Source organism: Cryptomeria japonica, chromosome 6, assembly GCF_030272615.1.
Source record: "Cryptomeria japonica chromosome 6, Sugi_1.0, whole genome shotgun sequence".
NCBI classification, from domain to species: Eukaryota; Viridiplantae; Streptophyta; class Pinopsida; order Cupressales; family Cupressaceae; genus Cryptomeria; species Cryptomeria japonica.
Genome location: NC_081410.1, coordinates 351,731,678 through 351,803,766, shown reverse-complemented (window position 1 = coordinate 351,803,766; position 72,089 = coordinate 351,731,678). Strand labels below are relative to the sequence as shown.

Genomic DNA, 72,089 nt, shown 5'->3' with positions numbered 1-72,089 from the left:
AAGGGTTAAACCCTGTTAGAGGTTACCTTGTTAGAGGATTTCAAGAACTCAATGAGTTTGAGTCACCCTGTTAAAGGATTTACAATAAGTTGGTTAAGGCTACCCGATTAAGGGATTTTCCAACTATTGAAGTGGTTAAAGATCAACATGTATTACAATGATCTGATAATAGCACTCAATGCCTAATGTAGATCCGCTTAAGTTCCTTCCTTCTACACACACATTATGTAGGAATCAATCCTCTTATCTCATTTGGTCTGGCAAGAATCACATATCTCTTCACTTAGATACACACACACCATTTGCGAACAGCCTAAACATGAAACACAACATCGACCTTATAGAAAACATATAGGTCAGTAGCATAAACCCTAAACCCTAAACATTTAGGTTTACCAATACAGTTGGTTCAATCCTGACCATTAATCACATTTCATTGAATACAACGGTCTTGAATAGATCTCAAGACATTCTCCATCGTTTGTTCTTCACCGCTTCATGAATGCAATAACCCATCACACGTTCTCCACTGTTTACAGAGACTTCGCACATTCCCGAGGTAGATAGGATCGATCTCCTTCATGCAAGATCCTTGACGTGCTCAAGCTAACGTGGAAACATGATCTGATCTTCATTACAATGCTAACTCATCACACAAGCTTGGAACACTTCAACCGGAAACCCTATAGTTGAAACTACCAACTGGTAGTCAAGCAAAACCTTCATCTATTGGTTCTCATATCAACGTACCGGTTTACCTCAAACAAACATACCGCTTCACCTTTTCACATATACCGGTTCACAATGTTATACCGATTCTCACATATACCGGTTCTCGGTATCATACCGGTTCTCTTTGCCTGTTGCAAACTTCAATATACCGGTTCACTCTTTTCAATATACCGGTTCACTCTTCAGCATATTGTCATCAATGACAACATACAATATCATTATGTCAACATATTCTGCACAAATACCAACATGCATACCAATCTAGCTTTGTTTCTGACTACTACTCCATCTTCATTCAGTTTATTTCTGAATACCCATTTAGTACCAATTACATTTTTGTTCACTGGTCTAGGTACTAGGGTCCATGTATTGTTCTTTTCAATCTAGTCAAGCTCCTCTTCCATAGTCTTGATCCAGTGATCATCTCCAAAGGCTTCCTTCGTTGTTCTAGGCTCAATAGTGGAGATCATGCAAGAATTCTCTCTAATTCTTCCTCTGGTTAACACACCAGCATCTTTATCTTCAATAATCTAGTTAGGATTATGATTGAGTCTTACATACCTTGGAATAACATGATCATTATCTTTAGGTTCTTCTTCCTCACTATCTTCATCTTCTACAAAATCTTCTTGTTCCGGTTGAATTGGTACTACAGCAGCATTCATCTCACCAACTTCTGGTTTCACCGATTCCGGTTCCAAAATAAGAATGTAAGGTTCATCTTCCTTCTTTTCCTCATTGGTTTCTCCTGAAACTTTAGGACACTCATCCACTTGGACATCAACACTTCCAATGATTTTCTTTGCCTGGTTGTTGTAACATTTGTAGGCTTTGCTCTTGGTGGAGTAACCAAGAAATATGCCTTCATTACTCTTAGCATCAAACTTACCAATATAGTCACCTCTCTTGATAAAACATTTACTGCCAAAAACCTTAAAGTAACTAACATTAGGTGATTTATCATACCAGAATTCATAAGGAGTTTTTATCCTTACTTCTTTTAACCAATATCCAGTTCATAGTGTAGACAGTTGTGCTAACAACTTCTCTCCAGAAAGTTTTAGCTACACCTCCTTGTATTAGCATCGTTCTAGCTGCTTTAACAACTGACAGTTTGTTCCTCTCTGCAATACCATTTTGTTGTGGTGTCATAGGTGTAGAAAGTTGCCTCTTAATTCCATTGTCTTCACAATATCTAGTGAATTCCTCTGAACTAAATTCACCACCTTGATTTGTTCTCAGACACTTTACCTTATTTCCACTTTCCTTTTCAGCTAAGGCCCTGAATGCCTTAAACTTACTAAAGGCTTCTGTTTTGTCCTTCAAGAATGTGACCCACATCATTCTTGAGCACTCATTAGTGAAGATCATAAAATATCTATCACCTTGAATACTTCTAGTCCTTATTGGTCCATAGAGGTCTGTATGATCCAAATCTAACAAATGTCATGCTAAAAAAAGATTTGTTGTTAAAATTTGAGGATGTCATCTTCCCTAACTGACATTCCTTACACAAAGCATTCACCGGTTTGTCCAATTGAGGCAAACCTCTTACAGACTTAGACTTACTGACTTTGACAATGTTATCAAAGTTTACATGACAAAATCTTTGATACCAAAGCTAACTATCTTCTACTTTAGCAATTAAACAATTGTTGACTTTATTAAGGTGAAACAAGTTACCTTTTGTTTGCTTGCCGATTGCAATCAGTTCACCTTTGCTTCCATAGATTTTGCACATTCCATTCTTGAATTCCAGTGAATAACCTCTGTCATTGAGTTGAGCTACACTCAAAAGATTGTGTTTCAATCCTTCAACCCAGTAGACATCACCTGCATTGCTCTTTCCATTAAGATAAATGGTTCCCTTTCCTTTTACCATGCAGGGTGAGTCATTTTCAAATCTCACAACACCTCCATCAAATTTCTTCAAAGTAAGAAACTTACTCTGGTCACCGGTCATGTGGTGTGAACAACCACTGTCTATAATCCAATCATCAGAACTATCCATGTGAGAAACTAATGCCTTCTGATTAGATGTCTCCTCTTTAATGGCAACAAAGACAATGTCTTCATTTGCATCTCCCTCAGATTCCTCATCCGTGATTCCTCCATCAACTGTGATGAGGCAATATCTTTTACTTTTTCCTTTGTATTTCTTGTACTTCTCATGTTTATGCTCGTTGTCTCCATTTGGACAGTTAGCTGCAACATGTCCAATCTGGTTACATGCAAAACACTTCAAAGGTAATTTACCTTTGTACTTACCGGTACCTCTGGGTAACCGCTTGGCCAATAATGCTTCAAGCTCGATCAGACTATCTTCATCATCAACTTCTCTGCTGGATCTGGACTCATGACTATGACTAACATCTCTGCTTTTCCTTACAGGTGGATTAGAAACTGAAGCTCTAAATGCAGACTCTGATTTATGAACACTTCCATCAAAACTATTTAATTCAAATGCAGAAAGTTTACCAGTGATAGAGTCAAGAGTTACCTTTCTTTTGTCAATAGACTTTAATTCTTGAATGGTTGTAACGCGGATAGCATAGACCGGTAGAAGGGTTCTCAACACCTTACTAACCACTGTGGTATCCTCCACTTTACTACCAACACTTTTGATCTCACCGACTATCTCCTTGATCCTCTGACCATACTGTTGAATATTCTCACCTTCAGCCATCCGCATGTCATCAAATTTACCTCTCAGACTCTCTTCTTTGGCAATCTTCACATGCTCATCACCACTATAGATATCCTCAATTTTCTTCCACACATCATAAGCAGACTCCAGACCATGAACATAAACATACTCTGAATTAGACAAGGAATTGATAAAGGCCTCCAATGCTTGATTATTCTCTTGTTGCTCTTTCTTTTGATCATCAGACTAAATCCCACTAGGTAAGGTATATTTGGTCACATCATGTTCCCAATATTGACTTCCTAAGCTTTTGATGTAGATCTTCATCCTATCACTCCATATTCTATAGTTTTCCCTATTGAACTTCGAACCTTCTTTCTTCATCATGTTCTCCTAGATCTTTACCTCAAGCTATTAGGCTTAGACACTAGAGGAACTGAAATGCTCTGATACCAATTGATGATATGATGAATCAACAAGGATCTAGACAACTACTGAGAGGGGGGGTGAATCAGTAGATAGAATAACTAACTAAACTTTCACCAAACTAAAAAACAATCTCTGAACTAACTGGTTCAAACATTGAACTACAAACTGCAATAGCACTGTCAAGTTTACCGGTTGATTGGCATAACAAAATAACAGTATAACAGATTTGAAATTCTCAAACCATTTAACCAATACATCAAACCTCTTCACTATCATTAGTAAAAGCACATTTCAGATTATTATTGTTCATCTTAACACATCTTAGTGGCTTTACCATTTAAACAAATTAACCATATCAAAACATAACCACATAAACCATTCACCACTTGACACAATGATTTTTTACGTGGAAACCCAAAGGGGAAAAACCACGGTGGGGATGAATACCCACAAGTATTCTAAACTCTTATGAAGTTCGCCCTGTTAGGAGCCAAGCCTGTTAAAGCTTTATAAAAATGTCATGTTAGGAACAGATCCTGTTAGGGACCACCCAGTTAAGGGATTGACTACAATGCCCCGTTAAAAGAAATACCCTATTAGGAGTAACCTCGATAAAGTATTTGAAATCTAAGCTAATGGATCACTTGGTTAGAGGATTTAGAAAGCACTAAGCATGTTAAAGCTTACTCGTTTAAGGGATTTAACTGTTGTAATTGTTAGAGAACAACAAGGTTTTGTTGATTTGGTAAATAACACTACTCTGCTTGATCAGATCCTTTTCATGCTCCTATCTGCCTTCAAACATCTTGCAGATACTCCTTTTGGCTTGGAAATCAATCACACTGACACTTAACCAAAATTGCCAACAATACAACAAAACAACTCATCGACCTTATAAGCAAAACAATAGCTCGGTAACACATCACAAACCTAAGATCTCATAGATATTACAAACAAATCGGTTCAAAAATGACCGTTAGATTGCATAGCAATTATTGCACATTGTACAAGACAACCTCGACCGCTCCTTGATCACCACTTCATCGAATCTTGTAACTCATCACGCGGTTTCCACTTCATGCTAGATGCACTCGCTCATTCCCAAGATAAAATAGTTATCTCTACATGCCAAAACAACTTTGAAACTCATCATGTGCATCATTCATATGTGGCATAATCATCTCCGATCACCATTTGATCATAGATCAACATAACCGATTCACCAACCTCCATCGGTTAGGGTTTGGCATATCAACAGGTAGGGTTACCTATTGATCTCACTGCTTCTATAGTAATACTGATTTCCTTCACTTACTCAACTACCGGTTGCATAACAACTCTATTACCGGTTACAATTGACATCAATGACAACACTCAGACTTCATTAATGCAATCTTCATGCAAATGCCAACAAGCTAATTATTCTTCTGACTTACCCATCATCATCCATCTCATTAATTAATCAATTTCTAGATCCTTTAATCAATTCATCATTTAACCTCTTTCTCAAATATTAATTATTTAATTAATTATAATTAATTCCCTTAATTAAATAATCTTTATTATTTAGTTAATCCCATTTTTAATGAGTAAATATTTATATTTAAATTATTTAATTAATTAACTTATTCCTTCAATTTCCCCAAATCCGAATTTTAACTAATTCCAATTAATTTCATTTCTCCCAAATTCACATTTCACCAAATCCGAATATCAATGAATTTCAGTAAATCTCATGTGCATTTTAGCATTCAAAAATAAAAAATCAAATTCAAATCAAAATGAAAATGAATTTCAATTCAATCTCCTACATCACATGTTGAAAATCTTAACTGATTGATCAAATCAGTTAACTCTCCAATCTCCCCTTTTCACTCCAAATCACCTTTTCTGACTAATCAATCAATTTAGTCATCTCCCTAATCAATTCAGTCTACAGATCAATAAAAATGAGTTAACAAGTCAATCTATCATGTTAACGAATCAATCAAATCACTTAATTGATCAATCAAAATCAATTGTCTATCAATCAACACTTCAGTTCAATTTCTCCCCCCATCTCATTTGAAAATCTATAAATACCAGATCAATTTCTCAATTTAATCTAGAATCACAGAATTATAATCTTCAAAGCAATTGTCTATCTCATGCAAGAATCCAGTGCAACACCCGAGAGCCACCTACATACACAATTCAAAGAAGAGCAATTGAAGTCTTGTTACATCAATTGAGGGAGTTTAAATTAGGTTTCTTTCATTATTCAATTGATTTAGCATTATTTCATTGTCATTTAGGAGTATTTCTAATTAGATTAGAGTTGTGATTTGCTCTTATAATTTGATTATGTTCTTTATGACTGAATTTACCCCTAAGACTTGATCTTTATCCTATCAATCAAATCAATTGAATCACTTGAATCAATCTAATCAATCAATCTACAAATCACTCCAACCATTTCTTCTATCCAATCAAACTCATTCACGTCATCAAGTTAATCATTCTTCATCTTTCATCTAACATTCTTTTTCTTTCGAGAGATCATTCATGCCTTCAATGCACAAACAATCTCTCGAAGGGGCATCCTACCTCCATTGTCGGGGCATACTGGGGCAATTTTTTTTTTCTTTTCTTTGAAACAATGTTGTCTCGACATTGTGTCAAATAGGGGCAAATGTAGACACTTAAAAATGTCTCGTTAATCGCATACTAATTATTCATCTTATTAATTAAGTAATTCTTTAATTATTTAATTAAGCTAATTATTCTTCTGAATTGATTCAATCATCACCTTTCACATTCTAATAATTCAATTCATTAATCATTTAAACCCCTTTCTCAAATATTAATTATTTAATTAATTGCAATTTATTCCTTAATTAAATAATATTTATTATTTAATTAATCTAATTTCCAATGATTAAATAATTTCATTTAAATTATTTAATTAATTAACTTATTCTTCCAAATCCCCAAATTTGGATTTCAATTAATTTCACCTAATTCCATCTAATTTCATTTCTCCTCAAATTCACATTTTCCCCAAATTCAAATTTCAACTAATTTCATCTAATTCCAATTTCCCAAATTTGAATTTAACCAAATTTGAATTTCATCCCATTTCAATAAATCTCATGTGCATTTCAACATTCGAAAATCCAAATTCAAATCTAAATAAAGATGAAATTGAATTTCAAATTCAAAATCCTACAACACATGTTGAAATCATGACTGATTGATCAAAGTACTTATCTAATTAGTTAATTCAGTTAACTCTCCAATCTCCCCGTTTTACTCCAAATCATCTTTTCTGACTAATCAATCAATCTATTCAGTCTTCTTTCCAATAAATTCAGTCATCTGATCAATCTATTCAGTCTTCTTTCCAATCAATTCAATCATCTAGCCAATCAATCTAGTTGACTATTCAATCAATTGATTTATCTCTCCAATCAATCCACTTAACAGATCAATCAAAGTGAGTTGACTAATCCATCAAATTAGTTGAACTATTAATCAACACTTCAGTTCAATTTCTCACCCAATCTTTCTCAAAAATCTATAAATACAAAGATCATTTCTCAGTTCCAAAAAAAATCACGATCTTTGAAATTATTGTGTCAAATCTATGTAGGTTAACAATTTCAATATCTGAGAGCCATCAACCATATAATTTGGAGAAGGACAATGGAAGTCATAATGCATTTGAGGGAGTTTTCATTTGTTTTTGTTTAATTCTTTCAATTTATGAATTCATTTTTATTGATTTATGTTTAAGAGTGCTTTAATAGTTAAGGATTTTGTGATTGTCCTTATTTCCTATTTCAACATGATGATTTTAAGAATTAAACATAATCCCGTCATCCTCTTGGGGGAAAGCTTCATCTATGCCATCATACCATCCACATCTACCATATTCCTTATCTTTTATCTGCATCCTTTCTACATCCATCCTCCTTTCATATCTTTTATCTTGACTATCCTATCCATATTCTCCATCTCATATCCCCATCCTATCCAACTACATCATCCATTCCTACCTATGATTCTTGATAGCTAGAGGCAAAAATAATGTCCATGCATGCTTTGGAAACTACAAGCCTTAATTCTTCCTCCATTCATACCCATTACACCTTATCCTTTCCTCTTATACGTCTTTATCCACCATCCGTCTATCCTTAATTGCACTACCCTTAGTGGGGAATTTTACTCCTTTGCACAATAGTTCTTGGATCCCCATTCCACCTATCTTTCATGCTTTACTCTTCCATATCCTATCACTATCCATCCACTACATCCATTTATCTCTTATCCAAACAATATCTCTCTCCATTCATCCATCCTTTTACCAAGCCTTGGTTCTCTCTTGTAATTGATTGCAATCCATTTATCCTATATCCACAATCCAATCCTATTGTATTCCCCATCTCATCCAATCCATTTAAGATCCCCATCACACTGAGTTTTATCCAATCCAACTGAGCTTTATCCCATTTACACTAAGCTTTTCCCATCTATCTGAGCTTATATTGACTTGTGTGTCAACTAAACACCCATCCATACCATATTAATCAAATCTCAACATAAATCCTCTCATTTGCAGACCTTGCACAACCAACTTATCTGTTGCCTCCCATCAATATATCCAATCATCCCGCCCACTGGAAACCCATGTCCGATAGTTTATCCAAATCCATTACCTACCCATCAAGATGTATCCTTCCCATGTCTGGTAGTCTATCCATATCTATATCCCACTCTTGGCAAGAGATATCAGTTGGCCATGTGCATGTTGTTTGCATGATTGAGCTTTTCACTTTGATTTTTATCTTGTGTCCCAGGACTATACCTATTAAAGGCTGCCTTGATCATCCTATATCATGATATGTCTCAGATTGGTGTATAATGGGGCATGTTTGATGGTCTCTCTTGTACGAACCTGCAACCCCGCATTCACATCATCATGGTGTTTGCGAGCCTGTGTGCATTGAGATACCTATTGTCTGAGAGTCTAGTCCACACCTTGGACAATCATAACATTCTGATTCCTATAATCAATGGTGTAGATCATACTTGACAATATCAAACTAGGTTTTCTCTCCACATCTACACAACAACAAATTAATCACCCCCACCACTTCATTCATTTCTTCCCATCATTTCCTCATCTTGGAGACACCAATTTATTCCTTTATCCCCCCTCATCATCCTCGTCCTTTTCGTATCCTTAATCATCTAAACCTCCTATCAATTTTGAGAGCACACCCATGTTCTTAGAACCCACATGTCCTCTTGAGGAGGCATACCGCTACATCCTTCCTCTAAAATCATGACCGGGGCATCATGCTACTAATCTTAATCTCTTTTAACCACTATATTTTATTCTTCTTTGATATAACATCACTTCATGATGCTATATCAAAGAGGGGCAAAATGTAGATGCCTAAAATTAATTAAATTAATATTTAATTAATTTACGACTTTCCACATAATTAATTTAATTAATTGTGTTGGTCTTTATTCTTCTTAAAATTTAATTAAATCTTATTTAATTAATTTTATCATTGCAACATTATAATCAATTTATCAAAAAATGATTATTCCCCTTTTCTTCTAAAATCATTTTATTTCTTCCAAATCCCACTTAGTTAATTAATTTTGATTAATTAACCTAATCACGTGATTCCTACAAATCACTTCTTCTAATCCTCACTTAGTCTAATTAATTATTCCATAATCATGCTTATCATTATCCTCCAATTTTAAATTCCTCCACTAATTCTCTCTCCTCAAGTCACATCCTTCTAACCTCCCCCTTGCACTCTAATCTCTCATTAATCCACCTAATCCACTTCCTTAATCATTTGCACATTCCTAATCACCTTGATTAGGGATGGGTCAACTCTTTTCCATAAACGACTTTCTCATCTCATCTTCCAACCTTAAATGCCACCCACTTTTGTCTATCCAAGGAATTTTGAATTCCTTGAATCTCCCCATGCCTTCTCTTCCCAAGGAATATTTAATTCCTTTTCTCTTTTATTCTCCCCATAAATCTATTATTTAATTTTTTTTAATTCTCTTGTCCTCTCCCAAGGAATTTTAAATTCCTTTTTATTCTCCCAATGTACTTGGGGATCTCTTCCCCATGTACCTTGAGGTGCGTGGAGACAAGAAATGCCTTTATGACAAATCTCTTGAATCCCACACCTTATCCTCTCAATCCTAGCCCTCCATTCCAAATCGAAATTGGCCTTCCATTTTGGTCTCTCCAATCTATAAATTGGGGTCTCATTTCCTCACAAATCATCCACTTTTCATGCAATCTCATGATGTCCAATTAGGCTTAGAATCATCTTCATCGAATCCATATCATGCCCATTTCATTCAACACTTAGTTATCCACTCAATCCATTCATCTCACATCCAATCCTTTGTTGTCAAAGTAGTGGAGAGAAATCCACAATCAAACCAAGAATCAATCCAATCAAGTGAGGAAAGGGTGCATTCTTCACTTCACCTAAGGTCCAATCCGAGGGAGTAAGGGAAAGGTATAAAGGTTTCACTAGTATGTTTTGTGCTTTATTTGTATTTCTTGATTAGTGTATGCATTTGAATCCTCTAACCCCCCCTTTTCCTTGCATCCAATCATATAGATTATATTTATGTTAGAGGTGGTTATTTGCTTTATTTATATTCAATCGAAATCCATGTGTATTTATAATGTTTTCCTCTCCACAATAGCATACCAAATTGTCCCATGCCTCTTTGACATTTAATTTCTAAAACATTTTCCCAAGAATGTATAAAAAAATCTACTACATCTGCTTCCTCATTGACTAATTTCAATAATGTTTAGACACTGGAAGTGAAGCAATGGTAACCTCTTGGTTTGGGTTACAATTGGAGGATATAGTTTCTTGTAGGGATTTCTTTAGGATTTTTGAAATATATTAAATTATAGAAAGGGATTGCAAAAATAATTGTTATTCAATCTTTTATACTTTAATGTCCACCCTAACAATGTTATCTTTTTGCAACAACAACTTATAATTTTTTAGAAACCCTAGCTACTTGTGCTAAAAAATTCAATATCTCAAACCCTACATAGTTTAATGATTCACAAAGATAAAAAATATCCACTTACACTTCTAAGATTTTGCAAAGTGCTTCAATTCAGTCAACAAATAATTTAAATTCACACTTACAAAAAAATTATATGCTAAAAAATTTCAAACAAATAACTTGAATTCACACTTACAAAAACATTATATGCTAAAAAATTTCAAGGATTGTTATCTCGTGTAAGTTGAAAGATAAGAAGACTGCTTTTATGAGAGAACAGTCTTTGAATGTAAATCCAATGATACGATATTAATAATAGGAAGGTGGAACATGTGCTACTCAAGAAACATGAGTTTAAAGGTAGAGGCCCAATGTTTGATCTAAAACAAACGTTATACCATATGAACCAAGGGCCCAAAGGTGAACTCGCACCAAAAAAGTAATTCTAATAATCCGAACCAAGTTAATAAATAAAGCCAAAAGCCACAATTGTCATTGCATCCGTACGTTGAAAAATGCCTTCTTTGTCCTCATGTGTGTATCAATCGAATTGAAGCTACTACAAACGAGATACCTAATTAGAAAAAGGTAAATTGTTAGCAAGCCATATCCATATTGTCATTTATTTTGAGCCATCATTAGGTGCATAAATATTGATAACATTAATAAATCAAACATCAATATTAAACACAATCCAGACAACATGGTGAATGATCTTCTCCAAAAGAAATGATAGGATAACTCATATATAATGAGAATAAAACAAATGTGGCACAATGGATCTCCTCATGTGAGTTGGTAGACTAGTTGCATGAGGTTAAATTATCTATTGTTATTGTTTGAAGCAAAGATAATAACTTTAAATATTTGTAAATAAATAACATAAAATGATAGAGTTTTTGGCACATGAATGAAGCAAAAAACTAACAAGAAGCTTCTATATAAGTCAACACAAATTTCTTGAAGTGATATTCATATGGAGGGATCTTTCACATAGAGCTTTTGATGTCTATCTTCATTTGTTAACATTGCAAAATTATTACCTAAGAGCATATGTTGGTTTGAAAAATATAATCATAAAAAAGATAACAGTGATTGCACCCAAGATCTCCTCTTAATGAATCATCATATTTGATTCATGGGTTACAATAACACCTAGAAGATTGAGTGCATAGAACAAAGGTATAGCAAATGGATGTTGACTAGGAGCCCTAAGAATTTGAACATTAGGATTTGGGTTTGAACCAAGAGAGTAAAGGGCCTGATCACTCTTACATACATAGCATTGGGTTTTGATCACAAGGGTTGGTTTATTAGTTCTAATGAGTTTAAAGGTAGAGGCTTTTATTACCATCCAACTTATCTCTATAATTGGAGGGGCTAGTATGTCAATTATAGGCTTGAGAACTACATGAGGCATAAATGAACAATCCCTAGTTTTATGGTTAGGGAAATAACACTTAAAATAAGTGATGAGAGATTCACATAGGTGACTTTATTCATAAATGTTATATAATTGCTTGAATCTCCAAGGACTCTTTAAGGTTAGACATGATTTGCACCTCAACACAAATAAGTTTGTGAGACTAAATTGATTTTTTTAGGCTAATGGTAGATAAAATGCTCCAATGGTTGTATAATCTATTCTAGGAAAGCCCATATAGGATCTAAGAGGTTTGAAAGTTTATCTAGCTATGAACTTTGGGTAAGACTTACCCAAACACTTTAAATTTTTGGGTCTTACAAGACAATATCAAAAGAGTGTTCCTCATAAACCGACAATCAAGTTCATTGAAGAGTATGTAGATATGTTGGCATTGTTAAATGAAAAGAAAAGAAATATTTGACAAGGTTACGAAACCCCATGAACTTAACGCCACAGGGCTCCTAGGAGTGTTGAACCCAAGATATTAGAGACTACTCTAATGAAATATGATCTATTAAGCTAATTAATTGTATTTTTTAATAATTTACATATAGAATCCATGATATCTATTCACAAACAAAAATCAATTGAAAAATTAAAGTAATATTTTATGTGGGTTAAACCAGATAAATTAGACCCACCTCCTCCTCCCTTTGCTTTTACTCTCATCATGTAATGACTTGTTTTAATTGTGTTTCCATGTTTTGTTTTGGATTGTTGCCCTATTTGGACATTTGGGACATTGTCTATTTCTACCCAACTTTTTGTTGTGAATATGTGTAACACTATTTTATATTGATAATAAAGAAACTATTCATAAAAAATAAAAATTTTATTGTAAATTTTTGGTACTATTTTCCTTGTTATTTATATCACTAAGTGCAAAAGGCAAGACTATAACCATATTAATATCTCTAATATATTTGAAAGACAAAATTGAAGACAAAATTCATGCAAAGAAATTCGAACTTATCTCCAACAAGAAGTATAAAAAACAAAACAGACAAACTCTAAACTATGAAGGGGACTTTCATGCTAATAATCTTATCTTTAGTAATCAACATCACAAGAAATCAATGATCCCATAATTTTTTTTAATAACTAATGCTATATAGAAAGAAAGAAAGAAAGTTATTTTTAATTTCCACGAGACTTAACAAAGTCTATGGGACAACACATCAGATCTAACTGATTTCTGCAAATCTACCCGCTTTCTGTGTAAAATGCTGACAAGTGGCCCCAACCTCTTGACAAAATCCTCGCTAAAAAAATCATACCAAGATCCCTCAGTCAATAATTTATTATACTTGTCCCTAACATATTTGAAGGCGTCACACTCTAAAATGAAGTGTTTTTCGGTTTCAACTTTCCCAGATGTGCAAAAAATACACACTCTTTCCTCCCAAGTTTCTTTTGGTCTTTTCCAACAACCAGTTTCACTACGAAGTTGATGAGAGTTAGTTCTTAATTGAGCAATAATACACTTAACTTTCCACTAAATATTAGCCCTTATATAAGCTTTTTGATGATGATCAAAAGTAGGATTGAACTCTGTGATATAATATTTTTCTTTCTCGCTAACTCATTACCCCAAGCCCACTTGGGAAACTTATCCATAACAAAAGCATTTATCTCTTTACTATTTGTGGGGCATGATTTTAGGTAGATATTCCATTTACTCAACCATTTTATATTTTGTTGCATCCAAGTCTTCTTTCTTTTGCACAAGGTGTCGTTGAAAATCGCTTTAGGCCATCTGCCTTCCTCCATTTGCCCAATTCTTTTGAGATAACTAATGAGACGAACCATAGCAATAGCTTCAATAGGAGCAGCCCCAGTCTCGCTCAACATGATATCATAAGGAACTGTATTTTTAATCTTGAACTTGCTTGTTATCAAGCGCTTTTGGATTTGCTCGATCTGCTTCCATTGTGAACCTGAAGTGTTGCTGGCCCATAATTCACAACCATAGAGAATAATGGGAAGAACTAAAAGCCCCAAAAGAGTTTGGGAGGCCTTCCAATCCCAAAGCTCCGCTTCTCTACATTTGTTCTGAAGAGCATACCAAGCTTTCCAACCACCTAGGATTCTCTTCTTCCTGCAACCATCCCAATTTAGATTTTTGTTGAAGTAAATCCCAAGATATTTATAGTCTGAGACTTCTTCAAGAATACTGTCTTCAAAGTAAAACTTATGCTAGTTTCATTTCCTCTTATTAGAAAAAACCATGATTTTTGTCTAGCTGATATTGACTTGCATCCCGATCGTTCTGCAAAAGTGCTCCAAAGCATACAAATGCTCTTGCAAACCAAGAGTTGTTTTAGCAATAAGAATGAGGTCATCCACATTAAGCAAATTTTTTATCACAAATTCACCCAGACGAACACCATCACCATCTTGAGAGTTTAGCCACTCTTCCAACTTGTCAATGTATAGACCAAACAACGTAGGAGATAACGAACACCCTTGCTTGACCCCGATATTGCTTCTAAAGCTTTCAGAGAGACCATTAGAGGTTCTTATTTTGACTTTAACCTCCTCATAAAGCCTATGGACAACTGCTCTAAGATGAATAGGAATCCCAAGATCTTCCATTCTTTTCCAAAGTTAACCCTAGGAACCGTGTCAAAAGCCTTTTTGAAATCAACAAAACAACAGAAGATCTCTTCTTTCTCTTCCCATCTTTTTTCAATTAAATGTCTCAAAGTGATACCATGATCAACTGTGGAATGCTTAGGTCTGAAACCAACTTGCCCTTTTGCCCGCTTACCATTCTCTTCCGCCCACTTGCTAATTCTATTCTCTATCATGCTGCCAAATAACTTTGCAAACAAAGGGTTAATCATAATGGTCCTGTAATTAGAGGGATTATTGACATCTCCGCTCTTAAAAAGAGGAATGGCAAGACTAGTAGTCCAATCTTTAGGAAAACCCTGTTGTATGATGTTGTTAAAATTTTTCATAATGTGTGGCGCCAAAGATTTCAAACCCCAGTTCAAATATTCCGCTTGAAGATCAACCAAGTCTTTTGCTTTTCCAACATCCAACTTTTTTATACCCCTTTCAATTTCCTGCTTTGCAAAAAGATTTGAATTAATGTTAAAAATCGAAAGCGATTCCACCCCAACGCCCTGCTCCATGAACCCACAAAAGAAAATTTCAAACCTACCCTAAAGCAACTACTATTCTTTCATTTCATTTTATAACACTTTTTCCACATTTAATAGAAAAAAAGGGTTTTTTTTTTTTTTTTTTTTTCAATATGAAATAATGGAATCCTAAAAACACTTCAAATTAGAGTTGATTGTAATGTCTTCAAAGACATGAGAAACAAGCATGCCAATATGATGAGTGCTAGTTTTCAACACAATTTTTTCCAAGACAAGATGCCGACGTCTATTAGCAAAATAAGAGGAGACTGTCCCATAGAGTACTTTTAATCTAGTGAACATTAAAAGATAGATCTATCTATCCATAAAAAATAGATCATGAAGTTCCAAACCAGTTCATTTTGCAATTTTCATATGTTAGTAGAGATGTGAATTTAGGTTTGTCGTGTACACAAAATATCATTGTGATTCTCGGGTTTTCTCCGCCGACCGGCAAGCCACGCGATTAGGTTATCGTTTAAATAAATTCATTCGAATGCTCCTCGCGATTACAATTTCAGATTTACGCTTCTTCCTTTTTCTTTCCGAGGTAAAGTCTAGGTAAGCATGCCAATGCCAGTGCAACGCTTATCTTTTTATTGTTTTTAGTGCGAAATGGAATTTTCTTGTGCCTTATATTCGGATGCGGTGTGGGGTTCAATTTTCGTTGCTGCCATTAGTTATACATGACATCCGGCCTTTGAATCCCGTGATCTACAGCGTGGGTTTAGTTTGAGGGCCGGTCTATCACTCTCGTGTTTGCGTTTTGAATCGCGAATCTTATGAAATTCAAGCAATATATGTTTTATGCCGGCTGCGAACATCTAGTTTTGCGTTTTCCTCTTCTATTTTGGGGTTAAAATTTGGATTCAACTGCGCGCGTTATAAATTTTTGAATTTGGTTCTGGTAGTTAGGTTATCTTTTAGAGGATGTTATAGGTTCTTCTTCAGTGTCAGAAGCCTTAAAGTTTTGTTAGATTTATTTTGTATAATAAACTTTTGATCTGCAGGAAGCGTGCAATTTAGGGTATCTTTCTTACTTTATTGTGATGCTTCAATTTGTAGGCTCAGTAAAGTAATTGAAACGCGGGGCGAAGGCTATTTGTGAATATGGATAACGGGTGGGCTAGCAGTAAAAATGGCATGAGCGCTCAGGAGAAACGTAAACGAGAGCGTGAGGAGGTAGACATTTAAACTACAACATTCGGCTGTATTGAAATATGTCTTTACAATTTAATTTTCACCTATTTTAGATTTGGGGGGTTCATGGGAATCAATTCTCACTTGCCCGTGAAGCGTTTAGAGCGACTTGGAACGATTAATACTTACGATGATTTCTTATTTTTAATTTCACAGCATGTCTTTATCGTGTTAATAAATACGAATACAGTTTAGTAGAAAGCCTTCTTATTGGTGTTTGACAAAAGTGTGCAAACATGAGCTCAAATAATAATCTATGATCCACTTTAAGAAATTTTAAAATGATTACTTTAATAGCCAGGATTATTTATATCTCACTCTGCAAAAGAGTGCTTAGTGTGGCTAAGTTATATTCTACCCGATACAGAATCATAAATCAGACTTTGAGTGTTAATATATGTTTTCTCCTGCGGTGGTACTCACACATTTTACCTGTCTGTAACATGTTCAATGAAGATTGTGATTCACAGTTTGGGCGAGTCTCTTAACTTAGTCTGAGATCTGGCTTGTGTCAACTTGATGATTGATAATAGGTTTTGTGTCATCTAGGGCAATGTTTACATGTGATACGGTTCATTTAGAATAAGCTTGATGATTTCAGTCACGCTCATGAGCTTGATGAGCAGTTAATTTACAGTTTTGGACAAGCAAGTATTTGAAGGTTGGGGATGGGTTGGTCTTTTTAGCATTGGTGTTTATAAATAGTTAATGCTAAAAATAAAAATTCAATATTGAAATATCTTATATAACTAAATGGATATGACATCCCCCAACATCGATGATTACTGATTAAGGATAATGACCAAGAAATACTTTAATAAAGATCAAATATCAGAAATGGCAATCTAATATTCAAATATGTAATGTAATTGATACCTTGACCCAAGATGCACCCCCTCGAAGAAAAGCCTTGTAACTACATGATTATGGCATGCAAATAACGTAAGTTAAAAAAAATATTGAAATAACCTAATAGTTAGTGTTAGTTGTTGAACTCAATTTATTAACTCTTTTTTAGCTAGGGCTAGGGTTAAGAGACCTTAGACCAAGGATAATTGTAGGTGAGATGTTGCTTCTGAGTTAGTATCAAACATATTAAATTAGGAAAATAAGATTGTGACACAAATTTGAATAATAAAATATTTCCACATATTTGCCCATAGGACAATTTCCATTCTTCAACTCTTAGCTTGTTCCTATTGCTAGAAAGTTAAGAAAAAACTAGGAGTTTTCAGCATTTATTAATCACACACTTTCTTCTTTTATCAATTTTTGCTGTTTGATTCAATCATGAAAAGCCACTATCGAGGGAACTTAGCATTATTTTAATGCTTTTCTTTCCTTATTTTGATTGTTAGTTTTACAATTTCTAATGAAGAGCAAGCTCTTTTGCCTTGGCGTAGTCTTTCTGAGAGTAGTTTCATTGCCAAGAAGGGAAAATGATGAGTATAAACCATCTTGCCCAACTTTTTTTTTAGACCCATACTTCCTAATTTTCAATAGTTATTTGTTTTGTGTGTATTTATCCCATATGCATTGCATGGATTTGTCATAGTCTAATGAGTTCATATTAAATGTGTGGATTTATCTCATGTGGGCTGTACCTAAGGTTGTTTCTATGCTTATATTTTAGGGTTGCAATGAAGAGAGGATCATCTTATCATTTTTTGTATGGAAGCTTTGCTCTTAGGGAGGTTGCCTCCCCAAGAGGCTTGTGACATGTTGTATTTGATTTGTGAATTTAAGAATATTTGCAGCTATTCTCTGAGTTGATTGAGCATCTTGTTGTTTTTTGTTTTGATCATCTTTTGTAGGCAATATCATACCAAGTAGTGTTAAAGCTTTTTGTGGGGCGATGTTTTGCAACAACAACATTTTAGTGGCCTACTAAAACTACTCATCACATTCTCTCACCTTGCCTTTATGAGATCTTGGTGATTAGAAACTAGTGAAAGTTGTGGGTTCTAAGAGCTTTCTGGTAGCATTTTTTTACCAATAGTAGTGGTGTAGGTTAGAAACTTTGTCTAACCAAAGAGCTGTTGTTATTGACTAACCATGTTTCAATGTGCGAAGTGAGGTGGTAGATGATTCACCAAACAACATTTATAGATGGACTTGAGCTTCCATGTACCTTTGGGTAATATTAGAAAGACATTTAGGATTGAGTTAGGCATGCAACATTATTGATTGTTTGAATCTAATGTACCTTTGGGTAAATATTAGAAAGACATTTAGGATTGAGTTAGGCATGGGACATTATTGATTGTTTGAATCTATGGTGCATTGGTAATTGACTAGTTGTAGGAGGCTACTCTCCTCGTACTTGAGAGATGAGATAGTGTGACTAAGGGTATAATAGAACTCTTGTAGCTAGAGCTCTAAAATAGTGGCCTAATTCACTATTTGCGATCACCTTTAGATTAGACAAACTTGAGCCTAGAAAGTCCTTTTGGTGAATGGATTTAGCCTTTAGGCATATTTGGTTGGTGATTAACTAATTTGAGTAGCATTGCCTAGTATTGAGAGGAAGATATGTAACTACTTAGGCAATGATGGGAAAATGGCATAGTGAAAGAGTGGATTGTGAATCTCATAGCATCCAAAACTGAATTATCATAATGTTTGATTCTTGGGAGTTCAAAATTTATGTAGTCTAAAAGTTCAAAAACTTGGAGGACAGAAATCACATAAACAATGAGGAGTTTGGTGATTATTACAGTGCAATTTTCTTTCTACCTATTAGCCACGTATTGCAATTTGATCTTCTCATTGTGCTTATCATTTTTGGTATAACTCCTTGGTAACCCCCTTTGCTGACCTGAATGATTATTTTGTTTGTTAGTCATAGAAAGCAAAACCTAGATGACTTTTAAGACCTTTCCTTGGAAAAGATGGATGAGGAAATCAAAACAATAGTCAATGTATTCTGCTCAACTCCAACAATTGACCAAATTGGACAACTCAGATAAAATTGATGGCTTTGATAGCTGGTTGATTGGACTCAATGCCAAATACTATAATACAGGCCACCAATTCTAATTGAGTGGAATTCATCTATAGGACAAAGTTCTAACATGAGATAACAGTCTTTGAGCGGACCACATCATGGAGGAACATTTAACACACCTAAATTCGATTTTCTTAAATCTGGCAACAATGTTCTTGCAAGTGGGTTGCATTGAGCATAACAATATTATTTTGTGAATGGAACTCACAACTCAACAAATTTTCTATAGCTTCTTTCATTGTGGAACATGAAACTATTTAATGGGATTAGTGGTTAGAAAACATATGGTGTACTCACATGGGATCAATTTTGTGAATGCTTACTCACTTGATTTGTCCCAACTGAATACTAGTACTTCACATGAACATTAACCAAATTAAGACAAACTCACTTTTTCTTGTGACTACTAGAGGTTATTTGGAATATTGGCAAACTGAGCAAGTGGGCTAAATGTTAACTTTTTTCAAAATCTTTATTAGTGTTAGTTTGAAGGAAGACATTTGTGCTGAAATCAAAACATTAAAACCCACCACCTTGATGGAAGGTAATGGGTTTGTTTAAATTGTTCTGCCCAAGGATATCCATCTAAACCAACTTGAGCAGCAAATTTCCATTGCACAATCATTGAGTTGGACCCTTTTTGAAGGGGAAGGGTATGATAGGACCCTTGTGCCCTAGCTTTCTTTTTAATTATTATTTGTTTTATGCGTTTTTACTCCACATGCATCACATGGAGTTGTAATAGTGTAGTGACTTCTTAAGTGTGAATTTATTCCACATGGGTTGTACCTCATAGGTCACTTTTCATGATGTTTATATCTTGGGGTTGTAATAGAGGATCAATTGGAATCATTTTTTGTATTTCATGAATACAAGCATATTTACAACTATTCTTTGAGTTCATTGGGTATCTTGGTCTTTTCACTTGTTTATTTTTTGATCCCACATGCATCGCGAGTAGTTGTAATTGTGTATTGAGTTTATATTATGTGCATGGATTTATTCCACATGAGTTGTACCTCATAGGTCATTTTTTGTGATGCTTATGGGGTCATAATACATAGAGGATCAATTGGAACCATATTTTGTATTTAATTCATGAATATAAGCATATTTAAAGCTATTCTCTAAGTTCATTGAGTATCTTGATCTTTTCGCTTGTTTTTGTTTAGATCATCTTTTCAGTGAAGATATACCACTTTTCCACCTTGCAATGGACTACTATGTTTGCGATGTATTCACGTTCTCTTGATATTTTGGCTTGAGATCTTGAGATTCTTTGTTTGCATCTTAATATCTTGAATGGTATTGTTTATCCACCAGTCATTGAACTGTGCCATTTTGTTTGCTTCATCAATTAGTTGAGTCCCTTTCCACCAGAAGTCTTTTGGCATCTGTTTTCCTTAGTCTATTTATTCCTTCTAAGAGAGTTATTGTCTCTGCCTTGTTATTTGTATGGAATCCTATGTGGACTGAAATATTAACAGAGGTGGTCCATCATTAGCTTGAAAAATGCTTTCTCTTGCTAATCCACGATTTCCTTTTGCATCTCCATCAGTATTGAGCATAACCAACCTCTAGTGGGTTTATTCTTGTTACCTATAAATTTTCAAACTTTTGATAAGTCGTTTCCCCCCTCTATTTTTCTATTCACTCTTGTCGCGACCTTACTGAATTTCCTAATTTCTGTCGTGAGGTTCCAAACTTATAGAACCGCCTGATCACCCGACATGCTTAGGGAAGTCTGCATAAAGTCAACGCCATTAGAAAGTCAGACTTGTGGTTGCTTTCAAAAGAGTTTGATAGTTGTGAACTTATTCGATCTTCCGACTTTTCGACATCCTTTGTCTTGTGATCAAGGTTGGGCTTCCTTGAGACTTTAAGGGACATCTCTTATTCCAAGTAAGGACATTTTGGTGATGTAATTTCAAGGTATTTTCGTAACTTGGTTGGGTGGCCACATGAGTGGGAAAGGGATAGAATCATACTCGAACGCCGCTCAAAATTAAATGAGCCTATCAAGTCGGGAGAATAACTGCTTCTTGTCGTTACTCTTTCTGCCTCATCAATTTCCATGTCATGCACTACGTCCAGGGAACAAATCAAGGGAAGATTTACAAAGTACTATCATTAATGGCAATCAAGCAACTGAGGACATGAAAATGGTGGCAGCATGCGTTATTACATTTGATGCTGCCATTTTGTAGAAAACATTAAAGATAGCTAAGAAGAGGAAATTGTCATGATTTTGCTTGTATTAGAATGGTTTTGCCTCATGAGGGTGAGCTGCCATTTCACAACCCAAATTTGAATTGGCCAGAGAAGGAACAGGAGGGTATAGTCCGACAATTATGGTCTTTTGCATGGAAAGCATGAATTGATTTCAGTGAATATAGGAAGGCCATCACCATATTAGATAAGATTGCAGAGCAATCTGAAAATCACGAACAACGCTTGTTGGACGAACTCGCAGCAGGAAGAAACTTGGATAATTGAGTTCAACAAGATGGTGCTTAAAGCTAAGAAAGGCCCTGTGGTGCAGTTGGACCTTAAGGAATTGCAGGGGGATATCCTTTTGAATCTGTCCGACTTTTTCCGAGCTACTGTATTCGACGAGGAAGAGTTTACAGATATCCTTCTGACATTGATTGAAGAAGAGGAAATAATGGACGAGATTGATAAACAAATTGCAGAACGACACCCGATACTTGATGCTGGAGCCCGAGTACGTGACTTTTAGCCATGTGGTCTTGTGATGTGTTTTAGATTTTGTTGCTTAGTAGGACTTTTTCTGTTTTGAGAAGGGTTATGTTCAAGACCGTTTTCTTTAAAGAAACTGTTTCTTGAAAACGGAAAAGACTTAGGGTAATAGTTATAAATAAGTAGATTAGTAGATCTTGAAGGATCTTTTGGGCAATTTTGATTTACTCTTAAGAACAAAAAACTTCTTTAAGCATATTTTCTGTTTGTTGTTTTGAATATAGAAAATTTGCTGGTGGCTTTAGATATTCGTAATCTTTGAATTATGATGTGTGGATGCTTTCTGTTCTTTTGAATGGTTGTTAGTGAATGAATTTATATTTGAGATGGTTAATGGTTTCAGTTTTTTGTCGCTGCAAAAATATTATCTATGAATGGTATTTTGTGGCAATCTAGTTGTTTCAAAATCTTGAAAAATCTTAAAAAGTGTTTGTATTTTATGCATGCCTTTTTAAAGCTTTTTGGTTAAAAGCTCTTTCCTTATTTGCTTTTTGGTTAAAAGCATTTCAGTTAATTTTTATTCATTGAATATCATGAGAAGGTAGCTACCACCTTGTAAACTAAGCAGAGAATGAGTCAGTAGATAGTTTGTTCAGGATGGTTCAATTGTGGTTACATTTGTCACCTTTTGGGCGTGAGAATATAGAGTTAGGTGATAAATCTGTTAACCAATAGATTTTTGGCGACTCTACTGGGGAAAATTGAAAGAAATTAGAAGATTTATGAAAACTAGTGTGCCCTTGGAAACATTTTAAACGTATTCTGGCAAGAAGATTGGCGACTTTGTTTGTAAAGACCTAGAGGAGGGTTTTGTGGCAAGACCTAAATTAATACATGGTTAACGCTTGAAAGAGAAAGTTAGTCCATGACTGTCTTTTCTTGTGAATATTTGTAAAGAAAAATAAATTAATTGAAATAAGAGATATGGATGTATCACTGTTAAGGAATGAGTGTAGGAAGGATTTCCGAAGCTGGATTGTTTGAAGTGTCCATGTCATGGGGCCGACAAGGGCAGCAAAGGAGAGAAGTACATTTGATGGAAAGTGTAAAGTCGAGCCTGAAGAACTATCGCTAGGTACCTTTGAAGAAGAGAAGACATCAGAAGAATTCAAAAGGGCTTAGTTTCAAGCTGGCTCTGGAAAAGTTCATAAACATTTTTGGTGGAGTTGAAAGGAAGGAAAAAACGCCAAAGTCACTCTCCAAGATGGGCTCCTGTATGCAAGGGAAGATGAAATACTCCCTAGGTTCGATCCTATGCTTTTGGAATATGACAATCAAATGTCATAGTCCTTTTCTGACTTTGGTTAAGCCAAGAAAAGATTCTCTTTCTGAAGACCCTCTTATCAACTTCGTTGGCTTTGTGTAGGACGTAGCACTCAAAGAAGATTTCCTCTCCTTTTCCAAAGAGCAGTCCCCTACACAGGGGATAGGGATTAAATGGAAGCCTTTAAATCCCCTGTATTACCTTGTAGAATCCTATGAGGATGCCAAGATTAGAGATAACCTTCTTTTCAAAGTGATAAGCCCTCAGTCGGTAAAACAACTGCCATCCCTCCATAATTCTGATGAGCTTGAGAAATGTGTCCTTGAGGATAGCTCTGATGGCAATGAATTCCTTTCTTTATGCTATTATGCAAGAGATGTGAAGTGGAGATGTTCAGTTCCCGAGTCCAAACCTCAGGACCCTTGTAGATGATTATTTGTCTGTTAATGAAACAACTGATAAATCCTCAACTGTTGAAAGTCTTAAGCCGTCGCCATGTGAAGTCTACATAGAGGGCCATGATAGCTGCAATGATGTCTTAAAACAGAGTTGGGAGGTGTATGATCAGAGACAAAATGCATTGGTTAAATCTTTTCAGAAGAATTATTGTCAGTTACCCCAAGCAAGTCATGAAGAGGTAAAGTGTTCGGTTCCAAAAGTCTATCATGAAGAGTGGTTGTTTGGGCATGAATGCATCTACCAACTTTTGTGTAGCTGTAATCGGAAGCTTGGTCTCAAAATCACCATCGGGCGTTGTTCATCTTGTGTCCAAAGCCCTCTTTTTCACACAGGTATACATTTCTCTCAGCCCACAAATGGTTTCGCTTGAATAATATTTACCATAAGGCCCTTATGGCCGTGTACATATTTAGGTTCTGTTTTTGGCTTGTCGTAGGTGTAATTTGTTTCACTTTCAAGTTTTGGCTTGTTAATGTTGAGTTTCTGCCCAGTAGCCTCTCCACCCTACTGCTAAGCAGCACCCTTTCCTTCTATCGCACCTGACTCTATTGCCCATTTTCCATGCACTAGTCTGAGTTCTGCAGTTCTCTGCGTCCTGTTAGTCCTAGTCCCCATTCAGAGCCTATATGTTACCTATAAATTTTTAAACTTTTGATAAGTCATTACCCTCCGCTACTTTTCCATTCACTCTTGTCTCGGCCTTTCTGAATTTCCTATCTTCTTTCTCGAGGTTCCAAACTTATAGAACCACTCGATCACCCGACATGCTTAGGGAAGTCTGCATAAAGTCAGCGCCATTAGAAAGTCAGACTTGTGGTTGCTTTCGAAAGAGTTTGATAGCTGTGAACTTATTCGATCTTTTGATTTTTCGACATCCTTTGTGTTGTGATCAAGGCTGGGCTTCCTCGAGACTTAAAGGGACATCTCCGATTCCAAGTAAGGACATTTTGGTGATGTAATTTCAAGTTATTTCTGTAACTTGTTCAGGTGGCCACATGAGTGGAAAAGGGATAGAATCATACTCGAACGCTGCCGAAATTAAATGAGCCTGTCAGGTTGGTAGAATAACTGCTTCTTGTCGTTCTTCTTTCTGCCTCATCAACTGACACGTCATGCACTACTTCCAGGGAACAAATCAAGGAAAGATTTATGAAGTACCGTCATTAATGGCAATTAAGCAACTAAGGACACGAAAAAGGTGGTGGCATGTGTTATTACATTTGATGCTGCTATTTCGCAGAAAACATTAAAGATAGCTAAGAAGAGGAAATTGTCATGATTTCGCCCGTATCAGAATGGTTTTGTTTCATGACGGTGAGCTGCTGTTTCACAACCCAGATTTGAATTGGCCAGAGAAGGAGGAGGATATAGTCCGACAGTTACGGTCTTTTGCATGGAAAGCGCAAACTGATTTCATTGAATATAGGAAGGCCATCACCATATTAGATAAGATTGCAGAGCAAGCTGAAAATCAAGAACAACACTTGCTGGACAAGCTCGTAGCAGGAAGAAAACCGAATAATTGAGTTCAACAAGATGGTGCTTAAAGCTAAGAAAGGCCCTGTGGTGCAGCCGGACCTTAAGGAATTGCAGGGGGATATCCTTTTGAATCTGTCTGACTTTTTCTGAGCTACTGTATTCGATGAGGAAGAGTTTACAGATATCCTTCTGACATTGATTGAAGAAGAGGAAATAGCAGACGAGATTGATAAACAAATTGCAGAACGACACCCGACACCCGATGCTGGAACTTGAGTCCATGACTTTATAGCCTTGTGGTCTTGCGATGTGTTTTGGATTTCGTTGCTTAGTAGGACTTTTTTTGTTTTGAGAAGGGTCATGTTCAAGACCGTTATCTTTAAAGAAACCATTTCTTGAAAATGGAAAAGACTTAGGGTAATAGTTATAAATAAGTAGATTAGTAGATCTTGAAGGATCTTTTGTGCAAACTTTGATTTACTCTTAAGAACAATTTACTCTTAAGAACAAAAAACTTCTTTAAGCATATTTTCTGTTTACTGTTTTGATTATAGAAAATTTGCTGGTGGTTTCAGATATTCGTAATCTTTGAATTATGATGTGTGGATGCTTTCTGTTCTTTTGAATGGTTATTAGTGAATGAATTTATATTTGAGATGGTGAATGGTTTCAGTTTTCTGTTGCTGCAAAAATATTATCTGTGAATGGTCTTTTGTGGCAATCTAGTTGTTTCAAAATCTTGAAAAATCTTAAAAAGTGTTTGTATTTTATGCCATGCCTTTTCAAAGCTTTCTGGTTAAAAGCATTTCAGTTAATTTTTATTCATTGAATATCATGAGAAGGTAGCTGCCACCTTGTAAAATAAGCAGATTCAGTCAGTAGATAGTTTGTTCACGCTGGTTCAACTATGGTTACATTTGTCACCTTTGTGGACGTGAGAATATAGAGTTAGGTGATAAATCTGTTAACCAACAATTCTCCACACCTTAGGTTCTTTCATCCTAGATCTGCCAAGCACATTATTGGGTACAGCTTATTAAAATATTGATCTAATAATTATTTGTAAATAACAAATGATTGTCACCATTGCAGAAAGCAATTAAATTTTTTTGTTGATATGCAGTAAAACTAGTTTCAAACAGCTTGTTTTGGCTCCTCTATTCTTTCTAATTCATCTTGATTCTCATAACATGCTCCCTTGTTGCTTCTAGTGTGCTGAATTATGCAAATATTCAACATATAAGGTTTCCTTTTGAAATCCCCTGCTTTCATGATTATTAAATATTAATTCACTACTGTGGAACTTGTAAGGTCCTAAAACAGCATGTCCAAAATCTAGAGCTTTTCTTCACCTTCAAGGCCAGGGGTTTGTCATCAAGAAGGTAAAGAGAGACTCATCTACAGATTCAAGAAGGCAAGAAGGTTAAAGAGTAACTATGAGTGTGGGTAAACTCTCACGTTCTTTGGGCTTTAGCTTAACCCAGGATGGTTTTCTTAAAGTTCACTAAAACAAATTAACATAACAGTTCTGGATGACTGATCAGTGTATTACACTGCAACTTTAACCACCAGTTGTGCCCTTAACCCCTAAAATTTGTCACTAAGACAACACCAGTGACAAAAGATCTATTATAGCAGGTTTTATGCCTTGCATCATATGTTGTAAGGTGATAGCAATTTACAGTTAATAAAATCTGATTTCTCTTCAATACGTCATTCATATACCAAGGTATACAATATTGTGTATGATTCCCTAAACATATGATAGCGCAAAGTTCACTCGACGTTTACCTTGGTTATCTCCTTGAATCATTAACAACATTGAGAACTGTCCTACTTCTAATTTCATAAAACTAGTAAAAGATTTTCTCTTTTTAATGAGTCTGGAGGGTCAGGATCTTTAGAGACCTGTGCCTTATTGGGTGATATAGTAGTGCTTGACCATTTCAAACAGGAATCAATGAGGAACATTAGAGATATTATGCCAATTAATAGTTTTGCTTAACAATCCCTCTTTGAATCCATCAGTATTCATCTATAACAGGTAAAAGACAATCATATAGTTTACAAGGTGAAGGTGTGTTGAATCTCAAAACCTTAAAAACCCACTAGAACGCTGATGCCTAGGCAAGGAGATATCAGTTACAAGCATATGCTACAGTAGCTATTTCTCTGTAACTTGGAGAGCAACTATATGATGGACACACTATTAGAAATTGAAAACCCTAGACAGTTCTGCACAATTACAATGAAAATCCCAAAGTGACCAACCCATACAGATAAGAAAACCTGCATACCTATATATCTTTGGCCTTGGAAACTAGAATGAATTGAGGAAAGAAGGTAGAAGAGTATTACAACGGTCGCTTTAACCATCACTGTGGCTGCTTTTAATGCCTACACGTGAGAACAACACTGTTGGGATTTGCAGTGGAGCTCAAACGGCAAGAAAATATTTATCATTTCGATTTCTATTACTTTGTGTGATGATGGCAGGGAAGCTTGAGTATGCAGAGCCAAAATGGATTTGCAAAATTTGCTGCAAATCAATTTGAACATGACATGAAGACATTGGGTTTTAAAAACCTTAGCATACACATTAAGCTTAGGAGAGTCATTTTATTTCTTTTTCCTCATCGAATCCATACTTGTAACACAAATTCTCATTGTGGTGTTCGATCAAATCACATCAACTAGTTGTAGAGGTCATTGTTGAGCATTAATGGTGAATCCAAGCCATTAACATCATATTCCACTTGAGAATGGCATGGAAATCTGGTCCCTGTAACGAATCAGCCACCTGCATTAATTTTTCCATGGCTGTGGCATTCATTTGTTCTGCTTCGTGAGATTAGAGTACAAAAACAATTGTTTGAATGAATGTGAGTAGGTGCAGGTCAAATCAGCTAATATACAGAACCTTAACTGCCTTTTGGTTTCTGCTGTTGGAAATTGCTTCAAAATCGTGCAAAAACCATGGATGATCATTCTTGGGTGGTGAAATGATGTTTTTGTTAGCTATCAGTACCTTTTGGGCTCATCAAGACTTTTTTCAACATGTGTGGCTTTTTGGGCCACTTTGGCGAATAGGTGGAAAGATGACGAAAAACTGGTTGTAGTTATGAATTTTCAGGGTTCTGGAAGAATCCATACCTCTTCCCTTGGTTGGGACGTCGGGAGTCAAAGGTGGAGGGGAACATATATTGTAAATGTGTGTGGAATGGGGAAGGTCTGAAATGACAACCTTGAAAAGTTGTTCAAATTTCCAGAATGCTGAGGATTGAGGGTGACTTATAGCTCATGCTAGGTACTTGGATAGGGAAAAGTTTGTTGGGCCAATATGTATAAAGGAAAAGTCAAATATTAGGTGGGTGGCATGAAGGGAATTGAAAGTTCGAAAATATAACAAAAACAAAAGAAATTTGGACCTTTGAACCTTGGGGAAAAGGCATGCTTGGACAATCAAGTCCATAGTCCCAAAAACCCTAGCCGATTTCTTTCTTTGTTGCCAATTTCCTTAACCACCAAACTTGGTTGGCAATTCAGTGAGTTCAAGGACCTGTGAACTTGCTGACACCAAGCCTCTCCTTGTCTTCTTCACGTGCATGTTGGAGCTTTTGCATTCCTTTGAACTTTGTTACAAGGTTCAAAAGGTTCTTGAACCTTCAAAAGTGCAGACACAACACTAAAGATATTTTCTTTTCATTCAGCATTGGAACTTTGGACAACTTTTGAACTTGCTTAGAGGTTTAAGAGGTTCTTGAACCTCCAAAATCTTCAACTTTGCACATGAAAATACATGATATATTTTAGGTAATTTTTCTGGAAACTAACACAACACACAGCCTATTTAATCAAAGTGGCCCCTTGAGGATCTCGTAGATTATGTATAATTAATGGGAAAAATGAGGCCCAAGTGTGCAAAGAAACTAGGACTCAATGTATAATTTTTGACACTAAAATATTGAGTCCCAATAGGACCTTTCAATCTATATTTCTTACAGAAAATTGAGCCTGGTGCACAGGTCATTAGATCATCATGTGGAGTGAAATCAATTTTTTGTTGTTACTTTGTATAATGTGCTTGAGTTCTTTACTTATGGATGGTAGGTTTGGTACACATTCAAATTGCTACAAAATTGAGAATTTGTTATACTGAGAGGTGTACTACAATGCAAGAAAAGGGTGGATTGTAATGGCATGAATTGGGTGTTGTCAAGTTTGCTATTGTTCTTTGAGTTTGGCATGTGATTTGTTGTTGTTTGATTGTTTGGTTAGGGAACCGGGTGTAATCAAACTTGTTAGATGCTGGGTGTTGTCAATCGTTCTCTGCTGCCATTTTTACCTTTTTTTCTCCTCTGTTGTTGTCTCTCCTGTTGCTAGTCATTTCAATTAACACCTTTGGCTTTGAATTAGTTTTTTTGGAGATCTTTATTTGGTTAAAAACTTGAACTTTATTAAGTTAAATTTTGTTAGATTTTTATTTTTTTTTGATAGGTAAACTGCAACCATGGGTGTTGCTCTTCGTATATATTTATCAAAGTTAGATTTGGTTTTTTTATTATTTATAAACATTTTTATTTTTTTTTGCTAATCATTTCAATCAACACCTTTGGCTTTGAATTAGTTTTTTTGAGATCTTTGTTTGGTTAAAAACTTAAACTTTATTAAGTTAAATTTTGTTAGATTTTTATTTTTTGATAGGAAAACTGCAACCATGGGGGTTGCTCTTTGTATATATTTATCAAATTTAGATTTTGTTTTTTATTTTTTAATAAACATTTTTTTTATTTGATTACAATTTATTAGATTTCTTATATTTAAATCTAATCTAATATTTATATTTTGTGTTTAAATTCTATATAGGCATTTTATGTTTAAATTTATTAATATTCTCTACCAAGTATATTATTAATAGAATTTTTTTGCTGGGGTTAATTGTGGACATCATCAATCCCTAGCTTAAATGTGGCACTTTTTCAAGGATGGGCATTTAAACATTTTAATGTGCCCATGATTTTATAACTGACATTACTCCCCATTAATGGGGAATCCATCAGGTGGGTGGTATGCTGCCTTATCATGGGGGTGGGATTTGAAACTTGGTCACTCACTTTCAAAAGCATACCATTACCATCATACTGCAGTCTGATGGACTACTTTAAACACTAGGATATAATTAAAAGAAAAACTCTCATTAATGTTTTGCACAAAGTAGATTCATTTGGAAATTTGAATATATAGTTACCATTTATGCACAATGCAGTGTAATTGGCAATATGAACATCAATGAAGGTAGAATCTATATTCCAAAATTCATGGGGTAAAACTTTCATTTCTACATCACTGTACCATTAACATCATTCTGCAGTCTGATGGACTACTTTAAACACTAGGATATAATTAAAAGAAAAACTCTCACGAATGTTTTGCACAAAATAGATTGTAATTGGAAAGTTGAATATATAGTTACGATTTATGCACAATGCAATGTAATTGGCAATACAAATGTCAACGAAGGAAGAATCTATATTGCAAAATTCATGGGGTAAAACTCTCATTTCTACATCACTATCTGAGTAAATGCTCTTAAATTGAGAAACAGCAGTTTTTTTTTTTTTTTTTTTTGCCTTGTTTGAAAATCCAAAATTTCCCCAATTAAGTCGTCCCAATATTTTGATTTTCTTTTAAATATTTTGGTTCGCTGATTTATTCTTGAACTGATTTTTTCTGCTATGATATATACAAGTTATCTTTTCAGCTTGGGGAGATGGTCTCTACTAAGTGAATGAACATTATTAATTAGGTGTATGCTAATGCAACTATACATGTGGGATGTATCAATTGCATGAATGATGAAACCTGATTCTTTGCTATATATAATCTTATGAATATATTTATATAACACAAATAGTAATAATAAGCTGGGTACTAAATTTTAATGGCAGAACAAAGATAAGGTTGATGATGCCATTGGCAAATTCTTCTTTGCCAATGGCATTTCATTCCATGTGGTTTGCTCTCATTATCATGAGGAGGCTGTGGCAAAAATAATTAGAGCAGGACCATCATATGTGTCACCACTGGAGACAAAGTCGAGGACAACAATCTTGGATAAGAACTATTCCAAGATTATTATTCTAATGGAGAAAATGAAAACTACTTGTGTTACTAGTGGATGTAGCATAATCATGGATTGGTGGCATCAACATCGTCCACTCATTAACATCATGGTCACATATAGAGAGGGCCCTTACTTAGGGCTATTGATTGTTTAGAGCACCACAAGGATGTTGATTTTCAGTTCCAAATACTTAGAGGTGCTATTGAGGAGATTGGGCTAGAGAATATGGCACAAGTAGTGACTGAGGCTGCATGTGTACAAGGCTGCAGGAAAATTGATTGAGGTAGCCTACATGCATATTTGGTGGACTCAATGTTGTGTGCATGCCATGAATAATGCACTCAAGGCCATGAACTTAGTTACATCGATCAAAGATGTGGTTAATGGTGCTAGAGATGTGCGTATGTTTAACTGCAACCACCAGACTTCACATGCACTCTTTAAGACCTATAAGAGGTTTTTGAAACTTGTGGGGACTAGATATGCATCATCCTTCATTCTCTTGGAGAGGATGCTTGAGTTGCAAGAGACATTGCAACTAATGGTCATGATAGTAGAATGTTATTGATGACTCAATTCTAAGTCAAAGTAGGGGAGAAGGGTGAAGGAGGTGGTAAAGAGTGATAATTTTTGGGCTGATGCAAATACATTGTTGGCATCATTACTCCAATTTTCATAGTTATTAGATATGGGGATGCAAATTCACCCAACTCTGGGGAGGTGTATGTGTGCATTGCTAGTATGCTTGGCCAAATGAAGGCTCTTGTGGAAGAGAAAGACCCCACATTAGCGTTCTACAATGAGTAGATTCAACCAATCATTAATTGCCAATTGGAGAAGCTCAACACTCGCTTACACATGGCTGCCTAAGCAATGGATCCAAATTGGTACGTGCAAAGGCTAGACAAAATTATTCCTATATGCGATGCTGATGTGAAGGTAGGGTTCTGTTGTGACGTTTTCACACATCGCCCCATTGCAAATGGGGACCCATGTTTTTTGCTTTTTAGGGTTTGTTTTCTAGGTCTTTTAGGGTTTTGTTAGTTAAGCCTTTGCATTTTGAGTGTTGTCGGGGAGATCAATAGGATAGCAAATTTGGCTAAGTCTGAATGTCCTGATCCTGAAATTTGGCTAAGTCTGGAATGCCCTGATCCTGAAATTTGACTAAGTCTGGAAACTGAAAGACCTCAAAAAACTAGATTTTGCAATATAACTCCTGGAGTTCTGAAACCACTCTCAAACATCCTGAAAGTATATATGGAATATAACTTAAAGTATAAGGAAATGTTTCTTCTTTCTTATACTTAAATGTTATATTCCATTAAAATTGTCCTGATAGAGAGTTCGAAAAGTCAAATTTCGCTCCTGTCCTTCACTGAGGATCCAGAGCGAATTTCGCTCCTGTCCCTCCCAGGAGGACCAAGGCGAAGCGCTCCTGTCCCTCACCAAGGGACCAGGGCGATAACACTTATTTGAGCCATTCCTGACCGTGTTTGGACGAATTGAGACATCAAAGGCATGGTGAAGGACGAAATGAGCATGATAGAGCATCCAGACTTGATCAGAAACAATGAAATGATGAAGTTTTTGCCTAGAAGGTCAAATTCGCTCCTGTCCCTCACTGAAGGACCAGAGCGATTTTCTTTATATGCACAATTTTAGACCTTTTTTTGGACATTAACTTTTATTCATAGCATGAGGCAGGATGATATCTTCCCTAGCAAAGGCATTTCATAGTGAAAAGTGAAGCATTTGGGCCTGGAGGGCAAAAATCGCTCCTGTCCCTCACTGAAGGACCGGAGCTTGAAATCCAAAATTTCCTTGTCCTTGAAAGATTTGAACGATTTGACGACTTGAGGAGAACCAAGGAAGTGCTTTTTACCAGTTGAATATAATTTGAAGGCACAAACATGAGGAAAAATAGACCAAAATGCAAAATCGCTCCTGTCCCTTAGTCAAGGACCAGGGCGAAATCCATTGTAGCTCCCGTCCCTCTCCCAGGGACCAGAGCGAAATTCTTCATGAGGCATGTTTTGGGCAAAAAGCAAGCAAGTTTGAAGTTTGAGGCAAGCAAGGACGATGTAACGGATTCGTTGAAGACAAAATTGAAGATTGAAGGACACCAAATGAGACCTATATTGGCCTGGGCGCTCCTGTCCCTCACTGAAGGACCAGAGCGATTTTTGTCTTAGATGAATTTCTTGCCAAGTTTGAATGATTTCCAAGCCAAAGATGAATAAGATGGGGCGCAACAAGACCATTGAAGATAATTTTTGAAGATGGCAAAGTGTAGTTGAGCTTGAAAGTACAAATTCGCTCCTGTCCCTCATCAAGGGACCAGGGCGATATCTTAGTTATGTGCCTTTCCTCCAAGTTTAAAACCACTCCAAGTCAAGGTGAAAGGTGGCAAGGACATTTTGAAGCGTCTTAATGAAGAACGAAGTATCAAAGGTCGCCAATATTGAAAGAATTACATCAAGTGTCCAAGTTCGCTCCTATCCCTCAGGCAGGGACCAGAGCGAAATTTTCATAAGGGCCTAGATTTTGAAGGTTTAACAAGCATCAAGTGTCCAAGGGGATCAAAGGGACCTCATTCTACATTATGAAAGTAATTACAAGTTGATGGAAGCAAGCATGAGCCCAGGACATTGAAGTTCGCTCCTGTCCCTCAGTCAGGGACCAGGGCGATATCCACCATATTTGCCAATTCATTCAAAATTCATGCCAAGTCAAGATTGTACATGGTTGCACAGGGTCTAAGGCGTCTTAAGATGATGATATGCAAAGGTTTCAAGCGTCAAAAGACTATCAATTTGAACAAGGAAGCTATATCGCTCCTGTCCCTCATCAAGGGACCAGGGCGATTTTCATTAAATCATTCGTTTTCCTTCAAGATCACGTCAAAGTCAAGGTTCGCAAGATCAAGGATATCATTTGCAAGGTGATGAACAAAGAGTAAAGTTTGAGAGATAGCAAATGTTGGCCAAAGCATGAAGTTCGCTCCTGTCCCTCACCAAGGGACCAGGGCGATATCCACCTTAGAGGGCACTCATCCACAAAATCAAATCAATCAAGCTCGAGGTTCTTAGCGAAAATGCCAGTTTCAACGTAAAGATGGAGGTTTTGAACATAAAAGTAAGAAGAATCAAGATCAAGGTGATAATTCGCTCCTGTCCCTTAGTCAGGGCCCAGAGCGATAGGTTTGTGTCCTTACCTCTTCCATTTTTGGCGTTAAAACATTTTTTGAATTTATTTTAAATGCTAAAATCGATAAATTAAAAATTCAACTAAATAGCATTTAAAAAATAGCGCAAAACATTTATTAATTAATTGTGCCTATTTAAAAAATCGAAAAAATTAATTATAAAGGCATAAAATTAATTAATTATAAAATCAAATTGGGCGCTTGGGTTTTAATTTTCAATTATTTACAAGAGTCGGCCTTGTTTTTTTATTTAATTTGTTTTTGATTGCTATATTATAAAAGTCGGCCTTAGGGTCAATGTGAAGGTGAGCGCCTATAAAGGGAGGTGTTTATTTCATTTTCAAATCATCATTTTATCCTCTTTCATATGCGATTTTGGAGAAGACAAGGTGCGAAATTATCTTCAAAGGGGAGTGCGAGCTTGAAGTTAGAGTTAAGGCGAACTTGCCAAAAATATTGAAGATCACATCAAAGACCCCAAGGGTGACGAAGTTGATAGGAAGGACGTTCGCTTGAAGATCACATGGAAAAGGCTTCAAACATTAATTTTGCCTAGGCAAATTCCTTGTTTTGCATTCTAGAGTTAGCTCTCAAGTGAGGTATGGCGATATGGATTTATTGTTTTGATTTTGATTGTTGATCGTCATAGCCTTCAAATTTTGAATTCCAGTAGCCCAATCGTTTTTTAGGAAATGATAACTCAAGGACTTATTATGAAGTTTCCTAAATTTAATCTCTAATCTAGTTATTCATTGCAAAATCATGTTACTAATTTTGAAATGTTGTGTAGGCATCAAATGGAGATCTCATCAAGGAAAATCAAGTCGGATCAAGGACGGTCTTCGTCGGGACGATCAAGCCAGGACAGGGGCGACCTCTTTCAATCCAGCGTTCCAAGGCGAGGTACATCATCATCCTACACATCAAGGACACATGGAGTTAGGGCAAGGGCTCGTTGAAGAAGCAAATAATTTTAGAAGAGTTAATCAAAGCTAGCTTCTCAACAACATCAAGTTGAATATCTACCAAGTTCCAAGTGTCAAATGAGGTGGCATCCTAGTCATCGCTCATCCAGTCAGTGTAGTCCACCTCAGCATGTCCAGATTCGATGTACCTAACTCATGGAATGTGGCACAAACTCCGGTGTACCTACCCCGGCTATCCATTGGTCGATTTTTCCAGAGAGGACATGTGTCCAAGCAATACAATTTTATCATTGGTCAAGCATTAAATGTTATGTAATGGTTGTAACAGATACCGTTTAGCAAGGATAGTCTGTTTCATTGTTAAGTTTTATTGCTTACCGGTATTTGTTTCTACTATTCCGGTACTTAATGTTTATGTGATCCGGTTAAAGGTTATTAAGTGGATTAATTGATATAATCTGTTAACAACTGATTCACCCCCCCCCTCTCAGTTGTTCACCGGTTATCCTAACAATTGGTATCAGAGCTTTGGTGCTCTTTTGCAGAAGCTAAACCGCTTGAGGTAGATCCTATGGCAGCTAACACTTCAAATCCACCGGCAACTATTTTCAAAAGAGAAATCCCTAAGCTTGATGGAACAAATTATGGGATATGGAAAATCCGAATGGAGACTCATCTTAGATGTCTTGGCAAGGATATTTGGGAGATCGTTGAGAAAGGATACACACCTTATGATCCGACAATCTTGCTCCTGCAGACTTGGATAAGAATATTGAAAATGATTGCAGAGCTAGAGAAGCCCTCTTGTGTGCACTTATTGATCAGCAAATCATGGGATTGAATGATATATCATCGACAAAGGTTATGTGGGATAAATTGCAAACTCTGAATGAAGGTGATCCTACTGTCAAAATTGCTAAACTTGGTGGTTACCGAGTAAGGTATGAAAACTTGAAGATGGAAGATAATGAAAGATTTGCTGTGTTTATGGAAAGCGTAAATGAGATTGTTATGGGAATTTAATGTTGTGGAGGATCTCTGAGTGAAGATGAAATAGTTTCCAAAGTCTTGAGAGCCCTTCCACTGACTTACAAGATGAAGGCAACTACAATTAATGAGTTAAGAACAATGGCTAATACTTCAATTAATAGAGACATTCTGATTGGGAAATTATTTGCTTTTGAGCTTGAAGAATTTGGATCTTCTGGAGTTGTAAAGTCTTCACTTGCTTTTCATCCATCATCATCATCATCATCATCATCATCTATCGGCAAAAGTGATTGGAAAGCCCTATATGCAAAAGAATTGGAAGATATGAGGAAAGAAGATGAAGAATTTGAGCAACTCGAAGCCTTATTTGCTAGAAGAGTACCTAAAGGACCGACATGAAGTAAGTATGAAGGAAAAACACCTTTTAAATGTTTTGCATGTAATAAGATTGGTCATTTTGCATCTAGATGTCCTGAAAGGAATGCAAGATTTGAAGAGAGTTAAGAAATCATTTAAGCCTAACCAGAACATATATAGATTCAAGAAAAGTAATCAATGCTACATAGCGGATGAGGAAGGAGGATGTGATGACTCCGAAAATGAACCGGTAGAAGACTTTGCTAGTGGATCCAGCAATGGAAAGGAATGGGTGTTCTATGTTTTAAAGGAAGATGAACCGGAATCGGCTATCATGAATGAAGAAAAGGCCCTGGTAGAAAAAGTTGAAGATAAGGATGAATGGGTAATTGATAGTGGATGCTCACATCATATGATTGGAGATAAAATAATTTTTTTGTCCCTGCAAGAATACAATGGCGGTCAAGTCAGACTTGGAGATGACAAAGCATGTATGATCAAAGGTAGGTATTATTTCTCTGGTTGACAAACATAATACTGATAATGTCTATTATGTAGAAGGTTTAAAGCATAATCTTTTGAGTGTTGGTCAATTGGTGGACAAAGGTTTCCAACTTCAGTTTAAAGATAGAAAATGCAAAATCATTAACAAAACTGGTTTGGAGATTGGAACCGGTATTCAGACTGGAGGTAATATCTTTCACTTGAACACTGGTAATAAGACATGTTTGATTGCTCATATTGATGAGAGCTGGTTATGGCATAAGAGGTTGTGTCATGTTAATTTTGATTGTATTGTTAAGATCAGTTCAACTAAGGTAGTTAGAGATATACCTAAGATCATGAAGCCTCATAATCCGGTATGTAAGGAATGTCAATTGGGAAAGCAAGTTAGAACTTTTTTTAAGAGCATACATGATAAATCTAATGATGTACTTGATTTGATTCACACTGACTTATGTGGTCCAGCAAGGACTAGAAGCTTTCAAAGTGATAAGTATTTCATGCTGATTATTGATGACTATTCTAGAATGATGTGTGTGGCTTTTCTAAGGGAGAAGTCTGAAGCCTTTGAGAAATTCAAGATCTTTAAAGCAAAGGATGAAACAAAAACTGGATTGAAAATCAAATGTCTAAGATCAGATCAAGGCGGCGAGTTCACTTCTCATGAATTTAACAGTTATTGTGAGACAAATGAAATTAGGAGACAGTTATTTGCACTTCGGACTCCTCAACAAAATGGAGTAGTGGAAAGAAAGAACATAACCATTTTAGATGCAACAAGATCTATGATGATGGAAGCTAAATTGCCTCACATCTACTGGAGAGAAGTAGTGAGTACAACAGTCTACACATTCAACAGAGTTCACATCAAAGGTGAAACCGGTAAGACCCCTTATGAATTATGGTTTGGACATATACCTACTGTTAAATATTTCAGAATTTTTGGAAGTAAATTCTATATCAAAATAGATGATTCAATTGGAAAGTTTGATCCTTGATGTGATGAAGGGATATTTCTTGGTTATTCAATTCAAAGCAAAGCATATAGATGTTATAACAAAAGATTGCAGAAAATTGTGGAGAGCGCTAATGTGAAAGTGGATGAGCAGTACAAAAATCAATCCGTATCATATGACAGGGAACCGACAGTGGAAATGATCATAACTTAACCGAGAATGCCTCAACCGGTACAAGAAACTGAGACAGTTACATCGGCACAATCAAAAAATTCAACTGTGACTGATGATCAAAGCAGTGAACTTGAAGTTCAGAAGACACCAAGGTATGTAAGATTAAATCATTCTGAAGATCAAATAATTGGAGATAGGAACAAGGGAGTTATGACAAGAAGAAGACTGGCAAATGCAAAGGTATGTCTTATTTCTCAAATTGAACCGGCATATGTTATTGAAACCTGTAAAGACAAACATTGGTTAAAAGCTATGGAAGATGAATTAGATCAGATAGAGAAGAATGAGACTTGGACCTTAGTTCTCCGACCTAAAAATAAGAATGTTATTGGAACTAAATGGGTTTTTATGAATAAACTGAATGATGATGGTCAAGTTGTAAGAAACAAGGCTAGAGTTTGTAAAGGATATTCTCAAATGGAGGGAATTGATTATGGTGAGACATTTGCACTTGTAGCTAGAATTGAAGCTGTTAGACTATTTCTTGTCTATGCAGCTTATAAGAACTATAAGGTTTATCAAATGGATGTTAAATGTGAATTTTTGAATGGTGAACTTGAAGAAGAAGTATACATTGAGCAACCTGATGGATTTTCACTGACAGACAATAAAGATATGGTTTGCAGATTGAAGAAAACTTTATATGGATTGAAACAAGCTCCTAGAGCTTGGTATGCAAGGTTGGATAAATATCTTTTGAAGCTTGGTTTTACTAAAGGCAGTGTTGATAGTAATCTATATTATAAGATCACTGATGATGATATTCTGATTATTGAAGTATTTGTTGATGATATCATTTTTGGAGAAGATAAATTGTGCATCAAATTTTCTAATAATATGAAGAGTGAATTTGAAATGTCCATGATTGGTGAAATGAGATTTTTCTTAGGTTTGCAGATTACTCAAACTGACAAAAGCATTTTTATCTATCAAACTAAGAATCTGAGAGAATTGTTGAAAAAGTTTGGTATGGATAATTCCAAACCGGTAAGTACTCATATGGTGACAAGTGAGAAATTATCTATCAAGGATTTTTCTACACTGGTAAATTTGACAAGGTATAAGTCTATGATTGGTGGTTTGTTATATCTAACTCAGACTAGACCCGATATTATGAATGCAATAAGTATTGTTTCAAGATATCAAAGTAATCCTAAAGAAAATCATGAATGTGCAGTAAAGAGGATATTCCGGTATTTGTAAGGAACAACAGAATATGGCTTATGGTATTCTAGAGATGATTTCATTTTATTTGCATATACTGATTCAGATTGGGCAGGAGATACTGATGACAGGAAGAGCACTTTTGGTGGAGCTTTCTTTCTTGGAAAGACACTGGTTTCATGGATCAACAAAAAAACAGTCATGCATTTTTTTATCTACTACAAAAGCTGAGTATGTTGCAACAACAACTAATTGCACTCAAGTCTTGTGGATGAAGCAAATGTTGAAGGATATCAAGGTAAATTGTAGTGAACATGTAGTTATCTACTGTGATAACTTTGCAGCTATTGACATGTCTAAAAATCCGGTATTTCACTCTAAGACTAAGCATATATCAATAAAGTATAACTTTTTGAAGGACAAGGTAGAAGGAAAGGAAGTCAAATTGGTTTATGTGACACTAAAGAACAAATTGCAGATATATTCACTAAACCGCTGTCTAAGGAATCATTTGAGTATTTGAGAGACAGGTTAGGGGTTTCTACCCCTCCGATGGAGACTTGATTGATGCAGTTTGTCATCAGTCCGACATGCATTATCAGAGATATTATTCGTTCCGGCATTGATGAGTGGTGCTGCTACCCAGGGGGAGTAGTCAACTTTGAGATTTAGAGGTTTATATTCTTGCTTTGATACTTTTGTCAGATTTCTGGCATTGATGTCAAAGCGGGAGAGATAGTCATGTGAAAAATAAATTCAGAGATATCATTCACAGGGGGAGAGTTATTGATATTCAGGACATTGTTGGTCGTCTTCCACACGGGGAGACTTGTTTGGCATTTCTTGGTGCTTAGATGTTTTTCACATCTAGTGTTGCCATCAATGCCAAAGGGGGAGATTGTTGGCATTATAGATGAATTGGTTATGTGTTGCATTGATGTTTTGTCATTGATGTCAACACTAGCTGTTATGGTTGGTTACCGACAGACAGGTTTTGGTTACCGGTAGAAGATCTAGTGTTACCGACAGAAGAGACTATTTGTTGGACACTTCCGACATGTTTGGATCAATGGAGTATGTTTGATTTTAGGTGTTACATGCTTCTGGAGCATGTTTTGGTCAATTGGTATTGACTTGGTAATCAGATGCTATTGACTTGGTAATCAGATGCTATCATACACTCTTGTAAACCCATACCGGCATTGGTTTAAGGTTTAACCGGCAGAGCTTTCACTGAGAAATCTTGATAGGATGCATAAGTGGTGTTGGTGCGGCTTCTAGATGGATTTCAGGATGCTGAAGATGTTATTTGATCGTGCTTCAACTGAGTGAAGGCATTGCTTTGGCGTGGTGGACCCAGATTAGGTCTGGTGCCTATCTAGGTTATGGACCGGTATCATGTTAATGTGTTCTCTACATGTTACCGGGATGATTTATGGATTGTTTATTGTTGTTTTGGTCTTAAGCCGACATGGCATATCATTGTAAAATGGATGTATGTAATGATCTTATTGTAATATCTTTTAGGTGGCTGACCTAATTGGTTTAGGCCTTAGGGTTGGTATAAAATGGTGTAAGATCTCATTATAGATTGTGTCGTGGTCTTGGAATGCAATATCATATACGAAGGAGATTTGGTCAATCATAGGTGATCGAATTGAGATTAAGGAAGAGGTCAAAGGCCTCCGGTATTGAGCTTAACTGGGACTATAATCAGGAATGGTAGATGCTATCTTTGGCAGTTCATTATTTTGGATTGTTGTCCATTTATCTTGAGGTGGTTATAACCTCTTTTGTAGTCAGTGAGACTCTTTGTAATGAGCAGTACACTCTAGGCAATGTGCCTTCCTGCATGTGCAGGCCCCTCATTGTATCACATACTTTCTGCAGAAGTATCATTTGACTGTGGGTAGGTTTCCCACTATGGTTTTTCCCTTTTCGGGTTTTCCACGTACAAATCATGGTGTTATGTGGTATGGTTGCATTGTGTTGATTATCTATTTCATTGTTAAGTTTTATTGCTTACCGGTATCTGTTTCTGCTATTCTGATACTTAATGTTTATGTGATCCGGTTAAAGGTTATTAAGTGGATTAATTGATATAATCTGTTAACAACTGATTCACCCCCCCTCTCAGTTGTTCAGCGGTTATCCTAACACTGTTCAGCTAGGTGACCAATGTACTCTTTACTAGAACACCATTTTACTTTTGTGGTGATAGGCACTACCCAAACATGCATATGCCAGTCAACATAATCTGCCCAAATACAAGCAGTCTGAAGTTGGAAAATCTGACAGGCAATGAATTTGTCTAGCAAATGCCTTGCAAATCTTCCAGAAAAAGACACAGAGAACTAAATTGTCTGAATGGAAATAATCATGTACTACTTTCTTACTGTTGAGCTGAAGAGGCTACTTCAGTCTTCTGTGTTATTTGGATCATTTTGCAGCACCATTGCCATACCCAATGGGCTCTTGTATAACAACGGAATTTGTAGAATGCTTGTACCTATGAACATAGGAGGGTAGTAAGTTGTTGCAAGTTTCAGAAGAAAGCATCTTGTTCTAGTGTTGTAGAAGTGATGTATTGACTCCAGTGTTCTTGGAGGCTCCATGGGAGCAATTGGTTTGTAAATTCTGCTGTTTTCACTTGGAACAAAGAGTTACAGCTTCAGTGTGCTGGATCTTTCATCTGTAATGCATTTCTTCGTAAATTGGTGTCATTTCTTTTGTGTGCATGGTTCATCAGTTACTTGCTTAGTTTCATGTCTATGTAACCTACTGTCATGAATTTCAGCATTGACATAGCTTCAAATTCTACGTTCAAGCAAAACACGAATGGAATAGCATCACAAATCATGATTATCAGCTCTCAGCATGTTAAAGTTTGTTGTTGATGAAATAAGAATGGATCATCTGTCCGACTACAAAAAAAATTATGTTTGAAAGTTCATAGAATAGATTTTCTTGTATATGTTACTAGTTCACTTAAACTAAAGAGCAGGTCTCTATCATTGACTGTTTGTCATGTCCCTGATCAGTTCTCTCCTAAAAGTTTATATTCTATTAAATGGAAATCGATGTTAATCTTCTTCAAAAAGTCCTATCTATGTAAGAGCTTATGATGCTACTTTTGCAAATGGTGCTTATTGTGTGTGGAGGGTTCTTAATGTTCTATTCATTGGATCCCAGCTTAATTAAATTACTAAATTATTGTTACCACCAGAAATGATGCCACAAATCCAAGCTTATTTCATTACAAAATGATAAATTTTACTATGTTCGAATAGTTTTCTTATTATTTAAATCTTAAGGTAATCTAGAGGTGACTATTTTTTCTGCTGGGATCATTTTTTTATGTGTTTATGTAGTATTAAATGATGCATTTGGTACATGTGTAGGCATATGAAGATTCTCTTTTTGAAGACCTTGGAGAAGATTTCCGCTTGCCTATCAATCATAGACCTACTGAAAATTTAGATACTGATAATTTAGAGCAGGCCTCTGTGGACACACAGTTAACATCATCAAATATCGGGTTCAAGCTTTTGCAAAAAATGGGGTGGAAGGGCAAGGGTCTTGGCAAAGAGGAGCAAGGTAGATCGCGTCAATTTTTTGTTAATTTCACCTTCTGTACCTAAATAAGATTAAATACCATTTTGCAGCATTTAAGAGAGTAGGTTTAAGGCTTCTTTTCTTCCAATGTCACCTTATAATATTGCTGGATTACGGGGTGGTTGAATTTTTTTGTTGGTAGGGTTTTGATTACTGGCAGTGTTGGGGATTCTGGAATTCTTTACCATATTCTGTATGTTTTAATGATCACAGGAATTATTGAGCCCATAAAAGCAGGGGTACGAGATCCAAAGCTGGGAGTTGGGAAACAAGAACAGGATGATTACTTCACTTCTGAAGAAAATATTCAGAGAAGGAAGTTGGATGTTGAACTGGAGGAGACTGTGGAGCTGGCAAAAAAGCGTGAGGTATGTTTGTGCTAATAGCATCCTTGATCCATCTTCTATTCTGCCCGTTAGTTGTTGCTAGGTATTGATGTTTGCAACTTTGCAGTAGAAGCACCCCCAATCTGCCTTAAATTCTGGCCACCTTGTAGTTGTTCCTAGCTTTGCCTAATGGCCAACGAATGTTTCATTTTGGTACTATATCTAAAAGCAGCAGGCAGCTATAGACCATATGTCAGAATATCTTTTCAAGGGAACATCCACTTTGGAGGGTCTCTTGCCAATTTGTTGCGGTTTTTATTACCCTGGTGGCTTCTCCTGCCTGCTTCGTGCACATTATGCAAATCCAGGTTGTAGCGGAGCGTGAGCTGAAGATCCAGTCTGAGGTGAAGGAAATACGAAAGACATTCTTTTGCGAGCTTTGTAACAAACAATACAAGCTGGCAGTGGAATTCGAGGCACACCTGAGCTCCTATGACCATAATCACAAGAAGGTGCTTCCTAATACTTTAATTTCTTTGTGCCTAGTCTTTCTGGATTAAAATCTGTTGTGTTTTTAACTCCCAAACATTTTCACTTGGCATGTCAAATAAGGGATTAGTTTTGTTGTGGGTACAAGAAGTACTGGCAGCAGTATTATTCAAGAGACATCATATGGGCTCAACATTGGATTCCATTGAAACCAATTGTTGTAACTTGATGGCTAATGCCTAACCAACTGTGAATCAATTGAGATTTGTTTTTATGCCACAATTCCGAATTCTGTGTAACACTTAGGTTCTTGAATGGTTTTCAAAATGCACATTTGAATTTCTATTTCAATCAAATGTATACACTCTTAGAAGGACATCATCATATACAATTCCTTTTCAATGCTTAGGCAATCATCACAATAACTGTTGTATACCCTTCTTGTTGTATTCAGAAGGTTAATTTAATAAGTATGGGATATGATAGTTATTCCTTTGGATATCCTGATAGAGGATAGGAAGCAAAGTTGTGTTGGTAATATTTAGTTTTGGATGCATATATGGATTTTTAGTGAATTATAAACCTCTGGTTGGCACACAGCTATAATTGCCCCTGTATTTTTGAAACTTCTGCATGCAGCGCTTTAAGGAAATGAAAGAGATGCATTCTGGTGGTACTCGTGACGATAGGCAAAAGCGTGAGCAGCTGCGACAGGAAAGGGAAATGGCCAGATTTGTTCAAATGTATCCTTCTCAACTGTTTTAAAGTTTTTTATTGCTAGATTAGTTTTAATGGTAAGTACTTTTTCTTCTAGCAGAGCCTTTTTCCCGTAAAAATATTATGAAATACTTCATAATGGATTTCTCATTCCATTCATAATATGTACATCTAAAGATCATGTTATAGCCACTAGTGTCAATTGCCTCCCATCCCTGAAGTTATAGGATGCTATCCTCCAAGAAGCTGATGCCCAAATCCATGAATAAGTAAGATTACTGGAAATTGCCTTCTGCAACAGAAATAATATATATTATATCTAGAGATGTTGGATGAGATTTTTACTTCCAAAAAATCTGAAGTTAAATTAGGATGTTTACCCCTGGGCTTGTGTTGAGCATCAAATTCTGGGAAAAGTTGTACAGAATCTTTTGAATATATTGTTGACCCTAACAGCTTGTAAGTGCGGATGCTCAACGGTTACAACAACAACAAGAAGATTCTGGAGTTGCCCCAGCTTCTAGCACAGTGCGAAATGCTACATCACTGGTAGTGCAGGATCAGCGAAAGACATTGAAGTTTGGATTTGCAGCCAAATCTGTTGCCTCTAAGGTAGTTTCAAATATAGTTCATTGTATATAGTTATTTTTAATTAGATTTTGTACATTTTTGTAGCTTCAATGAGATTATTTCCACTATCTTGTACTCCTGCCTAATATTTCTGGGCTGCTTGTGACATTGAGTTGAATCAAATCCATATAGGATGCATATTGCAATTTATCTGTTTTAGCCAATTAGACTGATTGTTACAGTTAAAAGTGATTTTTAATCAACTTTCTGTTTAAGATGGTGTTTTTATAAATTCTTATAAGCTGCCACAGAATAAATATCACTATGGTATCTAACTACTATCATATCATCTGTAGGTTTGCAATGAGTGTCCTCTCTATCTCAATATAGATAGCATGTATCTTACACTTCTTTTTACTTACCTTGCGTTAAGAGTAGTTTGCATGTTCATATTCCCATTGATAAAAGAGAGTTATCATTCTCTGACTGTCCTCCATATCACAATATAGCCTTGCATTTTTTATGCCTTTTAATTGATTAGCTTCCATTATGGTTGATTACATGTTTTTTTAAATGATAAAAAGAGGGCTGAAGCTGAAAGAAGCTGATTGCTTACATTTGTCAAATTGGTCTGCCAGGCTTCTGCAGGTGCTGTTGTCAAGAAGACAAAAGTTGTTAGCAAAGTTTCATCAGTTTTTGGAGATGACAGTGAAGAGGAATCATAATAACCAACCCTGACATGATCGTGTATCTTCTCCAGTATTACATTTCTGGATTTCAAATTATGAAGAGGTTCCACATCATATTATTTGATTAATGTATTATTTTATGTGATCATTCTGGTTCTTCTGAAAAGAAGCATTTCAAGTTTTGATGATTTGCCATGGATGAATTCCATATATTTTCCAGAAATTATATAAGAGATGGCAATTCTTTTACAAAAGTACAACTGTTCCTTATCATAGAGTTGTGAGCTCATTGGGGTTTTTTTAACCTCCTTCAAGATAACTCTCATGTACTCGATATGTAGCTGCTGTCATATTCATATTGATATTCTATTAATTGACTTGTTATATTCCTTCATTTAAATATTACTTTATGCTTGTAGTTTCTATACTAGTAAAGTATGATCTCAGTTTTACATTCTAGACTTATCCTGAATGTTTGAGATCATTTTTAAATTAGATCTTGCTACTTTCTGTATCCAAGCCGTTTTTTAGTTGTTATATAATGTTCTTTTAGATCCTTAAGAATGTATGAGCTGATTTGCCAATCTATTCTAGAGGTTCAGTCAGAAACATCCATAACTGGTCAAGCAAGGTAGTCTGAAACTACATCTAACTGCTTTCAAATTTGAGTATTAGAGTTTAGGCAGTATCTATGGCTTGACAGCATATCAATGGGATCAATGTTTCTGTCACGACCCGTTCTAGGCTTATAAGTTTTAGATTTATTTATTTTGCTGAACACTGACTATTGATGACATTATTTATATTTGACATTATGATGCTTGACGACATTATTTTAACACGATGCTATTATCTTTGACATGTTAATTTATTGTTAATTATGTGATGATGTTAATGAATTTTTATGATAATTTGACATTTTCGTCGAGTGAGGTAGATGCAGGGTCGACTGTCGAAGGCGTACATATGACCGATTAGGGGTCTCTTAGTTCGTCGGAATGTGAACCTGTACACACATAAATTAATAATAATAATTAAATAAAATAAAATTATATTAAATATTAAAAACAATTTAGAAGTTTATAATAAATAAAATTATAATATTAATTAAATTCGAAATTATGATTTTCAAAAGTTAAAATTATTAAAATTAAAATTTAAGCATGTTTTAAAATTCGAAATTATGATTTTCAAAAGTTAAAATTATTAAAATTTAAATTTAAGCATGTTTTAAAATTAACGAGTAAAATAGAACAAATGATGAACTCCTAGTAACTGGAGAGTGAAAACTCTTCAATTTCATCAATTTGGGGGAGTAAACTGGCTATTTCTCCTTGTTATTTTGCTCTCACTTCAGTATCTCTACCTCGACTCCCCATCCAGCCTAGTTCCTTATCAATTTTAGATCCATGTAATAAGGATCAAATTTGGAGTTTGAGCCATTAAAAATCGATCCAGAATTCGAATTGGAGGGAGAGAAATTTTGGTATGCTGCAAGATGTTTGGGAATCGATTTTGTGGTGGCGATATACTAGAGTGGAAATCGATACTTGGGGGCTCCTTTTAAATCGCATTGCCTTCCCCCCCCACCCCTTCATCTCTTTCTCTCTGCAATTTGTCGGCCTGCAAAGGAGCACAGGCAAGAGATTTGAAAATAACACTTGGGGTATTCTTCTTATTCGTAGCCCCCTCTCTATTTACAGAGACCCCAACATCGCCTCATTCCCTCACCACTGCATAATGACAAGTAATTGTTTATTGTTTTTTTTCTCCTTTTCCTAGTTGACTGTACCTCATCGATCCATTTCCTCTTGTCATATTTTATTTTTTGATCTCACATAAATCGTTGTTAGTTTGATTTGGAAAGTATAGATTAACATGTTACTCTGAGCAAGTCGTTTTTCCTCTTGGTTCAGCGCTGTATCACAGGCAAGTTGTTAATATTTAGCCTAAGAGTTCCGTTTTCTTGCAAATCGTATTCTTTCCCTTTGTTTCTCCAGCCTGAATTTGATTGTAGAATTCTTATCTGGATCACTTGACACCCATATTGGACTTAATCGATTCATGCATTGGATGCCTGGCTTAGTCGATTTCCAAGAGAGTTTGTTCTTGGGGAATTTCCCTTCCTTTATCTGCAGGTTTTCCCCCAACTCTCGTTGACTTTCTATGCTAAGCACAGGAGCTGCCAATGACCTTCTTATGGAACGATTTTGGTGTGCTTACAGTGCTATTGACAGGACCGATTTCCACTTGGTTAAATCGCCCTTACCCCACCATTTCTTCTTTTCCCTGTGTGATATTACTTTGAACTGTCGATTTGATTCAATTGTTTTGATTTGATCTGCTGACATAGTTCTTTGTCTAAGCATTAAAAAAAAACAGTTTGAAGGTAATTTCATTTGACTGCGACTCTAAATCGCACCTCTTGCCCTCTGTTCTTTTTAGTTGCAACTGAATGACTTCCTTTGCATTGATTTTGCCTTTCATACTTTTTGCCAAGATCTCATTTTCTTAATTTGTTCATCGATAGAATAGACCGATTTTTCCAACTAACATTTATCTGACTTGGATTATTATCAGTTCCGCTTAGTTATATTTTGATTTGATTTTTCAACCTTTATCTCACTAATTTGATCATTGGTATTAACCAATATTTATATATATCAATTATATTATTATTGCACTCATCATTCAAATGGATGTATACATATATATAGTGTGTTAATTTAGATATTGAAGTTCTTAAGGTAATGGAATTTAAATTCTATATTTGGATATGAAAAAAAAAATAACGATATCTTATTAATAAAATTTATTCGGGAGGAGTAATTTTTATGTTAAGTGTTTATGATGGATGTCATTGGAAAGATGTGCTTGTTTATTGGATAAAACAAGGTTGGTTGTTTACACCTATCCCAATAGAGTTAAAACTTGGTCAAGTAATTTTTCTCCTTGCCATAACACATGTAGCGAAGTTCAATAGTTTGGTTGTTAGATACTACATGCACGTATATGTTCCATTCCCGACAGTTGATATCGGTTTGCTAGGACATTTCGTCATGAGGGACAAGAGCTTGTCATGAGCATCGGAAAGCGTAAACTTCATTTGGTTGGATGGATAAAACGCTTGAGTCATATGTCGGTCTTCTAGTTTGCAAATGGAGGTGAGTCCGATGGCAAAGGATATGTAACATCTGGAAACAAAGATTCATAATTATGGCGTTGTAAAGTCCTATGTATGTTGTATTATTGTAATAGACCAATGGGTCTCATGATTATAGGCTAACTAAGCTATGTAAATGATCTATGAGGTTTAATGATGTAAATGCGATAGAAAGTTGCCATGTAAGATGCAGCTAACAGAAAAGTAAAGAAAAACCACTAACCCACTAACCTACTAACATATGTCTATCATGTGCACGAGTCATTGCTTTTGTGAGTCCTCTTTTATTTCCTTTATGAATGATCAATGCTTAGGATAGATGGTTATGATGAGGTTAAATTTTGTTATGATGAGGTTAAATTAAGATTGATAGATTTATCTATTTCATATGCACATTAATTTTAGGTTGCATTATTTATCAATATTTTATGTACTTCACATTAATTTCATTTCTTATGCATGAATGTTAAATCTTTCATTTATTTTAATGATAATTTATGATTTTGTGTATAAATATATATTAGATTTTAATAGGTATTTGATTGTGATAGTTTAATTTAAGATTAGGACAAGCACATCCTTAGAGTTTCTATAAATAAACAGGGTTTGCCTACCTATATAAGCTTTATATTAATTGCGAATTCTCTCTCTTATGAAGGCCCAACCTGAAGCAGGAATAGTTTTTGATTAAGAAAAAACCCTGTTTTGAAGGGGCCCCGAAACCCTTTACAAGCAGAACTTAAACAACAAAGGTACGAGAAACAGAAAAGAACAGAAACCACAAAAAACCAGCGGAAAACCGAAAAAAACCCCAAAAAGCCCCAAAAAGCCAGTAGGCCTTCCAGCATTCAGATTTTTTCTAGGGCTTTAGCTAGGGTGTTGCTGATATCATACCACTCTTTGATGTTGTCTTTGAAGTTAGGGGGATCCTTTGCTGAAGCAACCACAACTTTCTTGATACTGGCCTTGGTTCTCTTCGCAGTACCGCCAACCGGATTAGCATCACCGCTTCCAGTCTAGATGGTCTCTTCCTCCAGGTCAAGATCCACGACCGGTTTAGGAGTGCAGGTATGATCAACGACCTTGGCGATGTCCTCCAGGTTTTTAATGATAGCTGAGAGGATACTTGGGATAACTCCCATCAGATTTTTCATCGCTTCTTTTCCCTCTTCCAACGATTTTACTTTATTCTCCATTTCCTGCTTCCAATTAATCTGCTCTCTGTTTTCATCCGTTTTAATCCCTTTCTTATCCAAGTTTATCAGGGTCTCGTAGGTCCATCTATCGAAATCCATTTTAGCCTCAGAGAGCTTCTTGAGGTTATTCAGGATAAGCCCTTTACTAGCACTTTCCTTGTCCTCGCTATCCCTATCCTCAGTCAGGTCCTTCTTAGAGTCTTTGTTCATTTCCTTCTCAGAATTCACTCCAGTTTCCTCGTTATCCTTGGGATCTGCTTCTTCCATCAAATGGCTGTTGTTCTTACCAGGGTATTCGCTGAGGGTAGGGCTTTCTTGACCAGGCTCATTGTTGCCGCTTTCTTCCTTGTTACCCAGCTCCTCGTCTTTCCAACTATCTTCACCGTTGGAGTCGTCCATTTCCATTCCACTGCTTTCCTTAACAATGTCCTCTGTTTCCAACCCAGGGACACTCTTCCTTTTTTTGCTGGAGGACGCCTTCTCCTTGCTAGTTTCTCCCTCTTCCATCTTTCTCTTGCTTGGAGAGGCGGAAATCCTCTTATTCTCTAGTAGGGCGAGGGTTTTGCAATGCTCATAGATGAGCAATAGAAGCCCGCAGTGGAGAATCGGGTTGGAAGGGTTAGTCTTGTGTTTGTTGAGGGATCGAAAGAGGTAGTAGGGCAGGGACACCTTTTTGTCATGTCTGAAATGGTTTAAGAGCACAAAGTGGTAGGTGTGGGCCCTGGAAAAACGACCTTCAACCGTGATGTACTCCATAATTGCATTCAGAACCCAACCCCACAACTTCTTGATGTTTGCAGCTTCATAGTAGCCCCCAGTAGCCTTGCCAATTTTAGCTCTCTATTTCTCTTTTCGCGGGAACAGGCTAACCGCGTTGTTGGAGACCTTAAGGTCTCGAAAGAAATTAAGCCCAGAATGGGGCATTCCGGTCATGGTGGAAATGAGCCCAGCATCCAGCTTAAACTTAACTCCATAAAGTTTAAAAGAGCCATTAGACCAGTTTTCGGAAATCTTGGAAACGGCTAAGTTAACCCTACCTTTGTCATAGTCCTCAAGTTTCTCCATGAAGCTAGTAAGAGAGCCCTTCTCCAATTTCGCCCAGACTTTTGGCATCGCTTTCCAGGTCGACGTATTGTCTGGTTCTTCCCGCCTTAGGTCTCCTCCCATCTTCGGATACGGGCTGTCTACTCTGTTTCTCTGCAAGATATCACCTCCTTTTCCGATGTTGCTCAAGTTTTCAAACTGGGTAACCCACAAAGCGTGCGACACTTTATTAGAGATAATAGAAGATCTGCCGCGACGCCAAGTAATGATGGCCTTTCCAGTGAGGCATAAATGATGCTTTTTACTTGTCATGATTAAATTGTCCTTCTCTCCCCATATAACGGTCCTTTCTAATGAACTCTTTGATATTTAAATTGAGATCCTCCTCGTGCCAAATCATTTGGGAGTCAGAGTTAACTCCAGTATTCGCTAAGCAATCGGCCACGCTGTTTTGCTCTCTGAAGGTATGTTGAATAATGATTTCTTTGAAACTGACAATGATCTCCCTAGCTTTCATGATGATATTTTCAATAGACCAGGAAGGCTCTGATTCCCCCTTTAGGCACTTTATGATATTGAGTGAATCTCCCTCAAGCCATATTTTATCATAATTTAGATTTTTGGCTATAATTAAGGTATTCAAGGCTGCAGAGGCTTGAACAAAATGGCTAGTTTGATTCCCCAGAGGACCAACCACCGCCTTAAGACAACTTCTAGCAAAATTCCTAACAATGCCCCCATATCCAGTTTTACCCGGATTCCCTTTAGAGGCCCCATCAAAGTTAGCCTTAATCCATCCCTGCGGGGGAAAACACCAGACTAGACCTTCTCTTCCAGTCTCCTTGCTAATAGTAGTGGTAGAAAGGTTCCACCTGTCTTTAAAATCATCTTTAGTAGCAGGTCCCTGATTAGTGCAGTAGAGGCTTTCAAAGATACTCCTAAAGATTTTATCTGCAACCACTTCAGGAGAAGCCCTTTTATCCCTAAAAATCCTGTTGTTGCGCTCTTTCCAGATATTCCAGATAACAATCGGCAGAGTAAGTTTCCAGGTCTCCACAATTTTAGGATTAGAATTAGGGCAATGCCATTGAAGCCAGGTGTCACCAAGAGAGTTTGGGAAGACCCAACTCAGGTTCCACCTGGAAAGGATGATTTTCCAAATATCCTGGCTAAAGGTGCATTGATTGAGAATATGACAAGCTGTCTTTTCCCACCTGGAAAGGATGATTTTCCAAACAGAGTATTTCCCATCCAGAGTTTCCCTCCATATCAATCTGTCATCTTTGTTGTCTCTAGAGATTTTGGCAGAGAGAGCTATTTGAAGAAACTTGAGTCCCGGACACTGCTAGCTAAAGTCAATCCATTTCCCATTTCTCCAGTAATCTCTTACCATTTCTCCATACCTGCTTTTGAATCGGTCTTTCCAATCTTTAAGGATTGGGATTTCCTCCAGAGGTTTATCCAGGATCCATCTATCTTCCCAAAATCTTATTCTCCTCCCATCTCCAAGGTTCCAAGTTCTGCCAGTAGCAGCCCAACTTTTAGTTGATTGCACAACATTCCATATGGCGGATCCTTCAACATTAAAAGAGTTGTCAAAGAATTCTTCTTCAGAAGGTTGCATATAGAGATATTTGTTTTTCCAGATAGAGTTCCATTATCTTTCCTCCCCTTTGAATCTCCATATTTGTTTGGCTAATAAAGCTTTATTCATAGAACCAATGTTCCTTAAGCCCAGCCCACCAGAGGCCTTAGGGGAGCAAATTTTATTCCAGGCAATAAGGGAAATTCTATTTTTAGCTTCCACTCCCGACCAAAGGAACTTTTTTTGGATTTTTTCAATGGCTTTCACAAACTTTGAGGGGATTTTGAACAAGCTAAGAGCATACACATGAAGATTTTGGAGAGTGGCTTTGAGCAGAGTGATTTTTACTGCTTGACTTAGGACAACCCTTTTCCAGCCAGCAAATTTCAAGTTAATTCTGTCAATTAGCTTGTTCCAGAAGGAATCCTCAGGCTTGAGACACATAGGAAGCCCCAAATAGGTAGAGGGAAACTCAAAGATGTTGCAGCCAAGAATCCTGCCAATCCTTATTTGCCTTTGAACCAAGGTATTGATGAAAAACAGAGAGCTTTTATCCCAATTGATTTTTTGGCCAGAGGCAGATTCATAGGTATTCAGAATAATCTTCATATTTTTAGCTTGCATGATGGTGGCTTCCCCCATGGTGATAGAGTCATCAATGAATTGTTCATGAGAGTAGACAACATTGGAAGAAGAAGGTTTCACGCCCTTAAGATTGCCATCTTCCACATTTTTAAGGATGAATCTTCCCAGGCATTCAACAAGAATAGTGAACAGGATAGGGGATATGGGGTCCCCCTGTCTGAGACTTCTAGAGCTTTTGAAGAAACTGGACGGGGAGCCATTGACAATAACAACAGAGGAGGAAGTTTCCATTAGTTGAGAGCAGAGCTGAATAACTTTGTCACCAAAACCAAACGCTTTCATGATCCTAAGGAGAAACTGCCAGTTCACTCTATCAAAAGCTTTAGCCATGTCTAACTTCAAGAAGAATCCCTGGTTATTTGCCACTTTCAGGGAGTGGATGTTTTCATGAACGGAAATGATGGAGTCCAAAATCTGTTTTCGGGGGACAAAGCCATTCTGCTGGACAGATATAATCCTTGAAAGAATTTCCAATAACCTGGAAGTCAGAACCTTACATAAGATCTTGTAGACAGAGTTACACAAGCTGATGGGTCTAAACTTGTTAAGAGAATCAGCTCCGGGGATCTTTGGGATTAGGACAATGAAGGTAGCATTCAGTTCCTTTAGGAGTCTTCTAGAGCCAAAGAATTCCTTAACACCATTGCATATGTCAGCCTCCACTATGTGCCAAAAATTTTGGAAGAAAAACATGGGGAAGCCGTCCGGATCAGGGGATTTATCCCCCTGAAAGGAGAACACCGCCTTTCTGATTTCCAAATTAGAGGGGATACGAGATAAAAGGTGGTTGTCAGCTTCCGACAGGATAGGAGGGATAGCTTGTAAAAGGGTGTTTTGCTTGCTGAAATCTAGGATATCCACATCACCCAGCAGGGTATTGAAATGCTTGAGAGCTTCCTTCCTTATGTCACAGTCCTCTATTAAGATGCCTTTATTGCAATTTAGTTTGGATATTCTATTGGCTGCCTTATGCTTAAGAGCAGTTAAGTGAAAGAAGCAGGTATTTTTATCGCCTTCCTTCAGAAACAAAGCTCTGGATCTTTGTCTCCAGAAAGTCTCTTCATTAGAAATGATGGAGTGGTATTTAGATAAAAGATTGTTTTCAGCCGTCCTAAGATCTTCGGTCAATCCCACCTCTTGGATTCTATCCTGAACATACTTTATTTCAGCTTTGACTTGAATTTTGGTCTTGAATATGTCCCCAAAAAACTCTTTGTTCCAGGATTTAATTTTGGCTTTTATGATGTTGAGCTTTTTGGCAATTCTAAAAAGAGCCTTGCCCTCCACTTCAGAGTTCCACCATTCAACAATGCAAGCTTCTAGAGAAGGATGGGAGAGCCAAGCTTTTTCAAATCTGAAAGGGAAGTTTCTCTTTGCCGAAAAAGAGTTGGCAGTAAAGGAGATGGGGTAATGGTCTGAACCAATTTTGATAACAGAGGCAAGGGAACAATTATACTTAGAAAGCCAGTTAGGAGAAATTTAAGATCTATCAAGCTTGACTTGAATCAGATCAACTTCGGTTCTTCTATTGGTCCAGGTGAAATTGATGCCCTGGAGATCCATATCAATGAGAGCTTGGTCGTTAATGAAGTCCATGAGGTCTTGTTTCCCATCAAGTTGTAAGGGGATACCTCCCATCTTCTCTTCATCTTTGAGCGGGGTATTGAAGTCTCCCATTATAATCCAGTTTTGATCAACAAACTGGAGTCTGTCAGCTGCAAGGCTTTTCCAATATTTAGCTCTCCCGGATTTGGTATTAGGCGCATAGACATTAGAGAGCACCCAGACAAAGTTGCCCTTAATATGCTCAAGCTGAACAAAGATCCTATTAGTAGCAGAGATGATTTCCTTTCCAGTAATGGTTTTTTGTTTCCAAAAAATCACAGTTCCTTCAGAAGCTCCCTCCGAGTTTGATCCTATGACTCCATTTTCTTTGAAAATTCTAATCTTTTCAACTTTTTTCTTTAGACATCTTGGTTTCCTGAACAAGGACTACATCTGGTTTGTGATCTCTGATGATGTTCCGTAACACATCCTGCTTATGAGGGGCGTTCAGCCCTTTAATATTCCAGGATATTATCTTCATACTTTAACTGGGGATAGGGCTGACTTAATGGAACACTGTGTTCCATTAGCACGGTTCTTCCAGCTTTCTTGTTCCCTTTGATGTTTTAGGGATGGCCTACCCTGCTTTTTGTTCTGACCTCCAACATCTGCCTTTTTCTTGATCTTGCTTCTAGTTGAGATTCCTCCATTGAATTCCTCCTTGTTCGATTTTCCTTCTCTCGATCCGAATATCCAGAGATTCCCATCCAGCAAATCCACACTGTGGGAAGGGGTTTTACAGAGGTTGGGCTTTGGGCTTCCATTGGTTAAAAGCAGTAAAGGCTCAGTATCAGAAGGGACTTGAGCTTCATAAAAGTTTTCCTCAGCCGATTTTGATAGAGATAGGGCTGGAATGGTTTCTTTCTTCTCCCGACTCACTGATCTAGCCTCCTGGTCCAGAATGGAGTCTTCCTTCTCCTGACTAACAGATCCAGTCTCCTAGTCCTCTGGGTTTTTTTAATTGTTCAACTCAGTTCCTTGCTCTGCTTCTTTAGTTCTCTCTAGTTGGTCATTGGAGCAAACACAATCTTGTTGGTCGTTGCTACTACTCCCATTCGTCTTGGCTTCATTCAAAAGTTCCATCATATCCTTATTTTGGTTACTCTCAGTTGTTGATAAGTTTCCTTTTTTATTTATCATTTGCCAGGTCTTTTTGTTCTTCTTGTTGCTATCAATCTTGTTTTCCTTGTTTTGCTTGAGCGGACATGATTTAGCCCAATGCCTTGATTTTTTGCAGTGGAAACAAGCAAACGGTAGAGATTCATATTCAATAGCTTGGGACCATTTTCCAAGTTTAGAAATGATGTCTATGGATTGAGGCATATCTATCATTTGATTAACATTTATGCAGATGTGAGCAAAGACTAACTTTGATTTAGCCGCTGTCATCGGGTCGATCAACAAGAGTTCTCCGAAAGATTTCGCAATACCCTTGAAGACTTCCTCATTCCAGTGTTCCAACAGAAGACCCGTGAGGCGCGTCCAGACTGGCGCCAAAACAAAGAAGGATTCATCGAGGACAAGATTCGGGGCTCATTTCTGAAGAGCTAGGGATGACTTGCCAAACATCCAAGGGCCTTTGTAGAGAGCTTTATTCATGTCTTTTTCAGAGTTGAAAGCGAAGGTAAAAAACCCTCTGGGCAGCGCTGCCACTTCCACTTGTCCTTTAACAAGCCATTTTCTCCTTATGAAATTCCTGACATCATCAATGTTAGGCCTAAAGCCAGAGAATCGTCCTACTAATGTCATAGAAAGGCCAAAAACAATCATATCGACCACTTTGTTTGGAACAAAAATAGCAAACTGTCCAGAGGCAGGGTCTGAAATGTTTGTTACTTCCGGGAGCCTAGATTTAACCAGCGGTTTCACTCCAAAGAGCGAAGACCATTTTTTTCCTTTACCTCTGTCGTGTGGGTCCCTGGGGTTCGAATCTTTGTCCTCTCCCATTTTTTCTTTTTCCTTGTCCTCTTTTGACCCTTGAGGCGCCTGACCCCCTGCCTGATCGCCAGTTCTGATCCCAGAAAAACTGCAATCTCTAGGAAATCTGCTATTCCCAGGGATTCCGCCATTTCCCAATTTGAAATTTGGGATTCCCGCTCCTTTTCGCTCCACACTCGCCATCATGTATATGCAGTTGATAAGCAGGAATAGTTATTTGTTCATCTACCAACATATTGTTTTGCCTTTAGAAATATGTGTCGAGTCAATACTTAATTCATTTCAATGTTTTTAAGTATTCTGATTTTCTAATTAACCTAGTGCTCAAGGACCTTTTTCGTTTGCTCATGCAAATTTTGCTGGTTGAAATTGCTAATTTTCATTTGTAAAAAATCACCGAATTTTTTTTCAATAAAAAACTAGGTGAAAAAAGTGCTTGTGTTTTTTATGGGAATATATTAGTTTACCTTGTTACCTATGTGAAGAGAAAAAATCATTTCTTTTTCTAATTTCCCTCTTTAAGCGGAAAGCACATTTATGGACATTAATACTGAGCAGGTCTACATTGATGTCTTCATGAATGTTTTGGCGTTACATCAACGAGGAGAGTGTAAGCATTATAATTTAATCCATTCCTCCTCTCCATTACACTTTTCGTGGTTGTAATTGCTGACATCATGTAACTCAAGAGAGTGGTGTGAGATTGTAAGCTCTCCATTACACTTTTCTTGGTTGTAAATGCTGGCACTATGTAATTCAAGAGACTGACCACACCACTCGTGCACTCCTATTTTATGTTGTTGACCTTAAAGCAAGATTGAATTGCTTTCGATAATTTGGATGTAAATGAGTGCTCAATTTTTTCAGTTTTGTTGTTTTAATATGATTCATTAGAACATTGATAGATGAAGCAAATGACAAACTCTTCTTATATTATGGTATCCAACAACTTATTTCTTGGCCCCAGAACTTGAAATCGCAACTCCAATATTTGGACACAACATTAAGTCAACCATCAGGTACGAATGGCTCACATGCACTCTCTCCTTTAATATGAATTATGATGATGATGATGATGGTGCTTTGGCTATGTATCATCTGATCTACTATATATGTCAGCTATAGACATAAAAATCCCTTTAGTTCGGAATATAATTATTGTATACGGCAAATACCATGAAATGGAAAATCCAAGTGAAACAATAAGGAAGAAAGCAACCCAATTGATAAGAGTGCTGAAATCAGTTGTAATTCAAGCGATGCAATAATAACTGGCCGCAAGCGCTGTATATGAAGAAATTGAAGGAAATAATTTGATCTAGGTAGTTGTACAGGAAATGTGAAAAGTAGGTCAGTCTTAAATCATACATATTAAGTCTAAAGAATGTCAGTCAATTCTGAGTGCTAAACACTGTTAAGTCTAGAAATCAAAGCTCAGTGTGCGTGAGATTTAAGTTGTCTAGTGAAAACATTAGAATTTACTTATTTGGTGATAAGTTAATGAAACAATTAGACAAGTAAATAAGGAATATAAATAATATGCGAGTAATATGGAAATTTCCTATTGAGTGTATTGAAGGCTAGTTATAGAATGTTGCAAGGGCAGAGTTAATTGGAAAAATGAGAAGATTGTTTAAGTTGGGATAATAATGTGGGAGATTAAAGTTGACAAGAAATGCCTAAGACAAGACAAGAAGACTTTTCTGAATATTCGTGTGGAAAATAATAGGAGTAGATAAGGTTGAAGGAGTTGACATACAAAATGTGTTGTGGAGAATTGAAGAAAAATATTGTAGAATAGAAAAAGGGAGTTTATTTGAAGGTTATTCGAGAAAGTATTAATAGTATATATTCTATATAAAATTAGAATTATATAGAAGAATGACTATAAATTGGTCGAGGAAAATATGTTATGATAGAGTGAAATGGAAGAATTTATGGAAAGATTCTTGGGACAGACGAATAATTGAGGCTATAATTTAGGATCATTATGAGGGGAATGTATTAGTTGTAAGTCAATTTCATATTGAGATAGAACATAAAAAAAGGTAGATAGTGATAGAAATGAAGAAAGTATAAAATAAGATAAATAGGTATTGATACAACAAAAGTATGTAAGTGCGATCATTTAGTAGAAATAGATAACATGTCTTAAATTATTGATCTTGGAGTTTGTAGAAATGAAGGGAGAAGTGAATAATTGATTCCGGAAGCATTTTTTTGTGTCAATGATACATTATGGTTAGGTTTTCCATCTATAAAAAATGTATTTATATTCAAATCTTATTTACTCACAAATCATTTACTCAAGATGTATGATGTTAAAGGGAAATCTTGCATGACCAAACACATTCCCATTATGTTTAATAAAGTTATTGGTTTGATAGTAACGATTTCAAATGATTTGTTGCAACTAGAATTTACGACCACACTTACTAGTTTTTACATTCATACAAATTAAATACATTCAGTTTTGTAATGTGTATATGTTTCAATAATATGTCATGAGATTTTGTCATGAACATTAATAGAGAATGAAGATCATTTCAACATGTTAATTTGTAATTCATGTTTTTTTTTTGTGGCATATCTTTGCTAAATCAACTATTCAAGGTCTATTGGGCGTGGATCATACTTTTGGGTTTTATGTTAATGATTAATATTATTGGTCCTAAGATTATTTATTTTTAGATCAACATTAAGTTTTGAATCAAATAAATTTTTACTCAAGAAAAGAAAACCATACACATTTTTCAAAGATCTGCACGCAATTCTAAGGAAAAATTCAAGATAAATTATTTATATTATTAGCATAATGCTTACTCTAAGTATATAAGTAATAAATTATTTATATTAATATTTTTGTTCTAAGATGTGCATCCAATTCTATGAGGTTCACTTCATACTTTTGGGTTTTATGTTAATGCTTAATATTATGACATTTAAGTAAATAATCAAATAAATTTTTACATAAGGAAAGAAAACCATATGTATTTTCAAAGATGTCCATCCGATTCCAAGGTAAATTCAAGGATAAATTATTTATATTATTAGCATGATGCTTACAAGTATATAAGGGATTTTTGTTTTGTATACATGTCACATTTTTCGTTAGCAAAACGAGGAACCCTTTTTTTATTGTCATTATTAAATTTTTAATATTTTTGTTAGTATAATTCTTTTCATGATTGTTTTTATATAATTATTTATTTAATTTTAATTTATATATATTTAAAAATCTCATTCCTTATAACTATAATGAATAACTCCTCATACTTTCCATGCCCTTGTCATAATATTTTCTCTTCTTTTTTTCTAATAAACATAATAAAAAAAATGATACACACACACACACACACACACACACACACACACACATGATTAATCCCCCTTCCCAATTAATTGAATTCACAAGCAATTTGATTAATTTTTTCTATTCATCTACTAGTAAATAAATCTACATGATGTATTTACATAGTTCATTTCATAGTCCCCTTTGATTAATTAATCTAAATTGATTAATTCCCCCCCATTAAATCAATTCTTCTAATCCTTAATTAAAATTAACAAACTCAAGTTTATTGAGATTAATTATCATTTTCCAAATTATTTGAATTTCTAAATTCAAATGAGCACATGGCTCCTAACTTTTAACCACCTAACCTAACCATCCCCTAACCTAACCTAACCCATTCCACCTAACCCTGAGTTTAACTAACCTTATCATATCTTGCACATCCTAACCTCCTTATCCTAACCTCCTATGGTGTGTGTAGACATATAAAAATGACCATATTCCTAAATGAATATTCAATGTTCATTTTATTCTCATTCCTCTATTTAGTTAAATCTAATTTAATTAAATCACCCACATTCTTCTATTTAATTAAATAAATTATTCAATTTATTTAGTTAAATTCACTTAAGCCCTTTATGTCATTTAATTGAATAAATCATTTAATTTAATTAAATCCCTTCTCCCTACTTTTTAATTAAATTTACATTTAATTAAATAGTTTACCCCAATTAAATAAATCTAATTTATTTAATTTCTCAACTTGCAACCAAATCGAAATAAAGCAATTTATTTTAATTAATCATATTATTCCTCATCCACTTGCATTTTCCTACATCTCCCACTTGCATCCTAATCCCCTTCCTAAATTCTTCTAGAATCCATCTAATCCTAATCAATTAACCCAAACCCATCAATTATCCCCTTTCCCTAAATTTGAGGTTACTTCTCAAATTTGGAGTAAAGTCTTCAAAAGGCATTAAAGCCTTTATGCCTTCAACAAGCTAACTTGTTGAATACCCCCAAATTTGGAAGGACTCTTACAAATTTGTCCTCAAAGTCTTCAAACCATTAATGGTTAACTGACCCTTATTGGCATGGTTAGAGACTTTTTGACTAACTTAACCCTCATCTAACCCAGGGGTCTCATCAAGCATTTATTGCTTTGACCATGGTTAACCCTTTAACCTTTGCACAAGAGTTTGCCCCTTGGGTAAAAGATTTATCCATTGGATAACCCTAACCTAACCTTAACCCTTACCTTCTAAGGTAACTATGAGGTCTTCTCAAGAATTTAATGCTTCTTACATCTCCTCTCAAGCAGTCTTATGTTGACAATTGTCACCATTTCATTGGTGAGAATTGTAAACATGGATTGATAACTTTCAATCCTGACCCTTGATTAACTCCTTCAATCTTGACCATCCATTGTCCTATTTTCACTATAAATAGAGCTCTCATTCCTCCATTTTAAGGATCCATCAAAGCTTTTAGTATCTCATTTATGCTCAAATTTATCAATACATCTAGCTTCTCTTTGTAATAGGAATTAATCTAATAAATTTTTTAGAGCATTTCCTTTATCATTAGCTTAAATCATTAACTAGTATATCATGTTAGGATAGTATTGCTACTAACCTTGTCATCTTATAATCTAGTTTGCTTCATTTGTAGAATCATGCATAGATAGGATGCATTTCATGTCAAAATCAATCTAAAGCATCCCTCATTCTTGCATTCGTCATCCCCTAAGTCACTTTGCTCAGTGATCTGAGAGAAAAGGCATTGGCTTGAGGGACCTTGTGAGATAGAGAACCATGGAACCTACCTTGGAAAGTTGAGTCATTCCTCATGACTCCATAACTTGCACCAAGAAGTCTTGTGGGTGTGTGAACAAGCTCTTTGAGACCACATTTTCCTATTTTGAGTTTCATAGACCCGCTTTTCCCGCACACATTTGTGGCGCCCACCGTGGGGCTCAACCCCATTAATCAAATCAGTTTTTAAAATTAATCACTTTTGCAGGTACGCGGGAAATAAGAATCGATGTGTAGGGAACATCCCTTAGCGCATCTGGTTAAAAGTCTAGCGCATCCAGCTCACTGTTCGACGCGTGGGACTCATTCCCTAGTGTGTGTAGACCGTTACGTAGTGCATAAAATTTATTAACATTTTCCTGTAGGTCTCGGTGGGGGGAAATAACAGAGCAGCGCATTCAAAAAACAATTTAGCGCATCGGGTCTGTCCGATAGCGCATCCCAGTCATCTTGTAGCACGTACAATACTTTCTGTAGTGCATCACAGACAGAAAACAAGAATTAAATTGTAACCGAGATAAAACTTAGACTTGTAGAAGTCCAAAAGAGCAAAAATATTTCTAACTATTTTAAATTGGTATTTTGCAGGATTTCTGACATTTTCTTGCAGGGAGGAGCTTAGTGTTATTTTTAGGATTATAAATAGTTTAAATTTTTACTAACTTATTTAAGTTAGTTAGAATTTAGAGTCTTTTTAATTCTTGTTAGATAAAATTGAACTCACCTTATTTGGGCTATAAAAAGAACCACAAAAACAATCCTTCTTGCTTTTCCTAGGAAGACAAATTTTCACGCTGGGCTCTAAAAAGAACAAGGCAATTTTTCATTTTTGCAAACAAAGGTGTTTAAAAAGAACTTCACCATCCTTTGGTGCATAAAAGGATCCACTTCAAATTTTTTCAAAGTAAAAGAATCACACATGTCCAAAGTCATTTGCAACTAAAGAGGGAAGATCTTCCCCTTTTGATCGATTTCTTTTGTTGACCAAACATCGAATTTGCTTTGTTGACCAATTCTTTTTCATAGATCAGAAAATCACTGCTTTAAAGGGGTAAAATAAACACCATGTTTTTGTGGAGCAACATCTCAATATCGATTTTAGCAAATCATTGAAGTGAAAAGTTAAAAAGAACCTTGTTTGCCTTGTCTCGAAAGTGGAAGGAATATGCTCTCCCCTTAACTAGGTGATAAAAAAACCAGACCACTCTTACGCTTTCAGTGATATTGCATTAAATCCTTTACTTGACCTGCCTTCCCGAGGGGTTGAAAAACTCTTAAAGAAATTCTTTGGCCGCTGTGAAGGGAACGACTTTGAAGCCAAGTGTTCCAACCCACTATAATCAAAAGTGGAAAGTGACGAAAGTCGTTTTCAACGGTTGCGCGTAGCCCCAGTATCCTTGTGATACATAAAGCCTTTGTTCTAAAGGTTGGGAAGCCTCCCGAGGGAGTTTATCACTGATGGCCGAACGGGAAGCCTGATTATGAACTTTAGCATAGAAATTTGAGCTGAGTCAGTATCCAGACATTTGTAATATCATAGTGCAAGGGTGGGGAAGAATCCCCCCCAAGATCGCTCACCATATATCTCCCAAGATAACTACTCAATTGTGAAGCAATTCACTTTGGGTTAATTTCTGGCAAAAGGCAAAAAAATGGGCGCCCCCTAGGGGGTGACACGACTGTTTGAGCTGACGGAGTATCGAGACTAGTGGGCTATGATATTGCTTATGACCCTTGAGTAAAAAGTCTGACTGAATTACATGTTGTATCTCAACCTGTTAAAACATTGAATATTTGAACATATCCTCGCAGAACATACACTCATTGTTTAGATTAAGCAAAATGGTTGTCTCTTTTGTGCTGTGCTTTCATTTGTTACTTCAGAAAATCATCCATCATCATTGAAAACTAAAAACAAAGTTCCAAAAATTGCAGAAAAATGACCAAGTCAAAACTATCAGGGCAGTTTAGCACGTAAGAGCAACTTCTTAGCACGTGGAAACCATCTTTTAGCGCATTCAACCTTCACCTTAGCGCATTAAGTCTTAACATTAACGCTTCATAGAAATCCAAAACTAGCAGTTTAAAGTGGCACCTTTTGAAAAAAGTCTGGCGTGTTGAAGCACCAGCTTAGCGTGTGGAGACCAAACTTTAGCGCGTAGAGATCAACAGTTAGCGCGTTGGCATCCCATATTAGTGCATAATCTTTTAAACCAAGACAAGGTCAAAACAAGCTAGTTAGCGCGTCACAGGGGGCAACGTAGCGCGTGGGGTCTTTTCTCTATCGCATTGAGGAATTTTTGTAGCGCATTGTATCTCTATCTTAGCACGTGGCAAAAACCAAGAAAACAGGGGGCAAAACAGAGGCCATTTTTGGAAAATTTGAAAACAATTTAGGGAGCTTTCCTTCCTCTGCCTGAACTTCATCAAACAGAAAATCAAAAAATAGAGTATCAAAAACTATTCTCAAAAGCGAGTTCTCCATAAAACAAAGTTGCCAAAATCTAAAAACCAGTCGCAAGATAACACATCTCTCCTATCAAAATCAGGAAACCTCATCACAAGTATCAAACAAGTCCTTCAATCAAACGGATTTCTATCCAAAAACACACTTGTTTTAAAGCTCCAAGTTGTCAAATTGAGTTCCCATATCGGGAAAGCTTGGATTCCATATCATTTGACATGCTTTGTCGTGAGGGGGCATCTAAACCTTCATTTGATAAAGTAAAACTTGAGTTTCCAAAACAAGCTAAACTAAATCCAAAACAAATCAAAGAAAACCATTGATCGCTTGTTTATGACTAATCCTCATATTTTGAGAAGAAAGAGTATTTATCATAACACTAAGTTGAGGAAACAACAACCCAGTTCTCTGAAACTTTCCAAATGGAATAAATTTTTATACATCAATCACCAACTCTTCAAATCTCATTGAACATTCCTTCATCATATGCGCTTGTATCTTCAAGACAAAACAAACGAATTTGACAAGGAACCATTGAGGAGTAGAGCATTCTGTCAAAAATCAACATTCAGTCAATGCCTAAATCAAGGAGGAAAGATCAATCTGACCTTCTTTCCCGTAGAGTGTATCACTTACAACATACCCCGATTTGAACCACCAACCCCTGAACAGAACATCGAAGAAGAGTTCATTCCTTTTGTCACAGAAAGCTTTTATTAGATGCCTGTTGTTACTCACTCTCAATGAAACAAACAAAGTAAAATGCAACCAGAGTCCAACATGAATCGAAGATTATCATGATGAATACTAAGAGGGGGGGGTGAATTAGTATGCCAAAAATATTTGCACTAAAACACTTACACAGTCTAAAGATAAACTGGTAAAGCAGTCTGACAGTCAAACCGGTTACCACACATACAAACCAAAATGCGAATAAAACATTCACCCACAAAAGCAATACAACCATAACACAAGATATTTGACATGGAAACCCAACTGGGAAAAACCACGGTGAGATGGAACTCACAAGTCACTATCTGCAGAATAGAAACCAGACCGGTTAAGGTCAGACCGGTTAAAGTCTTACAATGTTCTTCACCAGAACAGATCCTGTTAGGAATCTCAATCTCTGTTAGGAGATAAGTCCGATTAAAGACTACCTTGTTAGAGGATTTTAGATTCACATGTGTGAACCACCTTGTTAGAGGATTTTACAAAGGCTTTAAGGCCTACCCAGTTAGGGGCTACTGACTTGTTAAAGATGTGAGTAATCAACAAGTGCTTGATCTATCTGATAGCACAAATTGCTTGGTTAGATCCAGTATGCTCACAGCTAATGCATTCCAGCATTACTTCAGTCTTCTCCATCTCTCTCTCAGTTACAGCTCGATCTTCTCAGATAAGATCGCTCTTCCAACAACTCAACATCCACCTTAAACCCTAGCTCAATATTAACCCTTTTTGCAACAACCTAAAACCCTAGACATGATGTCCTTTTAAAGGAATCTGATTTCATGTTGGTCCAATGATATTTCTTTACAATTTCCTAGGTTCAATGAACCTAGACATACTTAGTAACATGACACAATTATCACCGTTAATGTGTCGGCACCGTCAAACAATCGGTGGTTTGGTAACTCATCACAAAATGCCGGTTGGTAACTCATCACAGAGTATTACCGGTTCATACAAAATACCGGTTGCCGGTTTGACAAAAATGAAGACTGGTAAGAATGTGTTGTGCCGCTTTGCTCCCTCGTACCGCTTGTGATCTACGAACCGCTTGGGGTCGACATGCCGCTTTAGACCGGGAAACACATTCTACAAAATCACTACTAGTCTAAAGACTAGAATACAACATACCGGTTGGAACAAATACCGGTTGAGCATGAGCTCATACATATAAAGGGGATTTCAATACAAGTGTGTGTCCATCAATGACAATCACAACATAAACATAAAAAATGCCAACATATCAAATCCTTTCGAGTGTCCAAATCTAGAGGACATCGAAATTTCTGAGGAACTCCTCCAAGAGTGTCAAGAAAGCACTTCATTTCAAAAACTTGTGGAAAGACTCATGGAAAACAACAAGGAAAAATATCTACTCATTCTCACAAGCAAAAGAGTTAAACTCCTTGAAGACTTTGACACTGATATATTTAGAACATGATCTCGACATTATGACTATCAAGAACGACAAAGAGAGGAGGAAGCACGTGACCTTGAGCAAAATATCCCTGAACAAAACATACCCGAGCAAAATCTACGAGAGCAAAATATCCCCGAGAAAAACATCCCAGAGAAAAACATACCATTCCACACACCATTTCAGCCTAGAACTAATGCAAGGGAAGAACTCTTCCCTCGACAAAATAATGCACCTTTGATTGCTCTCACTCAACAAATGCAAATGTTACAAAGACAAATGCAAGACATGCAACAAGGGACAACAATACGGTACTCCTTAATGGAAATTTGTCCTTATCCTTTTGACCGACAGTTAAACATGGTTCCTTTTCCCCCAAACTCAGATATTCCCAAATTTGACAAATATGATGGGGAAAGCGATCCCCGTGATCATGTTGGGGAATTTTGTACCATGAGTCTTAAATTCTCCCATGATGACACCTATTTGATGAGGTTATTCCCAAGAATCTTGGGAGGACAAACAATGGAATGGTTATCCAAAATCACATCTCCTGTCAGATCATTCGATGAACTAGTCAACAAATTCATAACTCAATATTCCTATAACATTCAACATGCTATCACTATGCTAGATGTCTGTAATACCAAATAGAAAAACAATGAAACATTCATGGTATTCCTTCAACGTTGGCAGCGTATGGTTTCGAGATATCCTTGAGATGTGCCTGAAAAAGAAAAGATGGAAATTTTCATCGACAACTTTTAATAGTGAGATGAGTTACATACTCAAACTTCAATGCATACCATCTTTTGCCAAATTGATTGAGAATGGCATCCAAGTAGAAGAGGAATGTGTCAAGAAAGGAACATTGAAATTCTTCAAAGAAGGAACAAATTCATCCAACTACAACGACCAAAACAATAACAACTTAGACAAATCCAGGTTTTGGACCCGAAACAAAAACAATGGAAATGAAGGAGGAAACAAATCAAATGATGCAAAATCCAAGCAACCCGTGATAGTGTTATTAGGTAATCCTCAAGCTACAAAGAATCCCAAAGGTGCTAATCAAGGCACTACCACTTATGCACCGAATACCAATCAAGATCAACTCAACACAAACAACGCCAACAATACCCAAAGCAATAACACCAATCGAGGACCTAATCCAAACTCATGAGGTAACACAAACAACTTTCAAAAATGCATTTACACACCACTAGGGCAATACTTGGAATCAAAATTTAGAGAACTCCTGGCAAACAAAATTATCTCCTTACTCGCGATCAATAACTTTGAACCACAAACCAAACCACCTTGGTGGAATGACACACTTTTGTGATTTTCATCGCAACAAAGGTCATCAAATAAATGATTTCATGAGACTGAAAAACATTGTTCAAGACATGATTGATAGAGGCGATTTAACAGTCGATGATCTCAAGACAAATGGTGACCATGGAGCCTTTAAGAATCCTCTTCCCAACTACAACAAGGATGGAGCTTCAACAACAAATGATACACATGGAGCTCGTATCAATCACATATACAATAACACCATCAATCATATATCAGCCGAGGACAATCAAGTAAACGTCATCACAATCAAAGAAAAACGTGAACATGAATCCGTCAACGTAACAACCAGAACTCAAAAATATGTCTTGAAGGGGCATACGTCAACAAAACACATCATACCCAAAATTCAATACGATCTAGTCAGTCAACTGCGCAAAACTCTTGCTCAAATATCTATACTGGAGTTGCTGAAACTTTCACCAAAACACAAAGACATCTTGGAACAAGCACTATTGGAAACAAATGTACCTCAAGAACAAGATGCTAACAAATCCCAAGCCATGGTGGCTCATATGATAGGGCCTCATAATCTCACCTTTTCCGAGCATGATAATATCTCATTGAGCCATCCACACAATACTCTACTCCATATTGAAGTCTTGGTCTACAAACATCGAGTCAAAAGAGTATTAATAGATGGAGGAGCTGAACTCAATATCTGTACTTGAAACTTATCTGTACATTAGGCTTCTCTGAGCAATCTATTGATCCATGCAAAAAGATCACTATCAAAGCATATGATGATGAAGAAAGATCATCTAAAGGAACAATAATGTTGCCAATTCAAGTAGTACCAATACAAAAGGACACTATGTGCCAAGTCTTAGACATAGACCTCACATACAATATCTTATTGGGTCGACCTTGGATACATGAAATGCAAGCAATACCTTCTACTTATCACCAGTGTGTTAAGTTCCCTTACAATGGATAGGAGATTTCTATATAATGCTATGGGGGCAGCCCAAGATAGCTTGGTTCCACATAATAGAGAAAAACAAAGTTCCTTAGCATAGACTATTCAACAAGAAAAGTCTAAATCACTATCTATGGACTTCAAGCAGAAAATGAAAATCAAAGAGCAAGGCATGGGAGAATACTCTTTGGAACCCTTGTGTTTGACTAACTTACCAACATCGCCTAAATCTCATGGATTACCTACAACATCAACACATCAAGCTACCCAACCCATCACCAAGTTTGATGGCAAATTTATCCAACTAGGCACTCTAGCACATGAATCAGAGGAAAAAGACATCCTTAGTTGGCTATACAAGGATGAGGAAGAAGACAAAGCGGCTACTATGGAGGTAGCTATACCAACACACCTGTATGGAAAAGGCTACTTGATCATGCAAAAAATGGGATACAATGGCAAAGGACCTATTGGCAAACGTCAGGAAGGTGTCACAAAACCATTAGATCCTCCTTCACAATTCAGTAAAGACAAGACAAGATTGGGCTATGAAAGCATTCTACCACCAAGGAAGACACCAAGCAAATACCAAAAACCTCAGTGGAAAGCAAAGAAGAAATACAAGGAAGACTCCTGGCAGGAGGCACTATTTGAGTCAATTGAGACAATACGCAAAGAACGTGAAAATCAAGAACAAAAGCAATATCAAAGGAAGCCCCATCAATCAAAAGAAGGAAGCATCTATTGTAGAAGCACATCATAGTCAAGAACCAATATCCGACAAAGAGGAATCACCTCCTAGTAACATCATTCCTCCCTGAGGAGAGACAATAAATGAACAAATGCAAAGAGTGGAAGCAGGATCTAACATAGAATCAGAGAAAACTATCAAACTTGTATCAATCATCAAAGACCCGTTCTCACCCGACAACATACCAGTCCACAACACTGCCAGAATCTGGGATAATACCTCTGAGACTGATTCCAATGAATATGAATGGGGCAACTGTTCTAATGTTACTGAATATATTAGTGCAAATGATAGTCATACACCCATCTCTCAAGAAGAACACGACACAAAATCTAGACCACTTGAATTTGGTCCACAAAATATCTATGACGCCAAGGAAAACGAGTAGTGACATTACAAGCAAGCCTATACAAAAGATGATACCATCGAAGACCTCGATGAAATCCTTAACTTATTTAACACCCAGGCCAACCATGATGATACCTCCATCTTGACACTTACAACAGCTGAACTTGATCCACCTAATGACTCCTTACCACTTGTCTTTCCTAACCTCATAGGATGGGATGAACCTGAAACTCATGATATACCAATTTTCCCAAATGATGAATCCATTATCCATTACTTATGTACTGTTAACTCGAAAACAAACTCTACCAGTGAACAAAGTAACGACATCTACAATCAGGGGAGTGCCAAGTCTCTCAGTTTCAAAAATGAACAACATAAAAGATCTACTGCTGAAAACTAGTCAATGGCAGCAATAGATCACAAAAAAGTAAAAATAAAGGATGCATCTGCAGGTGAAAACCTTTTTAAGGCACTTAAAGATGGGAGACTTGACACTCTTCTTGAGAATTATCATGAGCGATCACCCATATTGATTGATCCCACTCAATCAATCAACGTTGGTACTACAGAAGTAACCAAAAATATACACCTTGCAGAATCTTTGACAAAGGAAGAAAGATCAGAGTTTATCAATTTTTTTAAAGAAAAGCAAAACAACTTTGCTTGGTCATATGCAGATATGTCCGGGATTGATCCACAATTAATCATGCATCATTTGTCCATTGCTCCAGGAGCTAAGCCAGTCAAGCAAAAATTGCGAAAGATGAATCCACATGTGGCACTCATGGTTAAAGTTGAGCTGAATAAACTATTAGATGTCGGATTTATTCAACCTATCGACTATGATGAATGGATTTCCAACATTGTACCAGTTTCCAAACCAGATGGCAGTATTAGAATATGCACCGATTTTAGAGATGTCAACAAAGCTTGTCCAAAGGATGATTTTCCTTTGCCCAATATCGACATAATTGTGGACCTCACAGTGGGCCATGTAATGCTATCATTAATGGATGGTTTTTCAGGCTATAATCAAATCAAGATAGCCCCAGAGGATCAAGATAGAACAACATTTACCTGTCCTTGGGGAATGTACTATTGGAATATCAGGCCTTTTGGCTTAAAGAATGCAGAGGCAACTTATCAACGAGCAATGACAACAATCTTTCATGACACGATGCATACCTTCATGGAGGACTATGTGAATGATTTACTAGCTAAATAATTCACCAAGGCAGAACATTTAAGCATCTTAGAGAAGATTTTTGATAGATTGGAAAAGTTCCAAGTCAGGCTCAACCCTAAGAAGTGTGTCTTTGGAGTTACAT

General features: G+C 36.4%; 1 protein-coding gene across 6 annotated transcripts; it reads left to right on the top strand.

The window, feature by feature from the left end:
- The first annotated feature begins 15,764 nt into the window (after window positions 1–15,764).
- On the top strand, window positions 15,765–46,864 carry LOC131077866 (uncharacterized). 6 transcript variants are annotated; one of them, XM_058015465.2, is made up of 8 exons: window positions 15,765–15,995; window positions 16,511–16,627; window positions 43,476–43,671; window positions 43,903–44,057; window positions 44,384–44,527; window positions 45,144–45,247; window positions 45,686–45,833; window positions 46,430–46,864. In XM_058015465.2, exons 2-8 carry the CDS (start codon window positions 16,556–16,558, stop codon window positions 46,514–46,516), a joined length of 906 nt encoding a protein of 301 aa, XP_057871448.1. In that variant the 5' UTR covers window positions 15,765–15,995; window positions 16,511–16,555; the 3' UTR covers window positions 46,517–46,864. The 6 variants fall into 6 exon arrangements, with proteins under 6 accessions (XP_057871448.1, XP_057871442.1, XP_057871450.1 ...); XM_058015459.2 differs by having other exon boundaries at window positions 15,765–16,006; XM_058015467.2 differs by lacking the exon at window positions 15,765–15,995 and adding an exon at window positions 16,130–16,300.
- Window positions 46,865–72,089: the final 25,225 nt, after the last annotated feature.

Coding starts and splice junctions, on each gene's coding strand:
- LOC131077866 (XM_058015465.2), top strand. CDS start 16,556: ATGGATAACGGGTGGGCTAGCAGTAAAAATGGCATGAGCGCTCAGGAG. Junction 16,628..43,475: donor GTAAACGAGAGCGTGAGGAG/GTAGACATTTAA, acceptor GTACATGTGTAG/GCATATGAAGATTCTCTTTT. Junction 43,672..43,902: donor TCTTGGCAAAGAGGAGCAAG/GTAGATCGCGTC, acceptor TAATGATCACAG/GAATTATTGAGCCCATAAAA.